At 40.1% G+C, this 72,089-nt stretch overlaps 3 protein-coding genes across 3 annotated transcripts; 2 read left to right on the top strand and 1 right to left on the bottom strand.

Moving 5' to 3' along the window:
• The first annotated feature begins 38,256 nt into the window (after positions 1–38,256).
• On the top strand, positions 38,257–38,625 carry LOC138907473 (uncharacterized). Its single transcript, XM_070198072.1, has one exon. It carries the CDS (start codon positions 38,257–38,259, stop codon positions 38,623–38,625), a length of 369 nt encoding a protein of 122 aa, XP_070054173.1.
• A 1,887-nt stretch (positions 38,626–40,512) lies between these two features.
• LOC138907472 (uncharacterized) lies at positions 40,513–44,815 on the top strand. Its single transcript, XM_070198071.1, has 2 exons — positions 40,513–41,033; positions 44,809–44,815. The coding sequence occupies exons 1-2, from the start codon at positions 40,513–40,515 to the stop codon at positions 44,813–44,815; spliced, it is 528 nt and encodes a 175-aa protein (XP_070054172.1).
• A 5,215-nt stretch (positions 44,816–50,030) lies between these two features.
• On the bottom strand, positions 50,031–66,119 carry LOC138907471 (uncharacterized). Its single transcript, XM_070198070.1, has 7 exons — positions 64,845–66,119; positions 64,671–64,767; positions 64,078–64,175; positions 63,495–63,830; positions 62,514–63,452; positions 50,529–50,579; positions 50,031–50,417 (listed from the first exon to the last, which is right to left on the bottom strand). The coding sequence occupies exons 1-7, from the start codon at positions 66,117–66,119 to the stop codon at positions 50,031–50,033; spliced, it is 3,183 nt and encodes a 1,060-aa protein (XP_070054171.1).
• Between the last annotated feature and the right edge of the window lie 5,970 nt (positions 66,120–72,089).

Raw genomic sequence — 72,089 nt, 5'->3', positions numbered from 1 at the left:
TGGCCATAAATGCGAGTGTATTTCCACATCTGCGAGCCCGCAGATGCAATGGGAACTCCGCAGAAGCGAAAAACGAGAGAGGCAATTGGGTCGCAGAAGCAGAGGGGTATTCACACATGCGGGAGCGCAGAAGTGCGTGATGGACCGCAGAAGTGGTCGCACAGAACTGTAAAATGGTCCGCAAAAGCGTATTTCGCCTATCTTGAAGGGAACCGCACCTGCGATGGATTTTCCGCTGGTGATGCTGGTGTTTCGCATGTGCGGAAAGTCGCTTGGGAATATTGTTTTAACAATTGGGATTTTGCTCATTTTCTCACTTGGTTGGGGCGATTTTGGAGATCTTGAAGGGAAGATATTCATCAAGCAACATAAGGTAAGTGATTCCCACATATTACAAGTTAAATACATGGTTTTTATGTGGATTAAGGCATGGAAATTAGTAGAAATTTGAGATTTTGAAGAAGCAAAATCTAGAAATTGGTATTTTTGGATTTTGAATACGAAATTGGATATGGAAATAAGAATAAAATATATATTTGAGGTTGTGGTGTTGTGAGTAATGTTTATCTTCAAAAAAAATCGAAATCCGGGCACGTAGGCCCTAGGGTTGATTTTATAAACTTTTTGCACGTAGTTGGGAAATTGTTTAAAATGATTAATTATGGATATTAGAATATATTTTGAAGGGTTTGAACGTTGTTTGAATAGTTTTGGATCAACGGGATTTGGTTTTAGGTGTTAGAGAGGCCTTGGAGCTGGTTATGGAACTTCGGAGCTAGGTAAGTCTCGTGTCTCACTCTTTGAGGAGGAAACCACCCCTAGGTGATGTATTTGTTATGTGTTACTAGTTGTGGGGGCTATGTACGCACCAGGTGATGAGAGTCCGTACGTAGCCAGATTCATGTTATGTTCGGGTAGACTTAGGTTCCCGCCATGCTATAACTGTACTATTTGAGTTGTCTCTTGCCTATTAATTTGCTTTATTTTATGTTGCGACGTGGGAGTAGGCTTGTGTAGAGTGATAGACTTGCTATTGTACAGATTCGACATGCTTCGTGATTAGCTGCGAAATAATTGTACTCCTCTTACGAATTTCCCCTGCGTTATGCGTTTCTAATTGAAGTGTTCCCTTAAAAATCTATAACTCACACGAACATCCGTGAGTGGGGTCGAGGACCCGTCAAAGCTTCTTATTCTAATGGGATCGTGCCATTCGCCTTGGCAGAACAGATACATCTATGGTTCGTGCCGTTTAACCCTCGGCAGTACGCATATTATAATGGGATCGGGTCATTCGTCTTGGCAAGATTATGTATCACACTCTCATGGGAGCGGGTCATTCGCCTCGGCAATATAATAGATATATCTATGGTTCATGTCGTTCGATTCTCGGCAGTGCACATATTATGATGGGATCGGGTTGTACGCCTCGGCATTCCTATAAATTACTTTTATGAAATCGTGCATAATAGTTGGCAAGAAGCCAGCACATCTGTGAGTTCTTCCTGATTGAACTGTGACAACCTATCTAGTAAGGTCCAGTATATATAGGTACCCCGATTGAGGAGGTAGCTGCTAGCTGAGAGTTTGAGTTATTGCTGAGAGGAGGATGGTACCACGTATTATACTTGTTATTTCGCTTATTTACTCTGTCTCACACCTGTTTACTTCTATTGTATCTGTCTTATTGGACCACTGGAAAGTGTTGATGTCGAACCCTCGTCACTACTTCTCTGGGGTTAGGCTAGACACTTACTGGGTACGCGTTGATTTACGTACTCATGCTACACTTGCTTCACTTATTGTGCAGGTACATATATGTCCAGTGGTGTTTGGGCGCTGGGGCGCGGTCATTTCGGGGACTTTGCCATGAGCTGCATTCTTATGTCATGATTCGCAGCTTGGAGAGTCTCCTTCAGAGTTATTTATATTTTCCTGTCTAACTTCTATTCTAGACAGATGTTGTATTTTTGATACTCATGCACTTATGACACCGGGTTTTGGGGGTTCCTACTATTGTTTGTCATTAAAGATCACGTAGTTATTAACATTTTTCCCCTATATATTCCATTTTATACTATTTAAGTAATGGAGATTATGATTTCAAAGTAATAAAATGAGTAATTGAATTGATCAATCACTGTTGGCTTGCCTGACGGCGGTGTTAGGTGCCATGACGACCTTTAGCAGATTTTGGGTCGTGACAGCTTGGTATCAGATAGTTAGGTTCACTTAGGTATCACGAGTCATGAGTAAGTCCAGTAGAGTCTTACGGATCGGTACAGAGACGTCTGTACTTATATTTGAGAGGCTACCGGGCTGTTAGGAACACTTCCCTTCTTGATTTCCCCATCGTGCGGCTTGATTCCATTGAGGCTTGTGCCTTTGTTTCCCTTCCTACTCATTCTTATACGAGGTGGAGCGATCGTGTCAATTGGGCATCGAGGAGGTGTAGTGGTACTACAGACATGGTGCGGGATGCTTTTCCCTGCGTGTCTGGACATGCTATTATCGTCGCCTTGCGGAAGGATGTTCTTTTGTTCCAGCTCAGTATCTGTATTTTCTATGCTTATGAGACTGTGCATGGATATCTACGTTGTCTATGCATTGTTATCGCACAATGTTGGTGTAATGGTAAGGTGCTTGTTTATGTGATTGTGGCAATGAATGGCTGGAAGAGAGGATTTCTCAGTGCATGATTAAGGGGTTCAACATTTAATTCCAGCGGAGGAAAGCCAATCGGACTAAAGATGTCCACATTTGGTTGATAAGGTAACGAGACTTGATATTTTTTCGCGTGGTGGAATTTTCATTGTGATGCAGTCTTGCCGTCCTTGTTTGAATGCATTACGGTTCGTCAGTGTTACGGTCTTCTTGGATTTTGCCTTCGGGGAAGGGTGTTGTGAAATGGTACCTGAGGGGCGGTTGTCGGAGGTAGCGGTGTGCAGCGGTTCAGAATCGAATTGGTATTTCGGATGTTGATGGCTCGAGAGAGATGATCTTCGGAAAGGCTTAGAGTCGGTAACAATTTATTAGTTCGGGTGCTACATAGACAGATTTTTTATTTTATGCAACATTTGAGCAGCGAAGTATGATGGAAGACATGGCAGGAAGTGTTGCGCGGTAGTTGAGTACTAGCAGGTCAAGTACAAGAAGCAGAGGTTTAGAAGTTGTTTAAAGGAGATAGTTTAACCGAAGTATGAGTGACAGATTAGCATATGGACTCTGTGGTAGGATAGCCACATACCTTGAGATAGTATAGAACAATTTGGGAGTCGTGAGGGAAGGTGATTTGGTCTATGGGTTTTATTTGGAATGATGGTCACTGTACGATGAAAGATTGAGTATCGCAGAAAGAAGACTGCTTGAAATGAAGAGGGGTGTGAATATTGATTTATCGTTTCAGATGCAATATGACTTGAGTTCGGAATGTATTGTTGAACTTTCAGTTGATGTAAATAGGGAAGGAGCAAATTTATACAGCTGGTGGACGAGCATGAGCTCAGGAGAATTTACTGATTACATGGTAGTTGTACCTAGTGCAGCGTCGTTGGTTGATGTCAGTAAGGAATTCCATAGGTGGGTTATCTCATTTGAGTAGATTAGTGGTTGCGTGATGTTGATGAAGCTTCTACGAAGAATACTACTTGTTACCCGATAAGAGGTCTCATATGTGATTGTGACGGATGATCCAAAATGTTCATGAAAAAGGCTTAACAAAAGACTTTGAGAAATTTAGTAGGTTAACGGTACGAGGTCATGGTAATTGCATGGGAGGAATCGTTGTCTGCTCTACACTATGTGATGGTAGTTTAAAGCTAAGTGGGGGAGCCCACTGCCACGATTAGATTGTGTGGTTGTCGGCTTGTGCAGCTTCTGGTTATCAGTGCGTTGGGTGGATGTGATGTACAAGGAAAAGAATTAAGTTGGTTGCTTCTTCGAGAGTGTGTTCATGTGCTACCAGAGCATTGAAGTTTGGTAATATTCGGTACCATGTCAGAATAGGTAACTCTCAACTTTAAGGATTTAAGTGCAGTGCTTAAGGATTTCGGGTCCATTGTATGGTTAAGGATCGAGTTTTCACAGAGGATTACGGTCGAGACTTAGAATTTTCTATGTAATCATCAAGTATAATGTGCACTATCGAAGTAAAAGAAGAAATAGTTTCGGATGCGCGGAAGGTCTTGCAAAATGGGTGTACCAGTTGGAGATGCTATTATGCGCTTGAAGGGGTATGAGATGATTCACGGGTATTGGGATGATGTGGTCTCGTGATTCGGGTCACTTGGGATGAGTGCGGATTTAGTTCGTTATGTTATGAATAGAGCTATTACTATTTCTAAGACATGTCAAGAGTATATTGAAAGATGTTGGGTCGGTTTGTAATGGCTGAATCAACATGATTGTGGCAAGGATCAGTTTCTTCGTTGTGTGAAATTATACATATTGTTTGTGGTTGTACATATGGGCTTGACAGCCACCATGACCTGATTGATTTGGGAGGTATTTGATTCAAATGGTTTGGCTGTGTAAATGGACTCCGGAAGAGTTATGATGGTTTAGATCATGGCTTGAGGTTGTATTTTCTGTGGTTTGGAAATTCAGTTGTGTGCTGCATGGGCTCTTCGAAAATGAGCTAAGTGAAAGGTTTCTAGCCAATGAAGTGTTATTCTACTGGTAGTTTAGGGGTTATAATGAATTAGGGCATTCTCACGTAGCGACATGATAGGTGCAGTGAGCGGCATGGGAAATTGAAAGTTGAGGATCAAGGTTGCGGTTCGGTCATTGATAAGAATGTCATGAGCTTGGATGAGCAGGGAGATATTCAGATGTTTAGAGTGAGATGGTGTTATCTTAGTGTCGCCTGAGAATGGTGTTCTGTGGAAGAGGCATTGTGTATTGAATTACGGATTGTGATTTGCTTTACAGAATAAGTACAGTTGGTGGCATGAGTGTGCGGGCTTGGCTACCTGGGAAGAAGGTCGTGGGAGCATACCCCACGGGGAAATTATATGAGTGTGACATGCTAGTCACTCGATTATTGAAGATCAAAACCAAGTATAGAGACTGTTGGTACTATCGTTAATATGAAAGTTTATGCCTGGAAGGCGCCCTAGTCCTTTGGATGTGAACTGTGGGAGTTTGCCACAGATTGAGATGGCTTGATTATTCGCACATGTGTTGTGGTCTTGTGTAGCTTGTGGTATTAGATGAGCAAGATGGCTCTCGAGACACAGGTTATTTATTGCACCTTAGCTATGCTTGGGTTTTGTAGCGTGTGGCGCTCTCTATCTCCCCAGAGTTGTATTGTTTTGCACTTGGCGTGCTTGTGGCCGATATTCGGTATTCCATGGGTAGGAGCATTATGGATTGCTGAGTATATCCTTATTTATTGTTATGAGTAGATTAGGTAGCACGCCGCCACAGGTATCATGTTCGGATCGGGTTGCACGCCGTAATGATATCATGTTTGGATTGGGTTGCACGCTGCAACTGTGTTATGTGGAGGTTCCCTATATCTATTCCTACATATTTTGTTTCTCATCCTCTGAGGAGGGGTCATAACATCTGTTCAACCGTTTTATTCGTTACGCGGGCTAGGTAATTCTCTTCTACAGTTTGTTCCTCCTTATGTGTCATATTCGAGTTGTATCTTGTCGGTACATTGATGGTGTCATATGAGATCTGAGTCAGTGTTTGAGGTGGCTTATTGCCTGAGAAGCTTGTACTGGGTGAGACGAGAATATTGGACCTAAAATTTGCGCATACGGATTTATATAAGGTACATAAATGGGAAAATATTGTTATTCAGTTTAGAATGAGTTAATGGCTCTTGTCAGGAGGGGATACTCCATGAATTATTGATTCTGCGGGTGTCATGAGATGTATTGCAGGCACCGGATTCATGAAATTTTAGCTATTGTGGTAGGAGGATGTTATTATGGGCAACAGACTTATGTGGTGCATGTTGTGATTTCAGCTTTTAGATGCATGATCATGTTTTGGTACAGTGTATGGTGATTGGTATAGTGTTCATGTGTTACAATCAGGCCTTGTAAGGAAATTCGGGAGTTGGAACTTGGTTTTAAAGCTTGTTAGCTAAGGTTATAGGGAAGATTTTTCAGTCTGGCTCGAGCTAATGTGTTCAACTGGAATGTGTTGGCACGGGTAGGTGCACGAGGTATTAAACTGTGATTTTGGGCAATTCCAAAACATTCCTTAGCACATTCGAGGACGAACATATGTTTAAGTGAGGGAGAATGTAACGACTCGACTAGTCAATTTGAGCTCTAGCGTGTCGTTCGGCAGTTTGAGGCATTGAGCAGCTTCACTTCAAGTATTATAACTTGTATGTGTGGTCGGAATCAAATTTCGAAAAGTTCGGAGCCGATTTGGAAAGAAAATTCTAATTTTGGAAGCTTTGAGTTGGAAGAATTGACTAAGGAATGATTTTTGAGTAAACGACCTCGAAATCAGGATTTGAAGGTCCCAATAGGTTCGTATAATAATTTTGGACTTGAGCTTAGGTTCGGGTCAAGTATCGGGTGGCCCGGGAGTATTTCGGTGCTAATTACGGAAGGTTGGCATTTTCACGGTTTAAGAATTTTCTAAGTTTGGGTTGAAGTAAGTTTTTATGTTATCGATGTCTGTTTGGGATTCCGAGCCTCGTAAGAGTTCGGTATGGTGATTTTGGTCTTAAGAGCGTGTCTGGGCATTGATTTGGAAGTTCGTAGGTCGTTTCGGCGTCAATTGGCAAAAGTTGGACATTGGATGATTTTTGGGAAAAATTGACCGGGAGTGGACTTTTTGATATCATGGTCGGATTCCGATTCCGGAAGTGGGAGTACGTCTGTAATGTCAATTATGACTTGTGTGCAAAATTTGATGTCAATCGGACTTGATTTGAAAGGTTTCGGCGTCGAATGTAGAAGTTTGAAGTTCTAAAGCTCACTAAGCTTGAATTGGGGTGCGATTCATGGTTTTTGCACTGTTTGATGTGATTTGAAGGCTCAACTAAGTTCGTATTGTATTTTAGGACTGCTTGGTATATTTGGTCGAGGTCCCGGGGGCCTCGGGTGGATTCCGGATGGTTAACTGATTGAATTTGGCCTTATGAAAAGGGCTGGTGGAAGAAAATTTGGTGTAACCGCACCTGTGAAGTTTTTGCCGCAGGTGCAGAGCATCAGAAGTGGGACTATGGCCACAGAAGTGACCTTTGGACTAAGTTGGGTGGCCGCAGATGTGAGTGTATTTCTGCATCTACGAGCCCGCAGATGTGAAAGGAACTCCGCAGAAGCGGAAAATGAGAGGGGCTGCTGGGTCGCAGAAGCGGAGGGGTATCCGCACATGCGGGAGCACAGAAGCGTGTGATGGACCGCAGAAGCGGTCTCACAGAAGCATAAAATGGTCTGCAAAAGCGTATTTCGCCTGGCTTGGAGGGAACCGCACCTGCGATGGATTTTCCGCAGGTGCTGCAGGTGTTACGGAGGTGCGGAAAGTCAACTGGGTAGATTGTTTTAAAAATCAGGGTTTTACTCATTTCCCTCATTTTCTCACTTGGTTGGGGAAATATTGGAAAGCTTCAAGGGAAGATATTCATCAAGCAACATAAGGTAAGTGATTCCCACATATTACAAGTTAAATACATGATTTTTATGTGGATTAAGACATGGAAATTAGTAGAAATTTCAGATTTTGAAGAAGAAAAACCTAGAAATTGGTATTTTTGGATTTTGACCACGAAATTGGACATGGAATTAAGAATAAATTATATATTTGAATCCGTGGTGTTATGGATAATGTTTATCTTCAAACATTTTCAGAATCGAGGATCGTGGGGCTGAGGGTTGATTTTATAGACTTTTCGCGCGGAGTTGGGAAATTGTTTAAAATGATTAATTATGGATATTAGAATATTTTTTGACTGGTTTGCACATTGTTTGAATAGTTTTGGATGGACGGGCTTTGGTTTGAGGTATTAGAGAGGCCTTGGAGCCGGTTATGGATCTTCAGAACAAGGTAAGTCTCATGTCTAACTCTGTGAGGGGGAAACCACCCCTTGGTGATATATTTGTTATATGTTACTAGTTGTGGGAGCTACATACGCACCAGGTGACGAGAGTTCGTGCGTAGCCCGAATCATGTTATGTCCGGGTAGACGTAGTTTCCCGCCATGCTATAACTGTACTACTTGATTTGTCGCTTGCCTATTAATTTGCTTTATTTTACTTTGCGGCGTGAGATTAGACTTGTGTAGAGTGATAGACTTGCTATTGTAGAGATTCGACGGGCTTTGTGATTAGCTGCGAAATAATTGTACTCCTCTTACGAATTTCCCCAGCGTTATGCGATTCTCATCGAAGTGTTCCCTTAAAAATCTATCACTCACACGACCATTCATGAGTGGGGTCGAGGACCTGTCAAAGCTTCTTATTCTAATGGGATCGTGTCGTTCGCCTCGGCAAGATAGATACATCTATGGTTCGTGCCGATCGACCCTCGGTAGTGCGCACATTATGATGGGATCGGGCCGTTCGCCTCGAAAAAATTATGTATCACACTCTCATGGGAGCGGGCTGTTCACCTCGGCAATATAATAGATGTATTTATGGTTTGTGTCGTTCTACCCTCGGCAATGCACATGTTATGATGGGATCGGGCCGTACGCCTCGGCATTCCTATAAATTACTCATATGAAATCGTGCGTAATAATTGGCAAGAAGCCAGCACATGTGTGAGTTCTTCCTGATTGAACTGTGACAACCTATTTGGTAAAGTCCAGTATATATAGGTACCCCAATTAAGTCAAGACACCCACTAGACTAAACAACCTAAACAAGTATAAATGTAGAACTAACATGAAACAATATCAATATAAAGCTAGGCATGATGACAATAAAAATACATGTTTGTAATAGGAACTAAAAGCAACAGTTAGCAACGAGACACAATAGGTAATAACACTGTAGAGTAAGCTTAACACTATTTAAATTCGATGAAACCAAATAAAGGAAAACAAGTGACAACTCAATAAGAACAACCTCTTTCACACCAGGTTTATCTAAGAATTTCCACGAGGTACCAAACCTCAAAATCACAAATCACAAGTCCCAAATCGTGAACCCAAATCACTAGGCATCTTGTGCCCAGATTACAATTCATAACAACACAGATGACTCACATGACAAGGGAGTGACAATATCTAATATCCGCACAGACCACTCACGTGCCAACAATAATAATGACTCATGACTGCACGAACAACTCACGTGACACTAGGATAACTCTCATGCATAAGGCAAGTACATGGGAGTACATGTAAATGGTTAAAACATCAAGATTCATCTTTTTAGACCGATATAGGTGATTTATTTACATGTGCAAGTGTTCTACCACAATTCAAGTCAACAAGTAAGAGTAGAGATAATGAATGGCACATAAGAAACGATCACCACGAAATGTACCGTGTAATAAAGACAACAGTGAAATTGAAATAACAAATAGTACAACAAGAATAACTACACAGAAGTAAGCAATAATGCAACACGAGTATGCTAAGGAAACAACAATCAAAGACAAGTACAAAAGAATGGGGAAATGTCAACAAGAGTCACTACCGAGGTACCGCCTCGTAGGCTCAAATCATAAAATGAATCATAATCTTTCCTTATATCACCGCGGGTGCATTTACATTTAGTTTTGAAAATTATTTTTCCCGAAATAGAATCCCTCATTTTAGCCCACCTTATCACACCGCATGGCTTCTAGTAGTTCCCCTACTAGCCACGCGTATCAAGCCCACCGTATCTCACCGCATGCGTTTCAACACCCAATCCTTATACCACCGCATGCGTATCAATAATAACAACTGCACGGCAGAAACCTAGTGCAAACATCATAAATATAGCACGGCAAAAATCTCGTGCAATCATCATAACAATAGCACGGCAGAAACCTCATGCAAACATCATAACAATAGCACGGCAGGAACTTCGTGAAAACATCATAACAACAGCACGACATAAACCTCGTGCAAACAGCTGAGCAATCCTCTCAGCAATAACACGTCTACCAAAACATAACAACTCAATAAAATGACTTTCACAATATATTCCCATATGCCACAATATTTTCTCAAAACAGTTTCAATATCACAACATGCATAGCCCTCTGCTCAACAACACCGAATACAACAGCAACAACAACAATAACACAAGAATACGGCAAGTAAATCAAATCAGGAACTTCATAACAGAAAGAAACGGTGGAACGAGCTCACAAAGAAAGACACAACAGGGACTAATTGTCTCAACAAGAATAGCTCAACAAGGAAGAGATAATGCGTAGCAATGATTCCACAAAAGTACAATTCGACGATAAGAGAGCTAGCATGAATAAATGATTCCAAATAAGGATAAGTCAACTGTCATGACCCAATTTCTCCAATAGGCCGTGATGGCGCCCAATGTTACCGCTAGGCAAGCCAACTGTGAACTAACCGTGTGATTGTTTCTTTTAGCAGTTTAGAAATAGTTAATTCTTAATTATTGAATAAATAAGATGTAAAAAATTAATAAAATAAGAGATAACCAATTTTAAGAGCAAATGAAATGAAGTAAATAACAAAAAGTCATCAAGTGCCAACTAGCATGATCTCTAAGACCAGGTGTCACAAGTGTACGAGCTACTAATAGAATATACAAAAATACTATGCTACTGTCTGAAGTGAAAAAGACAGAAAGAAAAAGCAAAAGAAAGACTCCGGGTGCTACAGAATGGGCTCGGTAGGCAGATCACCGCAAAGTCTCGTAGAATCAAGGATGCGTGCTGGGATGATAACCAGATGCACCTGCCTCAGATCCTACACGATCAGTGCAGAAGTGTAGGTGAGTACATAAATAACATGTACCCAGTAAGTATCTAATCTAACCTCGAAGAAGTAGTGACAAGGGGTCGACTTCGACACTTACTATGGGCTAATAATAAAATACTGAGATTTATAATTAAGCATGGGCTATATAAATGAAGCTGAAAAATCTATAACAAGAAATAGTGGACAATTCTTTCACTAATAGTAAATCCCAACTCAATTTCCGTCCTTTAACAATTCAACCACTCGAGCCAATGGAACAATATAAAATATAATTTTGCTCCAAATATCATTACGCAAAATAATATGTCGAGGTCGTACGGCCCGATCCAAAATATAAACATATATCTACTGTGCACTGCCGAGGGTCGAACGGCACGAACCATAGATGCATCTATTCTACTGCCGAGGCATTCGGCCCGCTCCAGGAGAAGAGAAATACTTTATAAACAACCGATTCAAAGATTATTAACAGCCTAATATTCAAAGAAGCACTAATTCTTATTAACGACCAAGTAATTCAATTCAATTCACCTATGGGGTTAATTCTTTCTTACAATGTTAGAAAAGAGACTTACCACGTCTCAAAGCTTACTTTCCGGTTCCCAACTGTTCTTTAAACCCTCCACTCGGTGTCAATTGATTTGAAACTAGTCAAATGGTATATAAAATACTCAATGCATGCTCAAAAGTTCATATTCTAACTATTAAAATGATTACCCAATCCCAATTGAAGAATTCCTAAAATTCATCTCCGGGCCCACGTACCCGGATTCCGGAAATTTTTGAAGAAATTTGTTACCCATAACCTCATGAACTCAAATATATAATTTTCACTAAATTCCATAACTATTTTCGTGGTTAAATCCCATTTTTATCAAAAACCTAGGTTTTTCATCTAAGCCCATGATTTCACAAATTTTACATGTTACATCTACCCATAATCTATGTACTTTACTCACATTGTGAAGAAATTACTTACCTCAAAGTGTTAGGTGAAAACCCCTCTCTAAGAGCTCAAAATATCACCCAAGGAATAAAATAAATGAGCTCAAAATGCCTAAGTCCCATCTTAAATGAGGTTCTCCCTTTTGCAATGTTCACACATGCGGAGGGTTGGCCACTTCTGCGGCTCCGCATCTGCAGAAATATCATCGCAGATGCGGCCCTTTCTCAGTGGCCTACTTCTGCTTCTGCGGGTCCGCTCTTGCGATTAACACGCCGCACCTGCGGCTTAGCCTGCTCTTATAGTTTCTTCTATCACACCTACGCGTTCGTAGGTGCGCAAGCCCACACGTATATACTGTTCCTGGGCTGCTTATGCAGCTTCTTACTCGCTTCTGCGAGCTCGCACCTATGGCTAGCCCTCTACAGGTGTGATTACACCAGAAGCCTGGTGCTTCAGCTACTGCCCTGGTCCAAAAGTGTTCTGTGTCTAGTCCGATTGACACCCGGGGGCCCTGGGGCAGGCCTCGCCCAAACATACGCACAAGTTTGAAATCATAAAACGGGCTTTTCGCACCCTCAGAATGCATAAAACAACAACAAAACTAAGAATCATACCCCAACCCACATTGAATCAACTTATGAACTTCAGGTTCTTCCAACTTACTCCGAACGCACCGAAACATACTTAGACTACTCGAAAGGACACCAAATTTTGTGTGCAAGTCTTAAATCGCCATACGGAACTCTTCCGGGAAACGGAATTCCAAACGGACCTAGATAACACCAAAACCTACTCCAAACCAAATTTAAAGAACTTTAAAACCTTCAAATAGTCAACTTACTCTATTAGGTGCCGAAACGCTCTCGGGTCGTCCAAAACCCGATTCGAATATAAGCCTAAGTCCAAAAGCATCATATAAACCTATTGGAACCGTCAAATCCTGATTCCGAGGTTCTTTACTCAAATCATTGACCGAAGTCAAACTTAGCCTTTTAAAGCCAAACTAAGGAACCAAATGATTCGATTTCAGCCCGAACCCTCCCAAGACCCTGAACTAACCTTCCACGCAAGTCATAAAATAGGTAAAGCACATAAGGGGAGTCTTATTTAGGGTAACGGGGTTCTAAAAGCAAAACGACTGGTCTGGTCGTTACATTCTCCACCTCTTAAACAAACGTTCATCCTCGAACAGGTCTAGATCCATACCTGGAGTGCGTAATAAGTGTAGATATTTGTTCCGCATGTCCTCCTTGGCCTCCCAAGTCGCGTCCTTGACTGGTTGGCCCCTCCACTGAACCTTTACCGCAAAAATCTTCTTGGACCTCAACTGGCGAACCTGTGTATCAACAATGGCAACTAGCTTCTCCTCATAACCCAGGCTCTCATCTACCCGAATCGTGCTGAAGTCTAACATATGTGACATGTCGGCATGATACCTCCGGAGCATAGACACGTGGAAAACCGAATGGACTCCCGATAGACTGGGAGGCAAGGAAAGCTCATAAGCAACCTCCCCAACTCGTCTTAACACCTCAAATGGACCTATAAACTTTGGGCTCAACTTGCCCTTCTTCCCGAACTTCATGATCCCCTTCATCGGCGAAACTTTCAAGAGTACCTTCTCGCCTACCATAAATGATAAATCACGCGCCTTCTAATCCGCGTAACCTTTCTGTCTGGACTGTGTTGTACGAAGTTGCTCTTGAATTAACTTTAACTTTTCTAAGGCATCCTTCACCAAATCAGTACCATATAACTTGGTCTCGCCAGGCTGAAACTATTCGATGGGTGAACGACATTGTCGACCATATAAAGCCTCAAATAGATCCATCTCGATGCTAGACTAATAACTGTTATTGTAAGCAAACTCGGCCAAAGGCAAGAATCGATCCCACTACCCTCCAAAGTGAATCACACAAGCTCTGAGCATGTCCTCCGGGATCTGAACTATCTGCTCCGACTGCCCGTCGGTCTGTGGATGAAAGGCGGTGCCGAGCTCTATACGAGTCCCCAACTCATTTTGTACTGTCTTTCATAAATGTGAAGTAAACTGAGGGCCTCTATCTGATATGATGGAAATAGGAACCCCATGCAACCGAACTATCCCTTGAATATAAATCTGGTCCAACCTCTCTGAAGTATACGTGGTCATAACCGGAATGAAGTGTGCCGACTTGGTCAACCTGTCGATAATGACTTAACTACATTAAACTTTTGCAAGGTCAGCGGCAACCCAACTACAAAGTCCATAGTAATGCGCTCCCATTTCCACTCAGGTATAGTCATCTGCTGGAGTACGCCACCTGGCCTCTGGTGCTTATACTTAACCTGCTGGCAATTTAGACACCTCGCAACATATTCAACTATGTCCTTCTTCATCCACCGCCACCAATAATGCTGCCTCAGGTCGCGATACATCTTTGTAGCACCTGGATGAATAGAATACCGAGAACTGTGTGCCTCCTCTAGAATCCTCTCCCTCAATCCATCGATATTAGGAATACATAGGCGACCCTGGAGTCTCAGAACACCATCCTCGCCAATAGTAACCTTCTTTTCACCACCCTGTAGTACCGTCTCTCTGAGAACCAACAAGTGCGGATCATCAAACTGACGAGCCTTGATCTGCTCCAATAGTGAAGACTGGGCAACGATGCATGAAAAAACTCGGCTGGGCTCTGAAATATCTAACCTCACAAGTTTGTTAGCCAAGGACTGAATGTCCAAAGCAAATGGCATTTCCTCTGCTTAAATGAATGCCAAGGTTCCCATACTCTCTGCCTTTCTGCTCAAGGCATCTGCAACTACATTCGCCTTGCTCGGATGGTAAAGAATGGTAATATCATAGTCATTTAGTAACTCAAGCCACCTGCGCTGCCTCAAATTGAGATCCCTTTGTTTGAACAAATGCTGCAAGCTGCGATGATCAGTATAAATCTCACACGATACCCCATAAAGATGATGCCTCCAGATCTTAAGGGCATGAAAAATTGTGGTCAAGTCTAAATCATAGGCTGAGAACTCTGCTACACTACCTTTCCCTAAAGCCTGGGGCAGAACCTCCGCACATGGCTGAGATTCCCGCACACGAAACAACCTCTCGGTACGGTGGACTACTGACCTGAAGTCTGACCCTGATGGCCTGAATACGTACTAGAGGAACCTTAAATAGCTGGTGGGTGGTAGGAACTCTATGGCATGACGGTGAAATAAGGTCTCACTGGAGAACCCCGAGGAGGCGGCAATGCTGGATATGTGGGTTGGCTAGGCTGGCCTCTCCCAAACTAACCCCTGCCCCTAGACGGGGAACCACTGAATGCTCTGAAATAATAGAATCGCTTGTCCAGCGGCATCTTCTCTCTGCCCCGCTAACAATAACCCTCAATCCTCCGAGCTATCTCCACAACTAGCTGGTAAGAAATCCCCATCTCAACTTCCTGGGCCATAGTGGCCTGAATACCTGAGTGCAACCCGGCAACGAACCGTCGTGCTCTCTCCGCCTCAGTAGGAAGAATCATAAGTTCATGGTGAGACAACTCAGAGAATCTCGCCTCATAATCGGTCACTAACATCTGACCCTGCTGGAGCTGCTCAAACTGAAACCGCAACTCTTCCCTCTGAGAAGGTGGAATATACCTATCTAGAAAGGTACGCGTCAACTGGTCCCAAGTTATGGGATGAGAACCTGCTAGTCTACTAAGAAGATAAGACTACCACCACCTACGTGCCCTGCCCTCCAGCTGGAAAGTAGTGAAATCCATCTTATGGGGCTATAATATACTCATGTTGTGCAGTATGTCCCTGCACCGATCAATGAAGTCTAAGGGTTCCTCATGTCGCTCACCTCCAAAGACAGTAGGGTGTAGCCTAGTCCATCTGTCCAATAGCTTCTGCGGCTCACCGACCGGAGCTGGTATGCGCTCAAGTATGGCTGCTGCCACTAGCTGGGCTCCACCTACGGGTTGTGTGCCCGGGGTCTGATATACAGTAGCTGCATGCCCAGAAGCCAGAGCAGTAGGGGTATGTGCTCCCCCTCCCGCCTGAGATGTAGCTGGGTCTGCTGGAAATAAACCAGCATGGGTCATAGTGTCCATGAACCATAGCATACGGCCCATGACCTCCTGGAAGCCCGCTGCTGACATGAAATCTTCCGGGGATGGCTCTGCTGCAGGCACATCGCCCTACTTCTAAATAATGGGATCCTCAACTGGATCCGCTGGTGGCAAGGCTGGAGCAACTCTGGGACATCCTCGTCCTCTACCACGGGCTGGAGCCCTCCCTCGGCCTCTAGCAACAGGGGGAGCAGCTCCTCCGGGTCTGGAACATCCGATGTGCGCGTTCTCATCATCTGTGAGAGAATAAAAGAAGGATACTTAGTATAACATCAATTGCACGATAAGAGATGAAGAAATAGTAGTTTCCTAACACCCTATAGCCTCTCGAAGATAAGTATGGACATCTCCGCACCGATCCGCAAGAATCTATTAGGCATGCTCATAACTTGTGAGACCTACGTGAACCTAGTGCTCTGATACTATGTTGTCACGATCCAATTTCTCCTATAGGTCGTGATGGCGTCCAACGTTACCGCTAGGCAAGCCAACCGTGAACTAACTATGTGATTGTTTCTTTTAGTAGTTTAGAAATAGTTGTTTCTTAATTATTGACTAAAAAAGATGTAAACATTTAGTAAAATGAGAGATAACCAATTTTAAGAGCAAATGACTTGAAGTAAATAACTAAAAATCATCAAGTGCCTACTAGCATGATCTCCAAGACAATGTGTCACAAGTGTATGAGCTACTAATAGAATATACAAAAATACTACGCTATTGTCTGAAGTTAAAAAGATAGAAAATAAAAGCAAAAGAAAGACTTCGGGTGCCACAGAATGGGCTCAGTAGGCAGCTCACGACAAAGTCTCGTGGTATCAATGATGCGCGTCGGGATGATAACCAGATGTACATGCCTCAGATCCTGCACTATTAGTGCATAAGTGTAGCGTTTAGTTTATAAACAACATGTACCCAGTAAGTATCTAGTCTAACCTCGAAGAAGTAGTGATGAGGGGTCGACTTCGACACTTACTATGGGCTAATAATAAAATACTGAGATTTATAATTAAGCATGGGCTACATAAATGAAGTTGACAACTCAATTACAAGAAATAGGGGATAATTATTTCACTAATAGTAAATCCCAATTCAATTTTCATCCTTGAACAATTCAACCACTCGAGCCAATGGAACAATATAAAATATAATTGGGCTCCAAATATCATTACGCATGAATTATGCCGAGGTCGTACGGCCTGATCCAAAATATATATATATATATATATATATATATATATATATATATATATATATATATATTTACATACTGTGCAATGTTGAGGGTCGAACGACATGAACCAAAGATGCATCTATTCTACTGCTGAGGCGTTCGGCCCGCTCCACATGAAGAGAAATACTTTATAAACAACCGATTCAAATATTATTAAGAGGCTAATATTCAAAGAATCGCCAATTCTTATTAACGGCCAAGTAACCCTTCCAAAACTAAAGTAAATGAAATTTGAACTTTTACAATTCCTTTATCAAGTTCCAATATGAATTAAGCATATAAATTAATAAGTAGGGTGCAAACATCACAAGTATAATATGATTTGGGTCCTAAACTACCCGGACATAAGCAAAAATAGTAGCTATGCATGGACTCTCGTCACCTCGTGCGTACGTAGCCCCCACAAATAGAAGCACATATTAATTGAATTCACCTATGGGGTTAAATCCCTCTTACAAGGTTAGAAAAGAGACTTACCTCGTCTCAAAGCTTACTTTCCGGTCCATAACTGTGCTTTAAACCCTCCACTCAGTGCCAAACGACTCAAAACTAGTCAAATGTTATATAAAATAATCAAGACGTGCTCAAAGTTCAAGAACTCAAATATATAATTTTCACTAAATTCCATAACCATTTTCGTGGTTAAATCCCATTTTTATCAAAAACCTATTTTTTTTCATCTAAGCCCACGATTTCACAAATTTTACAAGTTATATCTACCCATAATCTATGTACTTAACTCACATTGTGAAAACCCCTCTCTAAAAGCTCCAAAAATCGCCCAAGGAATGAAATTAATGAGTTCAAAATGCCCAAGTCTCGTCTTAAATGAGGTTCTTCCTTCTGTGATTTTCACACCTGCGCAGGGTTGGCCACTTCTGCAACTCCATATCTGCGGAAACGTGATCGCAGATGCGAACCTTGCCCAGTGACCTACTTTCGCTTCTGCTTATCACTGGGCCGCTTATGCGGGTCTGCTCCTGCGATTCATACACCGCACCTGCGGCTTAGGCCGCTCCTGTGGTTTCTTCTATTGCCCCTGTGCGTTCGTAGGTGCGTACGACCACCCATATCTGCGGTTCCAGGGCTGCTCTTCCTGGGCCGCTTCTGCGACTTCTTACTCGCTTCTGTGAGCTCGCACCTGCGGCTAGCCCTCGCACGTGCGATTACACCAGAAGCCTGGTGCTTCAGCTGCTTCCCCTAAGTCCAAACTTTGTCCGTTCCTAGTCCGATTGACACCCCGGGGCCCGCCCAAACATACCCACAAGTTTGAAATCATAAAACACACCCTCAGAATGCATAAAACAACAACAAAACTAAGAATCATACCCCAAACCAAATTGAATCAACTTATGAACTTCAAGTTCTTCCAACTTACTCCGAACGCACCGAAACATACTTAGACTACTCGGAATGACACCAAATTTTGTGTGCAAGTCTTAAATCACCATATGGAACTATTCCCGGGCTTGGAATTCTAAACATACCTCAATAACACCAAAACCTTCTCCACGCTAAATTTAAAGAACTTTAAAACCTTCAAATAGTCAACTTTCACTATTAGGCGTCGAAACGCTCTCAGGTCGTTCAAAACCCGATTGGAACATTCGCCCAAGTCCAAAATCATCATACAAACGTATTACAATCGTCAAATCCCGATTCCGAGGTCGTTTACCCAAAATGTTGACCAAAGTCAAACTTAGCCTTTTAAAGCCAAACTAAGGAACCAAGTGTTCCGATTGCAACCCGAACCATTCCAAGTCCCGAACTAACCATCTCCGCAAGTAATAAAACTGTTAAAGCACATAAGGGGAGTTGTATTTAGGGGAACGGGGTTCTAAAAGCAAAACCACCGATTGGGTCGTTACATCAACAATGAAAAGGGATGACAAAACTTCATTTAAGGTTGAGCAATTACGGAAGAGATACAACAAATTCAATTAAGGACAAACAATTATAGAAAAGATAATAATAACTTCAATTAAGGATAGACAATTTCGAAAAAGATGATAATAACTTCAATTAAGGATAGACAATTACGGAAAAGATGATAATAACTTCAATTAAGGATAGACAATTACGGAAAAGATGATAATAACTTCAACTAAGGATAGACAATTACGAAAAAGATGATAATAACTTCAATTAAGGATACGCAATTACGAAAAGGATAGCATGGCAATAAATGAGGCAACAACTTCAGTTAAGTCACACAAGACTTTAATCAGCAATAAGGGCAGAACATGAAGCAATTAATTCTAAATAAGACACATAAGGGTGAATTTTGTAAATGAGGGATTTAACATGGCAAAACAACATCATATATAATGAACATAAGAACCTAAGAGTCCTAAATGGTTAAATTTCCATAAATAAGCCCGAGAACGTACTCGTCACCTCATGCACACGGCCGATGTTAGGCCAAAATGCTATACTTTTAGCACATTACTGGCCCTATGTTTTGTTGGTTTAGTGATTTATTGTGTGACATTTGAGCAAAATTATGTTGTTTTATGTGTAAAAGCATCGAAAACAAAGATGAGTGGAGGTTGCACGAAAAGAGGACGAAAATGCAAGAAAAGAGCACAAAAATGACAAGTACCCAAACTGTGCTATAGACCAGGCTTCGCGAGGTCTATAGCCAGGTTGACAGCGCTATAAAGCAGGCTTCGCGAGGTCTATATCCAGGTTGACCACACTATAGACCAGGCTTCATGAGGTCTATAGCTAGGTTGACCGCGCTATAGTTCAGGCTCCGTGAGGTCTATAGCCAGCTTGACCGCGCTATAGACCAGGCTTCGTGAGGTCTATAGCCAGGTAATTAAATTCAAGGGTTAAAAGACTCTGACCCGAATTTGGACTCTAGGACTTCAATCCTAGACTATAAATACTCCCTAAACATGTCTAAAGAGGGGGAGCCATTTTTAGGGAAGATTTAACAAAAAGGGGCATTTTTGGAAATGGGATTTCAACCTAAGGAGGCAAGAACACACCAGGAGAAAGACAGAGATTTCATCAATGAGTTTTTCACTTCTTTCTTCCTATTTGCATTATTGGTTATGAATTCTAGTATTGTAATTTTGCATACTATTATGAATAGCCAATTTGTTATCTAGAGTTTTGATAGAACCTTTTGTAGGATAAATTCTTGTTATGTTTTTATATAATTGAGTCGTTGGATTTATCTACTTGATCAACTACGTTTTTATTATTGTTGATTGAATGGCCATCATTTAACTGTGCCTATTTAGTGTGTATATTGCTCAAGAGAGAGTACACATTTAGGTAGTTGTTGAACAACATCACTCCTAACGTATATAAGAGATCAATACTGAGGGTTTAAAGGTGGGATTAGAGATAACAAAACTTTGGTGTGATCATAGTGAGAAGTGAATTAGTGCCAGCTAGCATAGTTCGAGAGAATACGTGTAGTAAATTATGATAGTTTCTTGAGAGAGAATTACGACACCCGAAGTACTCACAATTGGTAGAGAATACTTAGGCGAAATTACAAAAATATAGCAGGAATGATTCCGACATTTGAGGAAATCATAACTCTATACCTCCTTAGGCTTGTCTCCAATTTCATCCTTGTTAGTTGATAATTTTACTATTTTATAATATTTGTTAGTTAATTAGTAGAAATAAAAATCAAATCTTTATAACTAGGAAATTGTTTGGACTTGTGTTTCTTAGGAATATTGAACAACTGTAGCTAAGCCTTAGTTCTCTGTGGGATTCGACTCCGGACTTGTAAATCGGATTATATTTGCAACGACCGCTTAGGCCTTTTTATAAGGCATAGTTGGGCGTGATCAAATTTTTGTGCCATTGCCGGGGAACTAACGGTGTAGCTGTATGTGTACATATTGCTAGGTTTCAAGTTTGAACTTTTATTTTTGTTTTCTTGTATTTGATTTTTTTAGTTTTTGTTTTACTTGTTAATTTGAGAAATATGGCATCGTGGAATTATGAGAGTTTTGATGTTGATAATTCTTACTGTTGATCTTCCTTGTGTGTATTGTGGAGGAAACCACCTGTGGAAAAATTATCGAAAATGAGAGCGAGTTATGTGCACCAAATCAATCTTATGTGTGGAATGTACACTACTAAAAAATCTAGTTTTTACGACGGACAAATTTTGTAGCTAAACAAGAAAAATTCGTCGCTAATCTCAATTCCCGATGGATTAGTGATGGATTATCAAGAAATTCTGCTAGCTACGGGTGATTTAGCGACAGATTATTGACGACGTTCGTAACTAATTCCAGTTTTTTTTGTAGTGGTATGTGATATGTGTGGTAATCAAGATGGTCACTTTTATGGTTGAGTTTATATTTCTTATCTTCCCCGAACCCCTTACTTTGATGGTTCTTCTTTTTCTTGTGAATTTAATAGGAAGAAAGAACCCAGGGATGATGACCTGAAAGAGATCAAGGATATGCTAAGGTGCCTTGTCAAACAAAATAAGGAGAAACAACTACACATATAAAAGCAAGATGCTACTATTCGCAACCTGCGGGCACAAGTGAGTCAACTAGTTGAACCATTTAATACTCAACAAGCCAATATTGTGGATAGTAGCCAAGAAGAGCATGAATTAGATACCAAAATTAAGGTTCTAATGGAAAAGGTCAGAGTAGAATACCAACAATATAACCACCTATAATTTGAGGAGGTTGACAATCTAGTGTGATTGGTGTTGAGGAGGTTGACAATCTTGAAGTTCATATATTTGAGCGCATTGTGCCTAATTCCAAATACTTATCTACATTATGTTCAGATGGTGAAATGAAAATTGATCTGTATGAGCCAATGCAAGAGTCAAAGGACGAGGTAGAGGAGCCCTATATTCTGAAATTTTCAAGGCCGTCTAGGGAAAGTGACACTCCTCGGTTGAAAGCCAAAAGTGCATAAGGAATCATTTAATTTTTGGCTCGCAACAATTTGTATCGCCCCAAGAGCATGATCATAGATCAGAATCAAAACTTGGGGTCCAATTCATAAGTTCGAAGTGGAGGCAGAAAGTGATTCACAATGTGCCGCGACGTTAAATCAAACACTTGTTGGGAGGCAACCCAGCTTAACTGCTTTTTTTATTTTTTATGTTTTTAAAATTGTATTATTTTTGTAGTGTCGATTTTTGATTTTCTAGGAGAATGAAAAGCAAAGCTATTGGAAGGATGCAACAGCAAACCAGATGGTTGGAACTAAGTGTGAGGTACCCTCACGAAGGACCAGGCCTGGGTGAAGTCTGAGTACCCCATGAGCTGCTAGTGCTTCGGCCTTTGGCCTACTAGGGAGTTTCTTTTACCCTCTTATTATTTATGGTGTGCATTAGGGAAAATGCACAATTTTAAGTGTGGGGTGAAGAGATTGTCTGGGTGACTTTCTATTCTATTTTAGTTGTGTTAGTTTAATTGAATAATGATTTTTTAGAAAAATGAAAAAAGATTGGACTTTTCCCCACGATGGATATCCTAGACAATTTTCTTGAGGGTTTATAGTCTGACCAAAAACGAAAAAAAATTAAAGAAATAGAAAAATCCAAAAATATTTCTTTTATTTTTGTAGGTAAAGATAATCCCCCATAGTTTTTCTTTGTATCTTGGTTCTTTTCCATGGGATGTAGTTTGAATCGGGTCATAATTTTTTATTTTTAGAGTAGAATAGGATATAGGGAATAAAAAAGGGAAGATGAAATTTCTAGGCACCCTTTTGACTTGTTTGATAGTAGCATATTTAGGCTCTAGCATGTGTATTACCTTCCCCATAGTTTGAAGTTGCTTATGATGCCTTGTTGAGTTAGATAGCATGTCTATTGACGCATATGTCTCATTTTCCTGGCTCGTGTTCACTTTGTGCTTGATGCTTAATATTTTGTGGCTCCGTGAATACTTTTATTATTTGAGAATCGGAATGGAACAGTCCTTAGTGAGTCATGTGCCATGTGTGGTGAGAAAGTGTATAGTCCATGTCATTGCATTAGAGTCTAGAACTTGCCCGGCAAGTGAGTTGAAGCGAAATTTTAGGTTTTGCTCGGTTTGAAAAATGATTTTAGGCTTTCTTTGATTTGTTTGAGCTTAATGCTTACCATAATAAATATTATCCCTAGTCAACCCTTTTCAGCCTATAAACTTTTATTTGGCAACCACATTACAAGCATATACCCCTTTGTTCTTAATTATCATTGTTTTGCTCCTTTTAGCTCTTAAAGCACTTTAATTATAAAATGAGCGCTAAAAGAAGTAAGGATGGAACTTGGGTGGATTTTAAGTGGAACCAATGAAATAAAAAAAGGTGTAGTTGTATTTTAAGTAATACACCACTAACGGAAATGGTAGAAGAAAAACAAAGAGTATTGTTGAAAAGAAAAAATATATATGTAGCAAAGGAAAATAAGAATATATTGTCCTTGCTAGTGTGTATTTATTAAAGTAGTGCTTAAAGAAAGAGGAAATACTTTGGGGATGAAATTGTTTGTGAAATTTCACTTGGGTGGAAGAAAAATGTGCTTATAATTAATTTTGTGATGTGTTAAAGTACTTAGGAGGGTTAATCACTATTCCTAAATTTATCATACCTGTCCTTTAGCCCACATTACATCCATAAAAAGTTCTAATTGATTTTAGATCGAGCAAGCCTACATTAGTAGAGGTTTACATAAAGGGCAAGCCTATGGTACTTTGTGCATGCATGTGACTTCTTTGTGAGAGTGAGGGATTTCTTTGATATATGTGAGTCCTTAAAATTTATTTGAGCATTTGATTCGAATGTGTGGATTCAACTTACTCTCTAGTTCTTGTTGTGAGGGAACATGATTTCACAAGGGATAGGTGACGTTATTAGATTTCTCTATGATGATTAGTGTTCAAGCCATGAATACATTGTTATAAATATGTTGTCTTTTTGTTGAATAAATTTTTGAAGTATGGCATAAAATAAATGGAAGTTTGAAGGCATATGATAAATTTTAATTATTTCTATCAACCATAGTCATAGGTATGGTGTGCTTCGGATGTGCTAGGAATTGGTGGTTGACTCGAGGATGAGCAACGTTTAAGTGTGGGGGTGATGTTAGGCCAAATTGCTATACTTTTAGCACATTTGTCGCCCTATATTTTGTTGGTTTAGTGATTTATTGTGCGATATTTGAGATAAATTGTGTTGTTTTATGTGTAGGAGCATCGGAAGACAAAGAAGAGTGAAGGTTGCACAAATAGGGGATGAAAATACAAGAATAGAGCACAAAAATGACAAGTACCCAAACTGTGCTACAGATCAGGCTTCGCAAGGTCTATAGCCAGGTTGACCGCGCTATAGAACAGGCTTCGCGAGGTCTATAGCCAGGTTGACCGCACTAAAGACCAGGCTTCACGAGGTCTATAGCAAGGTTGATCGTGCTAAAGACCAGGTTTCGCGAGGTCTATAGCCAGATTGACTGCGATATAGAACAGGCTTCGCGAGGTCTATAGCCAGCTTGACCGCGCTACAGACCAGGCTTCGCAAGGTCTATAGCCAGATAATTAAACGTCAAGGGTTAAAAGACTCCGACCCTAATTTGGACTCTAGGACTTCAACCCTAGCCTATAACTATTCCTTAAACATGTCTGAAGAGGGGGGGGCATTTTTAGGGACGATTCAACAAAAAGGGAAGTTTTTGGAGATGGGATTTCGACCTAGGGGGCAAGAACATACCAGGAGCAAGGCAGAGATTTATTCAATGAGTTTTTCATTTCCTTCTTCCTACTTTTATTATTGGTTATGAATTCTAGTATTGTAGTTTTGCATACTATTATAAATAGCTAATTTGTTATCTATAGTTTTGATAGAACCTTTTGTAGGATAAATTGTTGTTATGTTTTTATCTAATTGAGCCGTTGGATTTATCTACTTGTTCAACTACGTGTTTATTGTTGTTAATTGAATGTCCATCATTTAATTGTGCCTATTTAGTATGTATATTGCTCGAGAGAGTGCACATTTAGGTATTTGTTGAACAACATCACTCCTAACTTATGTGAGAGATCAATACTTAGGGTTTAAAGGTGGGATTAGAGATAACGAAACTTTGGTGCAATCATAGTGAGCAGTGAATTAGTGCCAACAAGCGTAGTTCAAGAGAATACGTCTAGTAAATAGTAGTAGTTGCTCGAGAGAGAATTGTGACACCCAAAGTACTCAAGATCGGTAGAGAATACCTAGGCGAAGTTACAGAAGACATAGCAGGAAAGATTCCGACAATTGGGAAAATCATAACTCTAGACCTCCTTAGGCTTGTCTCCAATTTCATCCTTGTTAGTTGATAATTTTACTACTTTATAATATTTGTTAGATAATTAGTAGAAATAAAAATCAAATCTTTATAACTAGGAAATTGTTTGGACTTGTGTTTCTTAGCAATATTGAACAACTTTAGCTAAGTCTTAGTTCTCTGTGGGGTTCGACTCCGGACTTGTAAACTTGATTATATTTGCAATGACCGCTTAGTTCTTTTTATAAGGCATAGTTGGGCGTGATCAACAGCCTTCACGTGACACAATTAACACAAATGACTTAAATCCTAAGGGGTAGTTCCCCCACACAAAATTAGGAAAGATACTTACCTAAAAGAAGCTAGACTGATACTCTAAAATGACCTTCTCGAGTGAAACAACCTTCGGGCAGCTCAAATCTAGCTAAAATAACTTTAAATCATAAATAAAACTCATAGGAAATAATTCCGGATAATAAAGATTCAATTTTTAATTAAAACTAAAAATTCAACCCAAAAGTCAATCCACGGGCTCGCATCTCATAACCCGATAAAATTTATAAAACCCGAACTCCCATTCCGATACGAGTTCAACCATACCAAAATTATCAAATTTCGATATCAATTCGTCCTTCAAATCATCATTTTACACTTTTAAACGATTTTACAAATTTTCCCAAACTCCCAACTTAATTCTCTAATTTAATGATGAAAACAAAGATAAAACCGTGAAATAAAATCAAAACCGGGTAAATATCACATACCCCAAACAACCACGTGAAGAACCCCTCAAACATCGCTCAAATATGAGGTCTTTAGGTCAAAAGATGAAAAATGGACAAAACCCACGATTTTGGAAAATATATTCTGCTGCCTAGGTATCATGCATCGCGGTCGGGTAAATTCGTATACGATCGCGAAGAAGGAATCATCAGGTGCCAAGAGAAACATTACTCGATCGCGAACAAAGGAATGCAATCGTGAAGGTGAAATATCACTGCCCAAAGAAAAGCACTACGCGGTCACAGAAAGAAGAGTGCAAACGTGGTTCACCATAGCCTCAATGTACGCGATCGCGGTCCTATCCATGCAAACGAGAAGAAGAAAGTGTGGCAAGTCAAAATACACTACACGATCACGACTAACTCTATGTGGTCGCGAAGGAGGTTATCAGACACCAGTTATCAGCAACTCCAAACAAGGGGAATTTGACCCGTAACCCATCTGAAACACACCAGGGGCCCCGTCGAAACATACCAACAAGTTCCATAACATAACATGGACCCACTCGAGGTCTCAAATCACATCAAACAATGTCGAGACTACGAATCGCCCCACGAATCGAAGTTATGAATTTCCAAATCTTCCAACTTCCAAAACTCGTGCCGAAACATATCAAATCAACCCGGAATCATGTCGAATTTTGCATGCAAGTCCCAAATGACATAACGGAGCTAATACAACTCTCGGAATTGCAATCCAAGCCCAATATCAACAAAGTCAACTATAGATCAAACCTCTCAACCTTTCAAAACTTCAACTTTTCACTTTTCGCCGAAATGCTTCAAATTACCCTACCGACCACCAAATCTGGACGCACGCCTAAGTCCAAAATCACCATACGAAGCTATTAGAATCATCAAAATTTCATTTCGGAGTCGTCTACACAAAATTCAAATTCTGGTCAACTCCTACCACCTAAGCTTCTAAAACAAGAATCCTTCGTCCAAATTAATCTTGAATCATCCAAAAACTGAACTCGGCCACACACGCAAGTCATAACACATAATACGAAGTTGTTCGAGACCTTAAGCCATAGAACTTGACGTTAATTCTTAAAATGACCGGTCAGGTCGTTACACCGGGACCCCATCAAAACATGCCAACAAGTTCCATAACATAACGCGGACCTGCTCGAGGCCTCAAATCACATCAAACAATGTCGAAACTACGGATCGCACCTCGAATCGAACTTTTGAATTTCCAAATCTTCCAACTTCCAAAACTCGTGCTGAAACATATCAAATCAACCTGGAATGACGTCAAATGTTGCATGCAAGTCTCAAATGACATAACTGAGGTAATACAACTCTCGGAATCATAATCCAAGCCCGATATCCACAAAGTCAACTCCTGGTCATACCTCTTAACCTTTTAAAACTTCAATTTTTTAATTTTTGCCAAAATGCTTCAAATTATCCTATTGGCCTCCAAATCCAATTCCGGACTCACACCTAAGTCCAAAACCACCATACGAAGCTATTAGAATCATCAAAATGCCATTTTGGATTCGTTTAAATCATAGTCAAATTCAGGTCAACTCTTACTACTTAAACTTCTAAAATAAGGATCCTTCTGCCAAATTAGCCCCGAATCATCCGAAAATTGAAATCGACCACCCACGCAAGTCATAACACAAAATACGAAGCTGCTCGAGTCCTTAAGCCACCTAAGGGGACACTAATTCTCAAAATGACCGGTCAGGTCATTACATTCTCCCACTCTTAAACAAACGTTCGTCCTCGAACGTGCCAAGAATCATTTAGAAATCCTCAAATCACTGAATGTACTCACCCCACATACACTCGTGGGTGATCCCATGTCACCCCAATCCACATAGGCCTGACAACACCACCTCAACTAAAAATATTCCTTCCACCCCCACTGGTAAACCTTGGAACAAAATTTCTCACCATCCGATCGTTTCCAAAAGACCCAATTCCCACATCGACACACAGTGTCAGCTTCAACCAGATGCAACAACTCATGCCTACACCTACCAAGTACAACCACACGATGCAACACATCACACCCATGCCCATAACAATATCTCTGATCACGATAGTTATCCATAATCAAATCCAACATCGGCATTTAACCTCATATTTGTTAGAATCCTATTCCAAATCATAAAATTGACAACAATGCAAGAAACATGAAGACCTCATAACTATTCATCCAAATCATTAAGTCACATCTAATGCCACCCAGGCACATAGCTCGCAAGCTAAAACCCAATAAGTACAACACGAATATGACTAAATATATAAGGAAACACATGAAAGTATATGAACATATCATAAAGAACTCATCCTAATATAACTCCATCGTGGCCCGCATCCCGGTTCAAACATATAAAATCACATGAAGACGCGAGGATCCCATCCTCAGCTCTGAATGACAAGTAGTATACACATCATACCATCCGAAACCTTTCACTAATTCAATTCTACCAACAAAATCACAATACATACTAAACTCCCACACCGGTAGAGCATCTAAATCACAAGTTGTAACCAATAACCTAGAAATCACATCAAAAACCTATCGTAATTGATAAAAGAAAGTCACTCCTAATTTCATATCTCTCAATAATGAATAAAATAAACAATAGACACGGGCTACCATTATAGATTCTCTCAACGGGGGTAAACCCATAAGTAGAGTACAAAATAATGAAACTCACACATATGTGAAGCAACATAGGAGGACTCACTCTGATAAGAAGAATAGAAACAAAATACGAATGATGCTACTCTATAACAAATCAAAACTATACATATACGACATCATCTGGTGCAGCAGCCTCAACCCTACTGTAGAAAGCACATCAACGCGTTGGGACTCCCCCTCTTGGGCGCCCTCTACTCGCCTAAACTGCAAGGGATATCATCAACTGGAGCAGAACTCATAGCCTGAATACCCTGTCGTGATACATCTGTCCGGAGTCTAGGACAATCTCTCACTATGTGGCTGGTATCTACACACTCAAAGTAACCTATCTGCTGACGTAGCTATGAAAGTTGTCATGTACGGGTACCCTAAGACCCATGGGTACCTGTAACACCGTGCGAAGCCTGAAGTGCAATCTAAACTAGCTGACCCACAAAGCCTCTACCATGGCGTACCCTGCCTCCAAAATAGGGACCAGTAGATCTATTTGGTCCACCAGGCCTCTTAGCCTTCCTAACCTCTCTCTCTAGACCCTGCATGCCCTCTAATCAGCGAGCGATCTCTACCACATGCTCAAACGGAACACCCGACTCCAACTCTTGATCTATGCTAAACCGGAGATCATGACTGAGCCCCTCTATGAACCTGCGGACTCATTCTCTGACTGTAGAAACCAAAGCAGGTGCATGTCTGGACAAATCACTGAATCTAATGGCATACTCTGACACCGACATAATGCCCTGGCGCAGCTGCTCAAACTCTACGTGCCATGCATCCTGAAGGGTCTAAGGAACAAACTCTCTCAGGAATATCTCTAAAAGTTGAATCCATGAAAGTGAAGTTGTATGGGCTGAGCTACCCAACTCATACGCTAGCTATCACTGATATGTCGCTCCCTTAAGTTGTGACATAGTAAAAGAAACCCCACTCATCTCCATAATACCCATAGTGCATAGGATACAGTGGCACTCCTCTAGAAAACCATGTGCATCCTCTGAAGCCAAACCATTGAAAGTAGGAGGGTGATACTTCTTGAACCTCGCAAGTCTAAGTTGTTCCTCCAATCATTGTGGACTCGTTGATCTGGAGTACGGGCGGCGCGCGTTTGAGCTCCTCTCCCAGTCTGTGAAGTAGATGGTGCAATCGGAATCAACCCCGCCTGAGCCAATGTACCAAACATGCTCAGGAAATGTGCAACGGTCTCCAGAAGTCTGGGAGTAACAACAGGCGCCTCTGGTGCCTGTCCCGCAATAGGAGCTACTGGCAGCTCCTTAACTGCTACTCTGACAAGTGCTCTAGATGTAGCACATGCTCCTCCTCATCCTCTGCCTCTAGCCCGGCCCCTAGCAAAACCGACTCTGGAGACAACGTCATCAGTGACTACCACTTGTGTTCTCACCATCTGTGAGAGAATAGAATAATAAGGCTCAAACTCCGAGATCAATAAATTCGCATGATAGGAATAAAAGAAGCAAAACTATCCTAATAGTTTTGTAGCCTCTCGAAGATAAGTACATACGTCTCTGTACCGATCTGCCAGACTCTACTAAACTCGTTTATGACTCATAGCACCTATGAACCTAGAGCTCTGAAACCAGCTTGTCACGACCCCAATTTCCCTCTGTGGGATGTCGTTATGGCACCTAGTAAGCCCAACACTTACTGAATTAATAGAAAAATTCAACCATCAACTGTTAAATATGAAATAGAAATCTCTATACAAAACTTACAATCCAAAAACTGACAGTACAAGTCATATGCTCTACTGAGTTTGCTAGAAAATTCCTAAATACAAATATTCCAAAAGAGAAATAAATAGTACAAGATGAAGTTTTAGGAGGTGATTCTGAAGCCTGCGAACTCGATGACAGGTTTACCTTGAGTCTCCACAGCAATGCTCGACCAACTAGCTAATAATCAACAAGATCCGAGGTGTAAGGCCCCCTGAAACGTTTCCTAAAAATCGGGGTTCCGTGTTGCCGGGGTAGGCGTAGAGGTTGGGGAGTTGAAGGAAAATATTTGGCAGAAATAGGCATTTCTGCGGCCCATTATGCGGCCACATAATTACTCTGCGCACCGCAGAATTGCCGCAGAGTGAAGCATCTGTTTGGGCCATTTTTTATGTCAATTTCACGGCCAGTTATGCGACCTCACAACCATTTCGCGGGCCGCACTTTTTGTCGCACAATCAGCCTTGGATTTGTTGTGGAGGGAGATTCTGCGGTGCATTATGCGACCGCAGAACAGGTCTGCGGGCCGCATAGTGACCGCAGACCAAGGCAGTGTTTTTGCAGATTTTGACACCAAATTGTGCTGCTGATATGCGGACCGCATATCCATTCTGTGGTCGCATATGCGACTGCATATCCTGTTACGGGGCTTTACTTTTGGGTTTTTTATAACCTGACCCTACTTCGTTATATATACGCAAGGGACCATATTTTGAGCATAAATCTAATATTTTGAGGGTGAGAGAGTGCCCTAGAGTGGGAGAGAGTTATTCAACAATTTATTCATCAAGTCTTTCTCAAATCTTGAAATATTAACAAGGATAACTCACTAGGTCTTCATCCTAGAAGCTAAGACTTTTCACCCTAGCCCTTAAATTTGAAATTTATCAATGGGTAATTAGCAAGATAATTATTGGGTGTGGGGGTTGTTATCTTGCATGCATGTATTCTTGAAGTATATGGGAAGGTTGTGAGCTAAACATGGTAGAGAATGGGTTGGGGAATGATGGAATCTTTCCTAAAAGGCCTTAAAACATTAAATGCATACCTAGTGTTTGATAATGTGCTCAAATGAGCTAGAATCATGACCATCTTCCTAATTTTTGTCCAACTTGTTATATTTCTAAAATAGATCGAAGTGCTAAGAATTTCAAAACATTTTAAAGTTTAAAGAAAGCTCAATTGAGGTATGTTGGCTAAACCCCCTTCTTCTTAGAACCGAATCCTACGGTGTTCATGTAATTGGTGTAAGTCTCAAATTGATCATTATAGAATTGGCTATTCCTAATGTGTTTATGTTGAAGGATCTATGTTCAATATTTATTCTAAATGCTTCATCATGTCATCTTGCCATTTGAGGATATGTTCAAAATGTGGAATATGTGTTAGGAAGTCAAGATCGAAATAAGGGTTGGTATGCCAACTTGTATGAAAAGCCTCTATGTGACTAAGATTCCCAAATTGCTCGTATGTGAATTTAATTTCTTGAATGGAAAGCCTTATTGTTGTTGATAATGATAATGATGTTTGAATGTGGAAAAAGGAACTGGAATTATGAAATACGGCCAAGTGCCAAAAATGACTTTATAATTGTGGCTGCTAGTGCCAATGAATCGAAAGGATATGAAAGAAGTATGATATGAGATGATTGACTGAAAAAGGTAATGTCTTGGGTGAGACGGCCTAGCCGATCGGGCCGTGATCGGAAGCCATATCGCACACATGGTGGTGACTGTGCTGGAAATAATAATTGAAATTGTGGTTATGGTTGATGTCTCAAATGAGACGACCTAGCTGCTCGGGTTGTGATAGGACTCCGTGTAAGAATACGGTGGTATTGTGAATTATGGTATATCGGCACTAAATATCACCCAACCTAATAACATGGAAATGACTTGAAAACTTATGTGATCCTCAACTTTATGTTTTAGTATTATTTGAAGCTCTTATTGAATTCTTCACTGTTCCCCCTTGTATTATTATTCATTCTATTGAGATGTTGTTTAGTTTTACATACTAGTACTACTCGACAATACTAACGTCCCTTTTACCGAGGGCGCTGCATCTTTAAATGGATGCAAGTGGTTCCATAGCAGACAGTGTTGATCAGCGATAGTGGTACATCCTCTTCCTAGCAGACTTGGTGAGCCCCACTTCATTCCGGGATCACGTATTATATCTTTTGTTCATATTATTATCACGTCTCGAGGTATAGCCGGGGCCTTGTTGCCGGTACTATCATAACACTCTTTTATATCTTTTAGAGGCTCCGTAGATACTATGTGGGTTATACATGGGTGCTAGAAATGTCAAACAGATTATGCTGTGCTTTGATCTCTTGTTCAACTCGAATCATAAGAATGTGTATTTTGAGACTTTAAAATGATGTAACCAATGAAACGATTTAGTATTGTTTATATGAATTTCCTACTGTCAAATTAATGAAATCATGTCTTCTCTTGATCATGGTTGAGTTGGGTAGAAAGTATCTAACAGGCTTGCTCGACCGGGTTCACTCGGTTGAGTGCCGGTCACGCTTCCTGAGGTTGGGGCATTACATAAGGCACTTGGATCTACACAAAAATGTACAGAAGCGTAGCATGAGTACACCACAGCGGTACCTAGTAAGTATTAAGACTAACCTCGGTGGAGTAGTGACGACGAACAGTCAAGACACCCACTGGACTAAATAACCTAAACAAGTATAAATGTAGAACTAACAGGGAACAATATCAATATAAAGCTAGGCATGATGACAATAATAATACAATGTTTGTAGTAGGAACTAAAAGCAATAGTTAGCAAGGAGACACAACAGGTAATAACGATGTAGAGTAAGCTGAACACAGTTTAAATCCAGTGAAACTAAATAAAGGAAAACAAGTGACAACTCAATAAGAACAACCGCTTTCACACCAGGTCTATCCAAGAAATTCCACGAGGTACCAAACCTCAAAATCACAAATTAGGGGTCCCAATTCGTGAACCCTAATCACTTGGAATCTTGTACCCACAATACAATTCATAACAATATGGACGACTCAAGTGCCAATGGAGTGACAATATCTAATATCCGCACAGACTACTCACGTGCCAACAATAATAATGACTCATGACTGCACGAACAACTCACATGCCAACAGGATAACTCTCACGCATAAGGGAAGTACACGGGAGTACATGTAAATGGTCAAAACATCAGGATTCATCTTCTTAGACTGATATGTGTAATTCATGTACGTGTATGCTTGTGCAAGTGTTCTACCACAATTCAAGTCAACAAGTAAGAATAGAGACAATGAATGGCACATAAAAAATGATCAGCACGAAATGTACATGGTATAACTCACACAAGGTAGGCACAACACTACACAATAACAACAATAACAATGCCCCCCAGACCTTCACAAGTCATCACAAATCATTCCCCGGCATAGCCCACCTTATCTCGCCACATGCGCTATAATAAAGTAAATGCATGTCTTGTCTCGCCGCACGTGCACAATATTATTCTCACCTTGTCTCGCCACATACGCAAACCCACATATATAGCCTGCCTTGTCATGCTGCATGTGCAAATATCAATAATAATAATAACACGGACAACTCACGTGCGAACACCCCGCCAAAACCACGTGTGCTAAAACATAACAACACAATAAAATAACTTTCACAACATGTGCTGCCACAATATTTCCTCAAAATGGTTTCAATGCCACTACCACACATAGCCCTTGGCTCAACAACACTGAGTACAACAATGATAAAACAAAGAGTATGACATGTATACCAACACAAGAACTTCAGAACACAAAGAAATGGAAGAACGAACTCACAGAGAAAAACACAACAGGGAATAATGGTCTTAACAAGAATAGCTCAACAAGGGAGAGATAATGTGTAACAATTATTCCACAAAAGTGCAATTTGACGATAAGAGAGATAGCATGAATCAATGACCCAAAATAAGAATATGTCAACAATAAACAGGATAACAAAACTTCAATTAAGGCTAAGCAATTACGGAAGAAATAATAATAACTTCAATTAAGGTTAAGCAATTTCGGAAGAGATAATAATAACTTCAATTAAGGTTAAGCAACTACGGAAAAGATAATAATAACTTCAATTAAGGTTAAGCAACTAATAAAATATGCTTTCTTGCAGGAATATTAGAAAATGAGCCAAAGCGATGAAATTCAACTCAAGAAAGAGTAATTTTGGACAAGGACTAAAATCAAGCAAAAAGGGTAAAGTGCGGACCGCAGAATTTTGTTTGTGGCTGCAGATTATGAAAGGATTTCTGTCAGAGCTTCTTTGAAAAGTGCGGACCGCATAATAATTCTGCGACCGCAGAAGAGGAAGATCAGAGAGTCCCAACTTTAAGCCCATCAAGAAGTGCGTACCGCACAATTATTGTGCGGCCGTAGAACTCAAGAGTGCGGCCGCACTCAGAAATGTGCGGTCCGCAGAACCTGAAGAAGTGAGGCCGCAATTCAGAATTATGCGGTCGCAGAAGTCCCTCCTATCAAGCTCTGCATAAAAGTGCGTACCGCACATAGAATTGTGTGGCCGCAAAACCTCCGAAAGGGCAATTTTGTCCGAAAACTTCAGCTGTGTATAAATAGTCTTTTTTGACAAAATTAATTCAAGTTTGGAACATCTGAAAGTTGGGAGCCATTTTTATTTACTGCTTTAGGAAATTTATGATAGATTGTCTATTTTACATTAGATTTTTATCTTTTTATCATTGAATATGAGTTCAATCTTCTATTCATCTTTAATTTCTTCATTTTCATCTATGAGTAGCTAAATTTCTAGCTAGGGTTGTGACCCAACCCTAGTGTGGTACCTAATGGGTGTTTGATTTAGGATTTGTTTATGGTTGGGTATGTAGTATTTAACCTAGTTCTTGCTTTAATTGTAGAATTAATGGTTGCAAACAATGATTCAAAGCCTATTTGACTTAGTCTCTACTTGAGAAAGAGAGACTGAGAGTCCCAATTAAAGGGTTGAATCTAGAGATAGTAAAACCCGACTAGAGCATCTATCAATTGTTTTGTGAATTACCCATTTGGACTTAAGAAAGGCAAAATAAGCAAAACTACTCTATTACCGAGAGGTATTGAGTGGGTAATTGTGTGTTGATTGTTATATTACATCCCGTCCTACCAAACCTGCCCTAAAGCCCATAATCCATTAGGCAAATATCTAGGTGGAAATCAGAGCCCTAGATCTTTTACATACTTGAAAAACAACACCAAAAATATTATTCTCTAGCTTTATATTTCCAAACCGTAGCATAATTTAGAAGTAGAATCAAAACACAGTTTGTGGAAGTGCATCTTAGACACTTTATGTTCTTAGTCCAAATATATACCTAATCCCATCTACGCTCCCTGTGGATTTGATCCCGACTCCTAGTTGGGTATTATTATTGCAATCGACCGCTTCACAACCCCAAACTAAGGTGTGATTTGGGGGAGATAAATTTTTGGCGTCGTTGCCGAGGAGCATAAAAAAGAGGATTTAGCTATATATATTTGGTTTTGTGTGTGAATTATGTTCTTTTCCTTCCGTGTTACTAATCTTTTTGGAGAAATAAATGTAGGTGAAACAATGGCTCTCAACAACAACGATCCTCTCGAAAACATGCCTTTAGGAGATATGGACATGGAAGATGACCAAGTTGAAGAGGTCCTCCCAAACCTCAAGCAAATAGACACCAAGAGCGGCTCCACACCGAGTGTTGCCGAATGAAGGGTATGCAAGTGCCATAGTCTCGCCCCGCATTAGGGCGGGCAACTTTCAAATCACAAATGTTATGCTCACATTGCTAGAGCAACGGGGATTCTTCACTGGGGCTCCGAATCAAAATACGTACAAACACTTGAAAGGATTTGTGGACACTTGCTGGGGGAGTAAACAGACAAACGTCTCATAGGATGCTTTAAGGTTGAGGCTATTTGCTTTTTCACTATGGGGGAAAGCCTTGGATTGGTTAGAAAGGTTGCCAAACCATTCCATCCATACATGGGATGAATTGGCGGAGAAATTCATTGTCAAGTTCTTTTCTCCCGGGCATATGGCAACTCTTAGAGATGAGATTCTAGCATTCAAACAAGAACCCAATGAGCCTTTGCATGAGATATGGGAGAGGTACCTAACTATGGTGAAAGAGTGCCCGAACAGTGACATGACTGAGGCTATGGTTCAACAAACTTTCTATAGGGGGATCAATACTACCAATCAATGCGTGGTCAACCAACTTGCTGGTGGAAATTTTATGACAACACTATATGCCGAAGCTTGTGATATCTTAGATGAAATGGCAGATACTTCATCGGTATGGCAAAGTAGAGCAAATGTTCCTCAAGGTGATCCAAATGTGATTCACCTACATAAAGAATTACATGATCATGGGCAAGCAATTACCGAGTTGACCACCATAGTGAATCAATTAGCCAAAGCTCAACTTCAACAAGTTCAAGTCCCTAAGCAAGTAAATGCAATGGAAGGAGTAAATATGATGATGAACAAGCAAAGGCAAAAGGGTCAACAAGTGCAAAACCGTACGGAACAATATGTGCAAGAAGATAGTGTGTTTGACCAAGATGAATCTTACAATGAACAAGAGGAGAAAGTACAATATGTAAACAACTTCCAAGGGATAAGAAACAACTCTCAAGGCCCGAATCAACAACAATGGCGATCTCAAGGTAATCAAGGGAATTGGAACAATCAAAATAACCCAGGTAATTGGAATAGTCAAAATAATCAAGGGAATTGGAACAATCAAAACAACCAAAGCAATTGGGGTGGCAATAGTCAAGGATATTGGGGAGGCAACAACCAAGGTGGATGGAACAATAATCAAGTGAATCAGGGGTCGGGTTTTCAAAGGCCCCTGATGTATCAACAACCAAGCAACCCACCTCCTTACCCTTCCCATGATCCTAGCTCTTCCAACAATGAGATGGGGTGAATTGAGAACATGTTTAAATAAATGATGGAGAAGAATGAGGACTCCGATGCTCAACTAGCCTCTCACAACACTTCAATTTGAAATTTGGAAGTTCAATTGGGGCAAATCTCGCAAGCTTTAAACACTCGTCCTAAGGGGGCACTACCAAGTGACACAGTGGTGAACTCGAAGGGTGGAAACAATACGGGACATACCATGGCCGTGACTACAAGGAGTGGAAAAGGTGGGGATGTAACCACCTCAAGTCAAAGAAAAATTGTGGATGAAGAACAAGTGATTTAAGAAGATGAGATTCCAAACAGTGTGGTGCAAGCAAATGACGAAGGGAGAATTGATATTGATAAAAATGTAGAGGAGACTCAAGTAGAAGTGAACCCATCCAGGGAACACATTATTGACATACCGGAACCGGTAGTGCCAAAGGCTAAGGCACCAATGCAAAGGCCTCCTCCTCCGTACCCTCAAAGGCTTGCCAAGCAAAATAGCGAGAACCAATTCAAAAGGTTCATTGACATGATGAAGAGCTTATCTATTAATGTGCCATTGGTTGAGGCTTTGGAGCAAATGTCCGGATATGCAAAGTTCATGAAGGATTTGGTGACAAAGAAGAGGTCGATGAATTGTGAAACTATAAAGATGACACATCAAGTGAGAATAATTGTGCACTCAATGGCTCCTAAATTGGAAGATCCCGGCGCTTTCACAATCCCTTGCACCATTGGAAGCGCCAACTTTGCCAAAGCTCTTTGTGATCTAGGAACGAGTATCAACTTGATGCCCTACTCGATTTTCAAAACGTTGGGGATTGGGCAACCAAGACCTACTTCTATGAGGCTACAAATGGCGGATCATACTATGAAAGGACCATTGGGTATTATTGATGATGTGTTTGTTCGAGTTGATAAGTTCATCCTCCCGGCGGACTTTGTGATTCTTGATTGTGAAGTGGACTATGAGGTGCCTATTATTTTGGGTAGACCTTTCCTTGCTACGGGGAAGGCACTTGTTGATGAGGAAGCCGGCGAGCTCACCTTCTAGGTGGGTGATGAAAAGGTGGTTTTCCATGTGTGCAAATCTATGAGCCAATCGAATAGCAATGAAGTTTGTTCATTTGTGGACTTAGTGACAGAGGTGATTGTTAATGATGCTAGTGTCATGATGATTGTTGATAATACTTTGGAGACTGTATTGATTAATCATGATGATGATGAGAAGGATGGCTATGTGGAATGTGTGAATGCATTGCAAGGAATGGGGTCGTACACTTATGAACCTCGTAAATTGTCCTTAGATCTTGAAAACCGGAAGACTCCTCCAACAAAGCCCTCAGTCGAGGAGCCTCCCACTTTGGAGTTAAATCCATTGCCTCCACATCTCAAGTATGAATTCCTTGGCCCGTGTTCTACTTTACCGTTTATTCTATCCTCTTGTTTAACTAACATGCAGGTAGACTCTACTTTGACGGTGCTACGAAAGAGGAAGAAAGCCATCAGAGGGACATTGGCAGATATTCGGAGTATAAGCCCCGCCTTTTGCGTGCACAAGATTATTTTGGAGGATGATGCCAAACCCTCTGTTGAACATCAAAGAAGACTAAATGAAGCAATACAAGAAGTGGTGAAGAAGGAGATCATAAAGTGGTTGGATGCCGGGGTTATTTACCCCATTTCCGATAGCTCGTGGACCTTTCCGGTGCAATGTGTCCCAAAGAAAGGGGGCATGATTGTGGTCGCCAATGACAAGAACGAGTTGATTCCTACAAGAACGGTGACCGGGTGGAGAGTGTGTATGGACTATCACAAGATCAACAAAGTCACAAGGAAAGATCATTTCCCACTTCCCTTCCTTGATCAGTTGCTTGATTGGTTGGACGGTCGTGCTTTCTATTGTTTCCTTGATGGATATTCTGGCTACAATTAAATTCCTATTGCTCCTGAGGACCAAGAGAAAACTACTTTCACATGTCACTATGGTACTTCCGCATTCTCATGGATGCCATTTGGGTTGTGCAATGCACCGACGACTTTTCAACGGTGTATGATGGCTATCTTCACCGACATGGTGGAGGATTTCTTGAGGTCTTCATGGATGATTTTTTTGTGGTTGGGAATTCCTTTAATGATTGCTTGACAAACATGGATAAGGTCTTGGCAAGATGTGAGGAGAAAAACTTGGTGCTCAATTGGGAGAAGTGTCACTTCATGGTCGATGAAGGCATTGTCCTTGTCCACAAAATTTCAAAGAATGGTATTAAGGTCGACAAGGCTAAAATAGAAGTGATTTCTAAACTCCCACCCCCTACATCCGTGAAGGGAGTGAGGAGCTTCTTGGGTCATGCGGGGTTCTATCGCCGTTTGTAAGCTTTTGGAGAAGGATGCCAAATTCCATTTCAACGAGGATTGCATAAAGGTATTCGAATAACTCAAGTTCAAATTGACTGCTACTCCTATTATCACCACACCAGATTGGAGCTTGCCTTTTTAGCACATGTGCGACGCAAGTGATATAGCGGTCGGAGCAGTTTTGGGGCAACGTATCAACAAAATCTTTCATCCGATCTACTATACTAGTAAGACCATGAATGATGCCCCAGTCAATTACATAGTGACGGAAAAGAGCTCCTTGCTATTGTCTTTGCTATGGAGAAGTTTCGCCCGTACTGATGGGTACAAAGGTAATTGTCCACACTGATCATGCGGCGCTTCGGTACCTAATAAGCAAAAAGGATTCAAAGGCAAGGTTAATGCGGTGGGTGCTTTTATTGCAAGAGTTTGATCTCAAAATTCAAAACCGCAAAGGGGAGGCCACATGATAGCCTTGATATTAATGACTCCTTCCCCAACGAATAACTTCTAGCCATTTCAATGACTGACATGCCATGATTCGCCGACTTAGAAAATTATCTTGTGAGTGGTATTGTACCGAATGAGTTCTCTTCAAACCAAAGGAAGAAGCTCAAACGGGATTGCCTTGACTATTATTGGTATGAACCGTCTCTTTCAGATTTGTACCAATGGTGTGATTCGACGATATGTACCAGAGGAAGAACAAGTGGAAATTCTTGAGGCTTTCCACTCTTCACCATATGATGGTCACCATGGTGGAGCGAGAACGGAGGCAAAAGTGTTGAGTTGTGGATTCTATTGGCCTACATTCTACAAGGACGCTAGTGATCTAGTCAAGCATTATGATGAATGTCAAAGGGCTGGTGGGATTTCTAAGAAATATGAGATGCCCCTCACCACCATCTTGGAAATTGACATTTTTGATGTGTGGGGGATTGATTTCATGGGACCGTTCATAAGCTCCTGTGGGAACACATACATTTTGGTAGCTGTGAACTATGTGTCAATGTGGGTTGAGGCCGTTTCTCTTCCCAACAATGAAGCTCTAAGTGTCGTGGCATTTTTGAAAAATAATATGTTTACAAGATTCGGCACTCCAAGGTCCATTATAAGTGATGGGGGATCGCACTTTTGCAACAAAGCGTTTTATACCTTGCTCACCAAGTACGGACCGAGCTAAAATACCCGGTATTTATGGACTAGTACCATACAAGGTACCACATGACTATGATAGTAAGATGTATGAGGTATGTTAAAAATGAGTAATATTTTAAGTAGTTTGAGATAATTCTTAATTATGTGAATTATTAGATTAGCGGGGGATTAATGAGTTGATTAAGGAATTAAGTGGATGATTTTTGGATAAACCTTATAACCATTTACGTGGCAGCCAATCACTATAATTAATGACTCATGAATTATGTTGCAAAATGACAAAGTTAGGTAAATTTTGGGTGGCTTAGTCATTATGCAAATGGGGCCCACAAATCTTAATTTTAAAGGACTTTCATATGTCTTTAAGTGAGACACTTACGGATGAAAAATCTAAAACAAGATTCATTTGACTCTTTTACAAAGTGAGATAAAGTAACGTGAGTTTGCTTCAGCAAGCTCATACAAGAACATATATATACATGTAACATGAGAATTTTAGCATCTTCAACAAATTCATTTAGTAAGGGAGTTATACAGAAAGGTAAAGCCAAGAACGAAGGTGAGGGAATTTGAAAATTCATACGAGACTCCATATTATAATAGCGACGGGATTTTACGATTCTAAGGGAGTACGATGAAATCTTTCTCAAGAATATCATTGGAAATTTTCCCTACTTCAGGTATGTTAAGGCTATCCCTTCTTTCTTTTTGGCATGATCCAAATGATACAAACGAAACGAGCAAAATACGCAACTTTCATAAATGACTCTATTCATAGAAATACTAGAGGTGTCTATATTCTTGATTCCCTATGTGAATTATTATTATATCCTCTATTCATGGGTCTAAAAAAAATACGTATTTGATAAAGTTTATCCGAAAGGCATATTGATTTTATGATATTCGAGAAATCTTATTAACATATTTCTTCTGCATTTCATGCACTTATACATGTACATTGACCCATGACCAGAAGGCGTTATATACGCGTATATTATATGTATATGGGATATGGGAAAATGTTACGTCGTTATATACGTACCACCACCTGATCAGCTGGTATACGTTGATGATTTGCCCACAGTGGCCGAGATGATATGATGGGATGCCCTCAGAGGCTTGATGATGTTATGAACGCATATACCTAAACATGGTATGATATTTATATGCATATGCACGACATTGTAAATATTAATGATGCACAGATTTATTCAAACATACATGTCAAGTCTTTTACTTCATGTTTTTCTCATGTCTATTGTTTACTGATTTTCATTCCTTACATACTCGGTACATTATTTGTACTGACGTCCCTTTTGCCTGGGGACACTGTGTTTCATGCCTGCAGGTCCCGATAGACAGGTTGAGAGTTCTCCTAGTATGCTATCAGCTCAGCAGAAGGTGTTTGTGCACTCCACTTGCTCCGGAGTTGCCTATTTGGTCACTATGATTTGAATATGTATTGATTAGTATGGCAGGGCTCTGTCCCGACCTTTATGATATTTATGTACTCTTAGAGGCTTGTAGATAGATGTCATGTATACGGATATTGGTATGGCCTTATAGGCCAGTACGCCATATTTATAAGTCGGTATATCAAGTTGGGTCACCCTATATTGAGTATTTCCTCATGTTTTATTCTACTTATCTCACGACAGCTTCTCCGGCTCATTTACCTATAATAGTATGATACGAAAGATACGTTATATTGGTACTCAGTTGAGGAAGGTATCGAGTGCCCGTCGCGGCCCATCGGTTTGGGTCGTGACAAAAGTGGTATCAGAGCAGTTCTGTCCTAGGGCATCTACAAGCCGTGTCTAGTAGAGTCTTGTTTATGGGTGTGTTGTGCACCGCACTTATAAGCAGGAGGCTACAGGGAATTTAGGACTATCACTCTTTCTTCTTACTCTAGATCGTGTGGTAGAGCTCAGTTGTAAGAACTCAATTTCCTAAACTCTATCTTATTCATAATACGATGATGCCTACATCCAAAAAGACAGTCGGTAAGAGATATAGCTGTGGAAGAGTTGAGTCAAAGGAACTCTATTTTTGCATCATGATTATGATTGATAAATATGAGGTATTCAGCAGATCATGTGTGTAGTAAGACGTGTAAGTTTCTTTATAAGGAGCCTTAAGGCAAGAATATACCCATACGGTAAAAAGGAATAAGAGAATCGGAAGGTAGATACAAGTTTTAACAAGTAAAAGAAGCAAGGTGAAGAAGGGAATAATGTACCCAGTTAGTAAAGATGAACATTATCTTCAATTCAGGAAGAGAGATATAAGCATTTTGAGTTACTTTCAACAGTAACAGAGTTATGCACAATTGGCCACACCCAGATGATGCACTCTAAAATAGTACAGCTAGATACGAGTACTACAAAGATAGGCACTAGAAGCCTTGAAGGGATAAATATTACCTTAGTGTGGATCCACACATTTTTCTGCGGACCGCACAATATTGAGTGCGGTCTGCTCATTGCATGCATACATTGTTGCCCTAACTCAGGATCTGTGAACCACATAATCTCATGTGCGGCCGGACAATTCAAAATAATACGACACTCAACTTAGGTTTTGCAATTTGTTTTTGCACAGTTTAGACATGATATTGGTAAATTAAATATATGATTTACCCAGCCCCCAATGAGTGCATATGAGATTACCCACACAATTCTAAGCACACATGATGAACATTTGACATTTTAGGACTAAAAATAACTATACTAATTAAGAACAAAAACTAAGAAAATTTGGATAAATTTAAACAGGAATTGAACATACCAGTGATGAAGGATGCATGGGAGAATATAGAATGATGAAATGAGTGTGATGTTTGAAACAATTTTTGTGCACTGTGCTTGCTTTGGTGTTACGAGTTCAGAGTGCATAAAGTTTGAAACAGTGCTATGAGGGCCTATTTATAGGTTAACCAAATTAGGTCAAAAAATAAAGCTGAGTGCGGTCGCACATTTTTGAGTTTGGCCCGCACTCTTTACCTGAACCCTTGTGAAGATCTGTGGTCCACACAAAATTGAGTGCGGCCGCAGATATTTGTGCGGTCCGCACAATTTTGTGTGCGGCCGCAGAACGACCATTTCTCTGCAATTCCAAACTTTATAGAGTTGCATTATTTTGGTCTCCAGTTGTGCGGCCGCACAAAGAATTGTGCGTCCGCTGACTCCTCTCTGCTATGGTATTCAATATTGTGCGGTCTGCATAATAAATATGGGTTCCGCACTTTTTTAACACTTAGCCTAGTTTTCGAGCACAGTTCCTCTAAAGCGCACTCACTCCTGCAATTCACTTCAAAACATGTTAGCTCAAAACAAAACCTATCTAAAAATGAAGAAAAATAAAAATAAAAAGAAACATGGGTTGCCTCCCAAGAAGTGCCTGATTTAACGTCGCGGCACGACACAGATTACCATCAATCACTTGAAATGAATTATTTCCACGACGTGGCCATCATCGACCACAGATTCAACTTCAGAGAACCAGTAGTCTGAGCCTGGTCTTGTGCGGCCACACTCAAAATTGGGCAATCCGCATTTCAGTTGTGCGACCGCACTTCATAATTGTGCGGTCCGCACAAGGCAGTCTGAGTCCACACTTAATATTGTGCAGACCGCACTTTCACATATGCATATTGTTTTTCCTACAACTGTTAACACACTGCTTCTGGACTTTAACTGACTCATGTTGCTTTGTATTGCAGACAATGATTCGATCAAGAGGTATAGGTGATACTTCTAAAGGGAAGGGTGAACCCTCCCGAGGCCGAGGCAAGGGTACTCAACCTCTCACAGTACAGATGAAAGCAATCGCCAAGAAGCAAACCACTGGGAGAGGTAGGGCCACAGAGCCCTCAGAATCAAGCTCTTATGTCCCGTCAAGAGAAGCCTCTGAGGGTCACTCAGCGAAGTTGCAACCTGAGGCCTAGTCCCAACCACCATAATTCACTAGGAGATACCAACTCTGCAACAGAATCCTCCACCACAACAAGTTCTTTTAAGGGTTCAGATGCCGGCAGCCATGGTTCAGAGCCCTCCTCTACACACACTCCCCCTGAACCAGTTGCATTAGATGATGATGATGATGATATTCCTGATGATGGTAGAGGAGGTGACACTAGAGAGGGCGGCCTAGAGAGGTCGAAGAAGAAGGAGGCATAGGAAGATAGGTTTGTGAGCTTGACAGCCTTCACGAAGTTCAGAGAATAGTGGCCCCAAAGATCGCTCACACTTGGGAGACAGTTCTTATTGAAGGATTTGGATAGATACAATCCAAATGTGCTTAGACAGTTCAGGGACCGCAATGGGTGGATGTGGTTCACCCAGAGTGTTATGGATGCCAAGGATCATTTGGTACGGGAGTTCTATGCCAATGTGGCACACATAAAGAATGGTACCAAAGTGACCAAGGTGAGGAACTTGAAAGTCAGATTTGACCAAAGCACTCTGAACACTTACTTGGGGTTCGAGGAGGTAGAGTCAGTCCAGTACTAGGAGAAGCTTTCTATAGGTGATGCAGCTCGCCCTTGGCTAGCAGAGATCTTGGCAGCTCTAGGACCACCACTACTATGGATCACAGTGGGGGTTCCCATTGCATGGGCCACCCTCAATTTTGAAGCAAAATGGTGGCAAACTTTTGTGTGCATCCATATAAACCCGAGCCAGAATGAGAACAATCTTCCAATCCCCGGGGCATTTTTGGTGGCATATATCATGGCCAGGTGCCCAATCAATATGGGTGCCATCATGTTGGCCAACATGTCAGTGGTTGTCATAAAAGGTGAAAGCTCCCACCATATCCCAACACCCTCACAAAATATCTCACGGATGCAAAGGTGGAGCCGAGGAGTTTTGATACAAAGGTGCGGGCCAATCTGATGAGCCATTGGTGGTTGTTACAAATTTAGTTACTAAGCCTTCTACAGCTCTCATGCCTTCTGTAGCTGCCATGCCTTCCACAGCAGCCGGTCCTTCCACCGAGACAGTTGATATGCCACCACCTTCATCTTCTAAACCATTAGCATCAGTACCAGTGCCTTCCTCATACACATATCCACTCACTGCGCTGCGACTCTCCCAGACATTGGCGAGTCTCAACAACTGGATGCATACATCTACTTCAAAGTTGTCTGATATATACAGTATTGTTGCAGCACAGTCTTCCACCCCAGCAGTACCGCAGGTTCCTCCGTCAATGGAGGAAACATTGAAGAAGATCTTGGACAATCAGAAGACCATTATGGATACATTGGTGGCGCATGGGGGAGCTATTGAGGAGTTGGGTAAATAGGTGAAGAAGATGAGGACATCTCAGGCCTCGAAGAAATTAGTGGATAGATTAAGGAAAGAAGCAACCAAGATTGCAGTAGCTGGTGATCTTCCATTTGACCTACTGATGGAGACAGATCCATCAATACTTGTAGACCTAGCAGCACCATCAGCAGAGGCACCAGCTGGCCAGTCTGACGAGCCAGACATTGCTGCCCGTACTGCTGAGGAGGTGCGTCAGATGTTCACCAACCTCGTTACTCCCCGACCAGAGGATGATGAGATCCAGTTTGAGGATCCCTAGGGTGGTGATGCTGCCATGCAGACTAAGACCACATAAGGAGTTTTCTTCACTCTCTACCCTTCCTTATTTTGATTTTTGTTAAGCATTGAGGACAATGCTTATTCTTATTGAGGGGGTGGTCTATTTTGGTTGATTTGATATGACATTGGCCTGTAATAACTATAATACTCTCTTTTTATCTTTATTTTCTTTTTCATTATGTATATATTCCTCCCTCTCTTTTGATGTATATATTCTATTCCCCATTCTCGATTTGTATATTCATATTTCTTGCTTTCAATAGTTTATTTCATAGCTTCTTTATTTGGCTTTCTTAGTAGTCTAGCTTCTTATTTACTTTAATAGCTTCTTTTTGATTTGGTAGCTTCTTTTTACGTTTAAGTGGTCAATAAGCCTTTGGTTTTCTTAATGCCACGGTTCTTTCCAAAGGTGGATTTTGTGTGAACCGGGTGGCTTTTTCCAACGATGGATGGAGTGACAACCTTCTTAAGGGATTGAGTCTGTTTTTGATATTTAGGTAACAATAGTAGTAATAATGAATAAAAGGGTCAAGCATGCTTTATTTGGTACCTAGTTAAAAATAATCTCTTAAAAAGAAATGGCTCTAGTTAGTGACCTTGTGACTCTTGTGTTGACTTAGGCAATCATCGAGTGGCTTAGTTGAACCATTAGCGATTTTTGATCTTGAATACGGTTGTTGTGGGCCCTCGACTTTATCCTCTTTAACAATCCAGCTGTGTGAGAGGTGAGATGTTTTCTTACAAGTCCAAGTACCCGTGTGAATGGTCTAGAACTTGCCCCGAATGTCTTTCTAGGCAAAATTCTAAGTTTTGCTTGGCTTGAGAAGTGATTGTAGGCTCTCCTTGATCCATTTTGAAACTTTCTATGGCCTACTAATGATGTTATCCCTAGTCAAACCATGTGAGCCTAAAGACTTTTTTATGTGATAACCATGTTACAAGCCTTTATCCGTTTGATAGTGACCCTCTCTTGGCACCCGAGCTTTCCTTAGCACTCATGAGAAACAAATGGCAAAAACATAAGTTTGGGGGAGAGACGAGGAATTTGAAAGTGGTATCAAGGTACAAAAAGAGAAAAGAAATGAAGAAAAGAAAAGGAAAAGAAAAGTAAGAAAGAAGAAATGAAAAACACAAAAAGAAAGTGAATAAAGTGAAGAGTTGATGGGATTCAAAGAATAGCAAAAGTTCAAGGCATGGAGAAAACAAAGAAGGAGAAAGTGAATATCATGACCAAGAAAGAGTGATGTCAAGTCTCTCTAGTTCCCCTAAGGAAAAATAAAGTGACTCAAAGATTCGGCAAAACGATGAGCCAAAAAGAGAAAATGGAGTGCTTAAGGAAAGATGAACCCGTTCTATTCCAACATTTCCCACCTTAGTCCAAAACCCTTCATTACATGCCAAAAAAGCCCTACGTTATTTCAAGCCGAGTAAACTTACATTAGTAGTGATCTACATGAGGGGCAAGCATATGGTACTTAGAGCCGTACTTGTGACATTCTTTTGAGAGTGGTGAGCGAACTTTTCACAAGTCATTGAATTGAGTGCTACATTCTTAAGTGAGATGAGCTAACGAAGAGTATAGGAGGAGGAGTTTGGAATCCACAGTGACCTACATGAAAGTGCGAACTTCCTTGATGAGTAAAGTCAACTCTTAATGCTCAAGTGTCACATTAGAGTTATTCGTGCTTTAACCTTCAAAACAGTGCCTTGTTGATAATTCATGAGTGTGCGGGTAATCATTGGTCCCAATTGATGTGTGTTTGATTCAACTTAGGCTAGCTGAAATAGCTCTTTTCTTGTGGAGGTGGGAATTACCTTATTTTCTTGAGGACAAGCAAAAGCTTAAGTTTGGGGGAGTTGATAAGTGGGGATTTTGACTACTTATTTGCGCACTTTTTACTTTCGTTTTAGCTCAAAAATGCTTAAAGGTATTCCCGAAAACTGATAAAATATGCTTTGTTGCAGGAATATTGGAAAATGAGACAAAGCGATGAAATTCAACTCAAGAAGGAGTAATTTTGGACAAGGACTAAAACCAAGCAAAAGGGGTAAAGTGTGGACCGCAGAATTTTGTTTGTGGCCGCAGATCATGAAGGGATTTCTGTCAGAGATTCTTTGAAAAGTGTGGACCGCATAATAATTGTGCGGCCGCAGAAGAGGAAGATCAGAGAGTCCCAACTTTAAGTCCATCAAGAAGTGCGGACCGCACTATTATTGTGCGGCCGTAGAACTCAAGAGTGCAGCCGCACTCAGAAATGTGCAGTCCGCAGAACCTGAAGAAGTGTGGCCGCAATTCAGAATTGTGCAGCCGCATAAGTCCCTCCTGTCAAGCTCTGCATCAAAGTGCGGACCACACATAGAATTGTGCGGTTGCAGACCCTCCTAAAGGGAAATTTTGTCCGAAAATTTTAGCTGTCTATATGTAGTCGTTTTTGACAAAATTAGGTCAAGTTTGGAACATCTTAAAGTTGGGAGCCATTTTTATTTACTTCTTTAGGAAATTTTATGATAGAATGTCTATTTTACATTGGCTTTTTATCTCTTTGTCATTGAATATGAGTTTAATCTTCTATTCATCTTTAATTTATTCATTTTCATCTCTGAGTAGCTAAATTTCTAGCTAGGGTTGTGAGTCAACCCTAGTGTGGGTACCTAATGGGTGTTTGATTTAGGGCTTGTTTATGGTTGGATGTGTAATTTAGCCTAGTTCTTGCTTTAATTATAGAATTAATGGTTGCAAATATTGATTTAAGCCTATTTGGCTTAGTCTCTACATGAGAAAGAGAGACTGAGTCTAGGAAAATTTGGCTAACAAGAAATTGGGGTGAACTCAAGAAATTGATAGTCCCAATTAAAGGGTTAAATCTAGAGATAGTAAAACCCGACTTGAGCATCTATTAACTATTTTTTGGATTACCCATTTGGACTTGAGAAAGCCAAATTGGGCAAAACCACTCTATTACTGAGAGGTATTGAGTGGGTAATTGCGTGTTGATTGTTATATTACATCCTGACCTACCAAACCTGCCCTAAATCCCACAACCCGTTAGGCAAATACCTAGGTGGAAGTCACAGCCCTAGATCTTTTACATACTTGAAAAATAACACCAAAAATATTATTCTCTTGCTTTACATTTGCAAACCGTAGCATAATTTAGAAGTACAATCAAAACATAGTTTGTGGAAATGCATCTTAGACACTTTACGTGCTTAATCCAAATATATACCTAATCCCATCTACGCTCCATGTGGATTCGATCCCGACTCCTAGTTGGGTATTATTATTGTAATCGACCGCTTCACAACCCCAAACTGAGGTTTGATTTAGGCGAGATCAGTCCTCAGAAGGTGCACCACTGAAGTGAACTGGGAAAAGCTTTGTGAAGTTGTCTGATCTCAATAAGCCCTCAGAAGACATGGCAGGCCTATCACCGGTATGTACCGCAACAACTTGCTGAACTACCCTAACTGGCAGGGCTGCTGGAGACTGATACTGGGGAACCATCTGCTCCAGAGTGTGAGTAGTGGGAGTCGGTGCTCCTCCCCCAGCCTGAGAGACGGCTGGTGCCACAAGAAATGCACCGGCCTGGGCCACACTCTTCGTAAGGCCCACCAAGCGGACTAGAGCGTCCTGAAGCACTATGGTGGCGATGAACCCCTCGGGGACCTGAGCTGGTCCAACAGGTACAGTCTGAGCTGGAACCTCCTCATCAAAATCTACCTGAGGCTCCACTGATAGTGTTGCTTCTCGAGCTCTAGGTTGAGCTCTGCCTCGACCTCGGCCTCTGGCGCGACCTCAGCCTCGGCCTTTGCCCCTAGTAGGAGCTTCTACTGGGGGCTCCGGCTGCTGTCCAGCTGAAAATATTGTACGTGTTCTCGACATCTGTGGGAGGACAAGAATAGAAGAGTTCAATCAGCAATGATAGAATAAAATCGCACGACAGAGAAGAATAGAAGTGAAATTTGTTCCTAAACTTCATAGCATCTGGAAGATAAGTACAGACGTCTCTGTACCAATTCTTCAGACTCTACTAAGCTTGCTCGTGACTCGTGGGACCTAAGTAACCTAGTGCTCTGATACGAACTTGTCACCACCCGAAATTTCCACCTTCGGGGCCTTGATGGTGCCTAACATTTCACTTGCTAGGCAACCCAAAGTTAGAGGATCTTTAAGCCAATTTTTAATCAATTCAATTAAGTAAAACCAATTAAGCCGAAAAGAAACTATAACGAAATACAAATGACATAAAACCAATAATATCTAAGTACAACCCGGATCTGGAGTCACAAGTTCACGAGCTTCTAGAATCTCTACAAAATAAGGTTCGGAATAAATAAAACTGTCTCGAATGAAAAGAACAGTAAATAGGGGAAATAGAAGGGGACTTCAAGGTCTGCGGATGGCAACAGATCTACCTCGAGTATCCAAATGCTATTCCGAGCCGGTACGCCTCACGGAAAGCTAGGACCAGTACCAAAATCTGCACAAGAAGTGCAGAGTGTAGTATGAGTACAACCGACCCACTGTACTCCGTAAGTGTCGACCCTAATATTGACGAGGTAGTGACGAGGCTATGACAGGACACCCATGTAATTAAACCTCTACAGACAAAAATATACGTACAAAATTATAGGAGATAAAGAATTAACAAGTATAATTGGGAGGAGATATGCGAAAGGGGTACAAGATATGATAACTACAACAGGGAATGATAACAAGAAACAGTCAATAAACCATCAACCAACAAAATGAACAAACGTAATGAATAAAATTGCATGGCATCACCCTTCGTGCTTTTACTCTCATCCTCACTATGAAACAATAATAACGGCACGGCATCACCCTTCGTGCTTTTAGTCTCAATCTCACCATAAAATGAAATACGGCACGGCATTACCCTTCGTGCTTTTACCCTCAATTTCATCATGAATCAATAGATACAGCATGGCATCACCCTTCGTGCTTTAACTCTCAAATATGGCACGGCATCACCTTTCGTGCATTAACACTCAAATACGGCACAACATCACCCTTCGTACATTAAGACTATCCCTTACCGTGTAACAATGAACATATAACAATAGGGAGATAGAATAAGCAAGATAAAGTCTTATGTCAATAATGGTTCCACTATACCAATCTCTACTTCAGAAACAATGCTCAATTATTACAGATAGTCCATAAGTGGGGAAAGAACAATCAATTTAGTAATTAACTAGTCTAAGCATGGATATTAATATCAAAGAAAGAAAGAAATTACAAGGAACAAGTCCCACCCGCATGCTTTAACCCAACAATAACGCATAAGTACTCGTCACCTCACATATACGTTGTATCCAACATTTAAACAAGTAGCAAATAGGCAAACAAGTCCTAATCCCTCGAGTCAAGGTTAACCACGACACTTACTTCTCTCCAAAGACCAACTCAAAGCTCAACCATGGCTTTGCCTTTCGAACAAGCCTCCGAACCAACCAAATCTAGCAAATTATCAACCAAATAATTTAAAATAAGCCTTAGGAACTACACACGAATGAAAAAGGTTCAATTTAGGTCATTATTGAAAAAGTCAACAAAAGTCAACTCCCGGGCCCGCTTGGTCCACACCCAAAATTTGGACCAAAACCCGATTACACATTCACTCCCGAGCCCAGTTATGTATTTTGTTCCGAAATCCGACCTCAATTTGAGGTCTAAATTCCAATTTTACAAAAATCCCTATTTCTTCCCAAACCCCCAATTTCTACCATGAAAATCCTAGATTTTAGAATCACTTACCAACAAATTGGGGAAGGAATGTTCTTGGGAGAATCGCCTCTAGGATTTTCTAACTTTGAAAATTTGAAGAATGAACAAAATCCCGTTATTGGGACTATTTTAATCAGTGGCGTCAGGTGTGCATCGCGTTCGCGTAAAACCTGACGCGTTCGCGAAGAGCAAAACCTCAATGGCTTACGCGATCGCGAGTTGATCTACGCATTTGCGTAGGCTTAGCCCCCCAGCCTCCGCGTCTGCGATCCTTGTATCGCGTTCGCGTAGAGCAACAATCAACTCCCAGCCCCCACCTTTATTTCACTACGCGTTCGCGATTGACTGGCCGCGTTCGCGAAAAAAGGCCCCCCAATGCTCCACGTTCGCGACTAAGGTTTCGCATTTGCATAGAACAAAATCTCCCCCAGCCCATTTTATCCTTTGCTATTGCGGGAGTATATTCACGACCGCGAAGAAGGAAACACCAGAAACCAGCAGAAGTGAAAAACCAGCAAACTTTCTAAGTTCAAAAGGTCTGTAGGCTATCCGAAACTCACCCGGGCCCTCGGGGATCCAAACCAAATATACACACAAATCCAAAAATCTAATACGAACTCGCTCGCACAATCAAAATACCAAATTAACACCTACAATTATGAATATGACACCAAATCAAATAAGATTTTTAAGAAAACTTTAGAACTTCTATTTTAACAACCGAACGTCTGAATCACATCAAACCAACTCTGTTTCTCACCAAAATTGACAAACAAGTCATAAATATAGTAATGGACCTATATCGAGTTTCAGAACTAAAATACGGACCCGGTATCAACAAAGTCAAACACTGGTCAAATCTTTAAAGTCATTAAGCCTTTAAACTTCAAAAGTTCAACAAAAAGTGATAACTCGAGCTAGGGACCTCCGAATTCGATTCTGGCCATACGCCGAGGTCCTAAATCACGATACGGACCCAACGGGATTGTCAAAACATGGATCTGGGTCAGTTTGCTCAAAATGTTGATCAAAGTCAACTCAAATAGATTTGAAGACAAAATTTTATATTTTATCAATTAACATAAAAGCCTTCCGGGAAAACACCCGGATTGCGCATGCAAATCGAGGATGGCTTAAGGAAGCTATTGGAGGCTTCGAAACCCAGAATTAAGGTTTAAAACTCTAGATGACCTATCGGTTCATCACAATTGCGATTGCAAAAATTTGTATGTGATTGCAAGAAAAACAAATAACAGCTTCCAAGGATGCATTACACTATCGCGAATAAGTGGATGCGAACGCGGTTCAAGACTGCCTCAACGTACGTGATCGCGAACAAAGATATGTGAATGCGAAGAACAAAGTAGGGCTCCCTAGCAAGGCTAACTCTACGCGAACACGGAAGATCAACTGCAAACGCGATGCAGAAGAATTTTCACGTTCGCGATCGCGAACCATACATTGCGAACGCGAATAAGGAAAATGGGTCACTCACCAAACAGCCTATGCGATCGCGTCTGTATCTTCGCGATCGTCTAGAAAGACATCAGACACCAGAACCTTAACATTCCAAAATATAAGAAAATGACTTGTACCTCATCCGAAACACACCCGAGGACCCCGTCGAAATATGCCAACAAGTTTCATAACTTAACGCAGACCTGCTCGAAGCCTCAAATCACATCAAACAACGTCGAAACTACGGATCGCACCTCGAATCGAACTTATGAATTTCCAAATCTTTCAATTTCCAAAACTCGTATCGGAATATATCAAATCAACCGGTAATGACGTCAAATTTTGCATGCAAGTCTCAAATGAAATAACTGAGCTAATCCAACTCTCGGAATCGCAATCCGATCCCGATATCAACAAAGTCAACTCCCGATCAAGCCTCTTAACCTTCCAAAACTTCAACCTTTCAATTTTCGTCAAAATGCTTCAAATTATCATACGGACCTCCAAATCCAAATCCGGACGCACACCTAAGTCCAAAATCACCATATGAAGCTATTGGAATCATCAAAACGTCATTTCAGAGTCATCCACACCAAATTCAAATTCCGGTCAACTCTTACCGCTTAACCTTCTAAAATAAGAATCATTCTTTCAAATTGACCCCGAATCATCCGAAAACCGAACTCGACCACCCACGCAAGTCATAACATATAATACGAAGCTGCTCGAGACCTTAAAGCCGCCGAACGGGATACTAATTCTCAAAACGACCGGTCGGGTCGTTACAATAAATAAATCTTATTCGCAAAAGTTTCAAAATAATGGTGTATTTAATTCTCTAACAAAGTAGGACACTTTTTAGACCAAGATACTCCACAAAAATTCTAACTAGTCTATTTTTAATGGTCCAAAATTAGATAAATAATTATGACAAAATTATTTTTGCAGCACACGGCCCGCATGTTCGTTCACATTTCGTTTCTTTGTTAAAATGCATCGATTCTTCTTAAGCAAAAGACAAAACAATAAAAGCTAAAGACTAAACTATGAATTCGCTGATTCTTATGCATGTACGACTATAAGTATTCATGATCATGCTGAGTAGCAAATCGAGGGAATGAAATAGGTTTAAATTATTCTTACTAGTTCTTTATTGTCAAGGTTAATTTTATTTTCTGCAACAATCTATATTTATCTATATATCTATAAAAGGGGTCAAAGAGTGCTGACATGGCACCTCTCTTAGCCCAAGATTATTATTTATCTCTTCTCTCATTTTCTGCTATTTTTCCTACTTATTCCTCATTTCTGGTTTAAATATGTCCGTTCCCAATCGTCTCAAATAAGTTATCCAACGCGAATAGACTCTTGCCTTTACAACTTCATCCATGCGGTGATTTAAAATAACTCAAACACTTAAGAGAAACTGAAGGGATAATTAAACATTAAATATGTTTTAAAAAAAATAGTCTCCTTGAAAGACAGTCGTTTTAACCTTCGACTCTTCAGTTCTTCTTTTTTGTTGCAGTGTCATCTACAACAAACACAGTAAGCAAAGAATAAACCTTCGACTCTTCAGTTCTTCTCTTTTGTTGCAGTGTCTACAACAAACACATTAAGCAAAGAATGGAAGTTTCTGGTGATGAAAAGTTTCGGTTTAACTACTACTTCCATTTTTTTCTGATAGCACTTTCAATTGATTATGTTTTTGACTTATATATGTGCATATATCTTTGTACGCCCAACTAGCATTTTCTTATTTTTAAGGTAATTCTTTCCTTTTCAATTGCTTATGCTTTTGACTTACATATGTGCATATGTCTTTGTTGATCTGATAATATATGATGTTTGGTGTTTCCTTTCATATATCTCATCATTGACTTTACAGCAGAGAAGAAATCGACGGAAGAGAGACAATCAAACGTCAATGAGGAAGCTTTGGCCGAGAAGAAGCCCATGACCAGTTTGAACCTTCATATTTAATTGGTGTTTAATTTCATTTATCTCTATTTAGGCTCTTTATTTTTTCCTTTTTCTGTCCCAAGACTTGAATTTGTTTTTCTCGACTTTGTGTCACTGTCATCCGAGGTAATTCAATGGACCAAGGAACTAGAGGATTTGGTCCTACAACAAGAAATAGATGCAACTCAATCTTTGAGGCGATGATAGGAAACAGTTGGAAAAGTATGTTAAAATAACCGTTGACAATTGACCATGATTTTCATATGAAATAAATAAAAAATAAAAAAATGGTGAGTAACTAACAGAGGGAGATAGAAAACTGAAAGTGCTTTTAACTCTACCGTTAAAGGAAGAAGGTACATGTTTTTTTTAACCAAGAATGTAAGTGTTAGAATCTTAAAAAGGTTTATGATCGGGTTGATAAATTGCTTAGTATAAAAGATGCATGTCTAATGGTGCCATCTCTTTTTTTCATAATATTTTATTTTCCGAGGAAAGACTAGAAATTCGATGCTTTTGAAAAGAAGTCAATTTACGTAATCTTGCAGGGACAATGACTAACTGTTGAGCCAAATCTTTAGCAGAAGTCATCAAGCTGTATTCACAATGAGTCATTATAGTACAAATGCTCGGATGAATTTACAAGGTAGTATTATTTAGTAGAACTATTAAAGAAGTATAGCTTAGGATGTCTTTAGGTTGTTCTCTGTTTTTCCTGTGGTGCCACAATTCCTACAGTTTAAAGTCATACAAATCTGGCGCTTCTCCCAACACTACAAAAAAAAAAATCAATTGCTAACGGATTTTACCAACGACCTGAATTTGTTAGTGTATTAGCAACAAATTACTAACAAAATCCTAACTAATTTATTTTTGAAAATTTAGTAACGAATTCCTAACGAATTGCCAACCAAAATTTTACTAACTAAATAATTTAGTTGGTAAATATGGCGGAAAAAATTGGCGGCTAATCTAGCAACTGCTTGCTAACGGATTACCAACTCAAATATTACCAACAAATATTTTTCGTTGGTAATATTACCAACGGAGTACATATCCATTGTTAAATATGGTGGAAAAAATGAAGTATAGTTTATTAACAGATTACTAACGAATTACCAACCAACTATTTACCAACAGAAGGATTTTGTTGCTAATTTTACCAACCAATTTAAAATACGTTAGTAAATTACCAACCGAATCGTATATGTTAGTAAACTTACCAACTGGTACTAAATCGGTTGGAAATCTTTACTAATAGATCAATATTTTGGTTTGTAATTTATTAACCGATTAAAATTAATTATTAATATTACTTACGATGTGGAATTTGTTAGTAATTACTACCAACGGAGCCTAGTTTTCATTGGCAAATTACCAACTAATATTGAAATAGTTGGAAAATTTATCAATATAGAGATAAAATAGTTGGTAAATTACCAAATAGCGTTGAAACGATTGATAAATTTAACGATAGATACAAAATCAATTGATATTTTCTGACGAATCTAGCATTTATAGTAAATATATCAATATATATCATCACACTCCAATATTGTTTGTGCACTAATTACAAATCATCTTTATACGAACTAGAGTCACACTCAAATCTTTAATAAAAAATTCACTTAAAATTATATTTTTCAGATATAAATATCCAAATATTTGGTTATAGACTTCCCACTAATAGGCACTTGGGCAACTTTCATTAATATAGTAGTATTAGTAGCCGTGATGCTCGTACATTATTAAAGAATATTAATTATATGAAAGTATGATCGATTTGAATTGTTCGAGTACTTCAAATCATATATTTTAACAAAATCATAAATTAAATATCATATTATCTCAATGTAAGTACCAAAATATTTATCTCTTTTAGACTTTTATTCTATTGCTCCGAATTCATTTATTATTTGAAACTATCAATAATATTTTCTAGTATTATTTTTTACTTTATTTTTTTTAGGTTAATTCAAAGTATATTTAGTGTTACTCTATCTCTATTTTTCTTTCTTTATACATTATTTTACTATGACAACATCTTACTTGGCTTTTTTATTTAATATTTTACCTATAACTCAAAGATAATATAGTTTATTCTAATTTGTAAGGACTAGTATTTTAATTTATTTGAATAAAACACAAGAATCCATAAAAACCAGTTCAGGATTCTTCCTAACCATCTAATTAGTTAGATCCAAATATGCGTCTTCTTCAATGCTTGAGAAAGAGCTTTGACCAGTTGAATGATTAATAGATCTCATTCAACTACTCTTTCAATTTCCTATATATCAAGCTCTAATTTTTTCTTATCTCATTCACACATTTTTTCCCCTCATTTCTTTGCTACTCCAAAGTACCTATATTATTTTAACCCTTAGCTCCTTCTCTTTTTTTTCAATCGTGAATCAAATTAAATATTTTCTCTAACAAATAACGCGAAAGGATCTTATACTTCCACCCACAATTAGTCTACATACAAAAGCCCAACAAGCAATATTATCGACTCGATAATATAAAATTTTATTCGAAGAGTTTATTGCTCACCTATAAATCTCGCCTTCTCAAATCTCTTGATTATAGTTTGATGCATGAGAGAATGCCTAAGAGGAAAAAGCAGCTAGAGTAAGTTTTTAATAAAAAAAGTATTTCAACGACTTAGATTTATGTTTATGTTCCTCATCTTTATCATATTCAAAACTATCACGATTAGGAAAAACAATATCTCATCAATAACTCTATCATGATTTGTTTTGAGAAAATTAGTTCGTTAAACCACTGAGGCTAATTTATTTATGTACTCATACTACACTTATGTACTAATTGTGCAGGTACTAAGCAGGTGCATCGGGTACTCACTTAGGCGCGTAGTCGTATCAGCTGGAGACTTAGTAGTGAGTTGCTTTTCATGCTTCGGCCCGCATCACCCGGAGTCTCATTTCCCTATATTTATTATATTCTATCTACTTTCATTCCAAACAGTAGATGTAGTTAGGGGTGGGCATAGTTTGGACAAACCTGAAATTCAAACCGAAATTCGAATTTTTTGGATTTTCGGATAACGAAATGGATTTTGAATTTAATTTTTAAAAGTTTGGATTTCGGATTGGATATTGGATTTGGTACTTCGAATATTTTGATATCCAAAATTCTTATACTTTATATTAATCCATTATCCATATTCTAATAATAATAAGTTCAATACCCTATGTCACGCCCCAAACTAGGGGAGGCACGACTGGCACTCGATACTGTATTCGATCCAGTTAGCCACTAAACATACTAGCTAACTAGACTGGGGGCCCAATAGATCGGCAGCACAACATCTGAAATACTAAGCCTGGACCGTAAGGTTATGACATGAATAACAATAAGCCATATAAACTTAGGTAGACAAGCCAAAATAATAAAATACTAGTTGGCCGACGAGGCCGCGACTGAAGACATACATGCCTACACACCTATATATACATGCCAAGCCTATGGGCTGGAGACTGAAAGCAGCACACAAAAAAACAGAATATTGTGTCCACAATAGCCTCTAAGAGTGTCATAAGCACTGTCGGGATAAGGCCCCAACTATACCCAAACTGTACAACAAAAGTAACCATCCTATGAAAGCTTCATGAAGAGGTGGAGCTTACCAACTCACAACTGAACCCCGAAATCCTAGCGGAGGGGTCGATCAGAGTCCCTACCTGGACCCGCACGCACGAAACAAAATGCAGTATCCCCAGGCAACGGGACATCAGTACGAATAAAAATGTACTAGTATGTAAGGCAGAAAGTAGAATCATACATAGCTGATGTAAAAAGGTAATAAAGATACCACCTGACACTGAAACTCTGATAGCCTCCATGGCCGACATCCGACCTCATAGTAATAAAATATGCATGGTATGCTCGTGTAATCGTATGTCGTGAATACATATATATTGATGTAAATGCATGACATACCCAACTAAATGCTAGCAATGGCGGTCTCTCCCGGTAGCTAACGGGTATCATATTGCCAACCTGTGGCCATCTGTACAATATATATAGTCTTTCGGGCAAATAGGCCCCTTACCTCCGATTATAGCTCGAAGTCCATGTATAATATGTCATGTATGATATGAACTTTGAATGCACATAATAGGCCATAACAAGAACTCAGGCAACCTTAGCTCATTGGTACTCTTATTCTCATAATCTCATAATCACCTTCGTATCGCATACAAATATCTCGTGGAACCTCATATCTTTTTTAATAAGTTTGAAAACTTAACTCGACTTTTAGAAAGATAACTTAACTCTGAATATGTTCATAAAAAGCTTAAGGTTCTTCACTTAGTCCTTATACCTGATTTCTTGATAATTAGTAAAAGAAAGTATTTCAAAAAAAATATCAAATGTTTTAGTAGTTTAAACATAAAAATTATATTTAAAAATTTTGAAATTGACGTGTCACTTTAGAGATTTTAAAATACACTTTAACAAGGAAGAAGGACTGATCGCAAATACTAAATGCCTTTATTTTTAAGTCACACAACCCAAAGACGAATAAGAATTCATATATATGGACATATATTTAAGAAAGCCGACAAAATGACATATATAGATGTCGAATACCCTTTTTAACCGAACGAGTGGAATATCAACCTAATAGCATCATGAAAATACTTCAGCTACGATACCAATGCCTTTCACAGAAGGTCTTTCTAGCAACAGAATAGTAAAATATCACATTTGGCGTCTTAGGAATTTCCCAAAATTCATGCTAAAAGGAAGGACGAAGCTTAGCCTTAACATACCTCTCCAACGAACGTCTGAATGCCTGTAGTTCCTTCATAAAAGTTGTTCCTTACGTCCTAAGTTTCAAAACCACTATATATATGCAGCTTATACGCACCTATAAATAGTTCATAAATGAGTTTAAATCGGCAGATTTGCCATATAATCCTAACTTGACGAAACTCCCGTAGAACTTTGTAAAAACGATCATAAAAGAGTCCCAAGATGATTACCTTGGCAAACCAAGTATAAATCCTGAAGAACCAGCAAGAACAACAATTTTCTATCTTCCAAAAATAGCTCCAAACACAGCTAATAGAAGGGGGAAACGATTGCAAAGCGTAGAGATTGCGCTTCTAGGCACAGGGGCAAACTTTAACAATAGAAATCGTTAAAAACGCACCTTAATCACTTAAGAACACCATGAAACCCTATCTTAAGCTTTCTCACTTTTTGGGATGAAGATGAAATATTTTGGGGTCTTAAAAGTCGGATTTTTGACTTATACCACTAGTTTGACCCGACCCGATTCGCGACCCAATTTTAGCCCGGACAGTCCGCGGTAAAACAGTCATAACGTTTTACTCCAATGTCGGTTTGATGTGAGATTTATTTGGTTGCAAACTAGACTCGTAGACCTTCGATTTGGTAGGTTGTGGGTCTCATAAATTTTTATATATTGGGAGAAATGATCTGATACATTCGACCCAAAGTTTAGAAATTTTATTAGAGAAATTTACGATAACTTTTGCCGACCTTTATTTCGCAACTTGCTTGACTCCAAAACTTAACATGTGACCAGTGTGATATTATAATACCTCATAACACATTATTCTTAGCATATTATACACTCTTAGTCTTATCCCATAGGTGCAAGTTAAATTAAACCTTCCGAATGCGCGGGGTGCTACACGAGCCATTTCTTTAACCATGAACCTTTGTTTAAGGGATTCCTTTGACTTAAAGCTTTAGTTTAGTTCCTTGATATTACCACACATTTTCAGTCTTATTCTCCCAATGTGCTATACCCAATCATATATACCTAATATAACCACGCCACGTTACGTATATTACGTAAGAGAAGAGAGAAACACCTGAGGTCTCACAGTCTCCCCCTTAAGAACATTCGTCCGCGAATGGGTCAAGTCAATTCTTTGGTTTCATTTCTTGTCCGCTAATACGTTATTTGCGAGGCTATATTTTTTACATTTGCAAAGCATAAATCAAATTCTGAAGATTCTAACTACTAGGCTTCGTATAGCTATCTCGCAATAAGAAATTTAAATTGCACTTTCAAGTCATTTAAAATCCAATTAAGTTGCTGTAAAGAAATAATTGGCAATTATTTAAATGCGACTCACCTTAAGTCGTAAATAGGTGGGGGTACTTCTTCCTCATTTCCTCCTCAGCTTCCCAGGTCATTTCCTCGATGTTGTTATTTCGCCATAACACTTTCACGGAAGCCACTTCTTTAGTTCGAAGCTTCCTTACCTGCCGATCTAAAATAACTACTGGTACCTCTGCATAAGATAAGTCTTCAGCAATGTGAATATCCTCAATGGGCGTAATACGTGAAGGATCTCCAATGCACTTCCGCAACATAGATACATGAAACACAGGATGGACTGCTTCCAATTCTAAAGGCAAATCAAGCTCGTACGCCACCCTACCAATCCTCTGAATAATCTTATACGGTCCAACATACCTGGGGCTGAGCTTCCCCTTCTTTCCAAATCGCATGACGCCCTTCATAGGCGATACTTTCAGGAAAACCCAATCTTCTACATCAAACTCTAAGTCTCGTCGTCGAATATCTGCATAAGACTTTTACCGACTTTGTGATGTACACAGCCGGTCTCTAATAAGTTTTACCTTTTCCATTGCTTGCTGGACAAAGTTAGGACCTAGCAACTCTATTTCCCCGACCTCGAACCAACCGATCGACGACCTACACTTCCGCCCGTATAGTGCTTCGTAAGGAGCCATCTGAATACTAGCTTGGAAGCTGTTATTATAAGCGAACTCAATAAGAGGTAGATGATCATCCCAACTTCCTTTAAAATCTAGCACGCAGGCACGTAACATATCCTTAACTATCTGAATAGTACGCTCTACCTGTCCATCAGTTTGCGAATGAAAAGCGGTGCTAAGATTTACCTGCGTGCCTAGACCCTTCTGAAAAGATTTCCAAAAATATGTTGTAAATTGAGCCCCTCGATCAGAGATAATAGATAATGGCACTCCGTGAAGGCGAACAATCTCTCGAATGTAAAGCTTGGCATAATCCTCGGCTGAATATGTCGTCCTGACTAGCAGAAAATGAGCAGATTTTGTAAGCCTATCAATAATTACCCAAATAGAATCATACCTCCGTAGAGTGCGAGGAAAACCAGTGATGAAGTCCATATTTATCATGTCCCATTTCCATAATGGAAGCTCAATACACTGAGTTAGGCCTCCAGGCCTCTGATGTTCGGCTTTAACTTGCTGGCAGTTGGGACATTGGGCTACCATCTCCGCGATATCTTTTTTCATTCCATTCCACCAATAGATCTGTCGAAGGTCCCGATACATCTTTGTCGCTCCGGGATGAACTGCATATCTAGAATAATGGGCCTCCGAAAGAATCTTGGCACGAAGCTCTCCTACTGACGGTACACATAAGCGGCCCTGGTATCTAAGGACTCCATCTCCAGTTCGCTCAAATAAAGGTTGTCGCTGCTGTGGAATACTTTCCCTCAGTTTTATAAGCTCAGGATCCTCGTGTTGTCGCTCTTTCACTTCAGTAACAAAAGAAGATTTTGCCGTATTCTAAACGAGAATTCGTCCACCCTCTGCATCTACCAAACGCACCTGCAAACTAGCTAGCTGGCATAGATATTTGGTCATCTTGACCTTATCAGCTTCAACATGGCTTAGACTGCCCATGGACTTCCGGCTAAGGGAATCAGCAACATCATAGTCCTTTAGTAATTCTAGCCATCTTCTTTGTCGTAGGTTCAGCTCCCTCTGTTTAAATAAATACGGAAGGCTCTGGTGGTCGGTGAAAACATCAATGTGAACCCCATATAGATAATGCCGCCAAATCTTTAGGGCAAATACAACTGCGGCTAACTCAATATCGTGCGTAGGATAGTTCTGTTCATGTTTTTGCAACTGTCTGGAGGCGTACGCGATAACCTTACCATGCTGCATAAGAACACAACCTAGGCCACGAGGCATCACAATATACAACATAACCCTCGGTGCCATCCGGAAGAGTCAAGACAGATGCCGTAGTAAGCCTTTTCTTTAGTTCCTGAAAACTTTATTCACATGCCTCAGTCCACTGAAACTTAGCTCCCTTATGTGTCAGTTTCGTCAATGGTGCAGAGATAGAGGAAAATCCCTCCACAAACCTTCGGTAATACCCTGCCAAGCCTAAAAAGCTACAAACCTCTGTCGGATTCAAGGGCCTCCGCCAAGTCATCACAGCTTCAATCTTTTGGCCATCAACCTTGATGCCATCGTCGGTAATAACATGACCAAGAAAAGCTACAGAAGTTAGCCAAAATTTACATTTAGAGAATTTAGCATATAACCTGTAGTCCTGGAGAGTCTACAATACAACTCGCAAGTGGTCCGCATGCTCGGCTTCCGATCGCGAATATATCAGGATGTCGTCAATAAACACAATCACAAATTCATCCAAGAATGGTTTGAATACCCGGTTCATAAGATCCATAAAGGCTGCTAGGGCATTTGTAAGCCCGAAAGACATGACAAGAAATTCGAAATGGCCATACCTCGTCCTAAATGCTGTTTTTGGGATATCAATATCCCTGACTCGTAGCTGATGATAACCGGATCGCAAGTCGATCTTCGAAAAGCATTTGGCATCTTGTAACTGGTCGAACAAGTCATCAATCCGTGGAAGAGGATACTTATTCTTGATAGTGACTTTATTTAGTTGCCTGTAGTCAATGCACATCCGCAAGGACCCATCTTTCTTTCGAACAAAGAGCACCGGAGCACCCCATGGGGATGTACTTGACCTAATAAAGCCTTTATCGAGCAAGTCCTTCAGTTGTTCCTTCAATTCCCTTAGCTCTGCAAGATCCATTCTGTAGGGAGGAATGGATATAGGCTGCGCATCAGGAAGCAAATCTATAGCGAAATCGATTTCCCTTTCGGGGGAATTCCTGGAAGCTCGTCAGGGAATACCGTCGGGAATTCATTCACAATAGGAACCGACTGAAGAGTCACTGGCTCCTTATCTATATCCCTAACATGAACCAGATAGTATATACAACCTTTAGCAATAAACTTCCGAGCCCTAAGGAATGAAATAAACTTACCCTTGGGCGTGGCTGCATTACCTTTCCATTCAAGGACAGGCTCACCAGGAAAATGAAATCGGACCAACTTTGCACGACAATCAATATTAGCATAACAAGCTGCCAACCAATCCATACCCATAATGACATCGAAGTCTAGCATAACCAATTCAACTAAATCAATAGAGGTTGGAAGGTCATTAATTAACACTGTACAATCTCGATAGACATGATTAGCTACAATATAGCTGCCAACTGGAGACACCTCAACTGGCTGTGGCAACAACTCAGATCTCATGTCAAGCTTACCAGCAATAAATGGAGTAATATATGAAAATGTAGAGCCGGGATCCATCAATGCATAAATGGCATGAGAATATATTGTCAATATACCTGCGACAACATCTAGGGATGCCTCTGAATCCTGTGGGCATGTGAGTGCATAAAAGCGGTTCTGGCCACCACTAAAACCTGAGGTGTCTCCTCCACCTCTCCCCCTACCACGGCCCTGAGTAGATTGTGGACCTGGCCGGGGAGCACGGACTGAGGGCGAAGAGGCTGCTGTGAATCCTGAAGGCTGAGCTGGTGTACCTCTGCCTAACCCCGGGCACCGGCTAATATAATGTCCTGTCTGCCCACAATGAAAACATGCACTCGAACCCTGTCTACATTTCCCGGTGTGCAGCTTACCGCACTGAGTACATGGAGGAGTAAGTTGTCTCATCTGTGTAGAATGCTCCTGTCGACGGCCCTCAGGCTGGCCTGAGCTCTGCCCTGGTCCTGACTGAATATAACGATCAAACCGCTGGCCCTGCATCTGTGGTGGGAAACTACCTGCTGACCGAGGTGGATATCGATGGAGTGGGGGCCTAAAATCAACTCGTGGCACCCTATAAGACCCCATAGTACGAGCCCTCTTACTCTGCTCCCTATCCCTGCGAGTATCACGAATCCGACGGGAAAGGTCCTCTGTAGTCTGAGCGAAAGCCTGTATGCGGGAAATATCTACATCATTCGATAGGGATGCAACCCTACAGTCTCTAATCAGATGATTCCCCAAACCATCCACATAATGATGAACTCTAGCCCTCATTGTACGTACTATATCTGGTGCATACCTTGCCAAAGATATAAACTTATGGCTATAATCCCTCACACTCATATCCCCCTGCTTTAGGCTAAGAAACTGGTCAAGACGGGCCTCTCGAACCTCCCGTGGCAAATAATGGGCTAAAAAGCCTCAGAGAAGTCCTCCCACTCTGTTGGCGGAGTATCAGGTCCTCTAGATCTCTCCCATGCCTCATACCATAGGACGGCTACATCACGTAGTCGAAAAGAAGCCAACTCCACAGCCTCAGTGACGGAGGCATGCATCACCCTCAATACTCTATACATATAGTCTATAAAATCCTGGGGATCCTCAGTGGAATTGGATCCTGTAAATAATGGAGGGGCCAAGTGAAGAAACTCTCGTACCGTCAAGCTTCCTATCCGATCTCTCCGGGCATCTGCTCCTGACTCTAGCTGTCGCTCATGAATAGAAACCATCCTAGTCAGCAACTGAACAGCCTCCCTCATCCCCTGCTCCCCAGTCTCTGATGGGGGAACAATAGGTGCTGGAGGTCCTGTGTCTCTAGCTGCCTCAGGTACCAATGGAACTGGTGAGGCTGGGGGTACTGCATCTCTCTGGGCTCCAACAAGTGCTGGAGAAGCTGAAACTAGGGGTACTGGAGACTCACTGTGAGCCTCTAAGGGAAATCTATCCCTCTGACCTGGTGGGGAACGACTGGTACCTTCCCCCGGATCCATACCTATCTCTCGCTGTGCCATATCCTGAGCGTAGGTAGCCTGTTAGATAGGAAACACAAAGCACGATTTAGATTTCATATGTTCTTATAACTTCGCTTTATAGCACGATCTATTAATTGAAAGAAATGTAACCTTTCCTAAATGCCTCATAGCCTCCTGATTATAAGTGTGGTGCACAACTCACCCATAAGCAAGACTCTACTTGACCGGTTACCCTCACTCTCATTTTGTGAGGAGTAGTAGTTGTATTTTGCACGTGCAGTAAGAAATACTTATAAAGTAAATTTGTTCCTTTTCAGATGTTTGCCTTTTTAATCTGCCATGTCTAGATTAATACTTGTATGCCTTATTTTTTTCAGAGCATTCTGTTCTTGGAGTAATGTATCAATTAAATACTCTTGGAATAATATATCAATTAACTACTTATTACTGTATCCAATTAGATTTGATCACATTTCATTAATTATGTTATTTGTTCATCTACATATGACTTTGGAATTGCAGATATGGCACCTAGGGGAGGTGGAGAACGTAGATATGCTGAAAACAGGAATGCAAACACACTGAGATCTCCTGAGATGTTGAGTCCCACATCTAATTAGTCACCATTATCACCTGAACCTCCAGTTATAGAAACGCCACATTCGGATGCAGCTATAAACAGATCCTTACCATCTTCATCTTCTGATCTCGGTACACCTGGAGATGAAATCCGATCAACAAGTTCGACAAACACAAGTGGTGGTAACCGTATCCCAAATACAATCGTCCTTGGAGGGTAAGAGTACAAGTGTCATCTATTTATATTTTTTTTATTTATTTTTGTTTTGTGCTTATCTGGTGTGTATCAGTGCATCTTTGTGAAGTCATACCTGATTGTTTAGCATCTAGAAAGATAGATACATATTTAGACTATTGGGATAGACATGTTGAGGCACAATTTGTTATAGTATTCCAGTTAGCGAAATCTTTTTTTATCTTTTTTATATGGTACGTAGGACAAGCACTTCAAATGAACATGTCATTTGATTTTCTACTCTAACAACAGGGTGCTCTTATCCAAAAAACTAGACAAACCAGGAAAGTTCTTATCTTTTTCAATATGACTAGACAATGACTCTAGATGAATATGCTCATGGAATCGTCTTATAGAGGAAAGCTTTTCTATTTTATTTCATATGAAGTAAGACTTGGTCTTATTAGGAAAACTTTTGGAAGACTGTATGTGATGTGCCTATATGAGTGCATTAATGTGGTCTTCGTTGCATACCAAAATCTTAATTCCTTCATATTAACTCTAGTTAGGAGGTAACAACTCATTTACTACAGTAATTGTGTAAAATAAAAATATTACTTACACTTCACACAAAAAATATAAATTGGTTGTTCTCGTAAGAAGATGGACAGAAGAATGTCCCTCTTGATGATTATTAAGCACCGTCTAAGTAATTCACGTTATTTCTCAAATGCTTCTTGAAAGAATATGAAAGCTTTAAATGGAATGGAGTAATAAAATAATTCGTTTCTTATTTACTCAAGTCTGGAGCCGGGCAATCAAGTCGCTCGGTCTATCACAAAAATCTTCAAGGAGAAACTGGATCATGAAGGACATAATTGGAAGTCTGTTACACCAGAGACAAAAAACTTCTATTGGGAAGAGTTTAAGGTAAAGTTATAGTACTAATTATCATTTGAATAATGGACTTTGTACATTTTAAATTTCTGATGTATCAATCTTGTGTTTCATCTGTTCTGTGCGCATTCCAAAAAACACTGGTTCGGGGCTTCTGACATCTCTGATTTGATTAATACTAGGGTGGGTAGCCAAACAAAATCTGGTTAGTAGTCTTCAATGTCGAGATGTATAGGAGATATGGGATGGTTATGATGAACTAATAAACAAATGCATTAGAAGTATGCTTTAGTTGGCTAGGGAGAATGCAGTTCTTTACTTTGTTAGTTTCTGGACAGACAATTCAGTAGTCCGACCTAAAATGTGGGAGAAATCATGATATCGTGAATGAGCTCCTAATTATTTCATCTACTGCTATTAATTCTATCAGAAGTAGACTATTATCCATCTCTTACATCTTTGAGAAACCTTGTAATCATGGTTAAGTCCTTCTAGTTTCGTCATATTGGTATTTTTTTCTTCAGAATATCCTTCTGCTGAGTACATATGTGATACATTTATCAGCGATACTTGAATTCCTCTCATTGCAATATCTTATTTTTGTTGCATAATTAGTGAAAAACAATCATAATCCTTATATATAACAGCTTTTATAACATTCAAGACTTCTTAGTTTTAGTGTTTTATGCTGCTATAAATACATACACATCAGTAATGCAAGATAAAAGGATGAAAAATAGAAAACTTAATACCTTAATATTATACTAGTTAGTTTCCCTTTCTGCCAAATGTACAAATGTCATGAAGTAACTACTGCATGAATTATTTTAAGATCTCATATTTCCTTCAACTTCCAGAATATACATATGTTGAACTGTATAGGTTCTGGGCCAAGCATCGTCATTTATCAAGTACCTTGACAGAGCAATTCTAGGACTGCTCTGTCCTGCGGCACCAGTGTCCGAGAAGAACTAGGGGAAATTTATAATGACCACAACAGTAAGGATGGAATAAGCATAAACTTTTGGTCCTATATGTTGATAATAATTGTGTGGCAAAGGTTTTTGCTGTCTTGAGGGATCACAGTTCTTTCTTAGTATTTGGTTGATGATCTCTGTTATTAACTTGATTTCTAGATCAGTAAATTTTTTTCTTTAGCTAGGCTAGAAGATCCTTCTCATTCCTTTTAGATATTTGGAGCTATTCTTTTTTTTTTTAAATAAGATCGATAATATTTGGAGTTCCTTTATCTTTCTTGAGCCGAGAGTCTACTACACTGGGTAAGTTGTTGTTGTTGTTATCAATATCTTGTGTTATTTTTCATTTGATCTTCTCACACATAAACGATTTCATTGGGACACTGCAATTGAAGGTGCCATAAAGGATAAGTTTATGAGCAAATGTGCAGAACGATACAAGGGTATGTTATCTGAAGCAAGACTTTGTGAGAAGAAGCGCAAACATATTCCAGTATATATTTGGGAGAGCTGGAAGCCTCACTGGGAGACTGAGGCTTTTAAAGCCAAGTCCGCGCAATGCTCAAGGAATCGACTAAGTGAGAAATGTGGTGAAGGGTCTGGTCCCTCACGCCACACAGGAGGCTCCAGAACTCACCGAGAACATGCAAGACTACTGGTATATTCATTTTTCTTTAGCCAAGTTATAATATCTCCAAAGCTAGTGATTATGTATTAATATAGTGAACGTGATTTTCAATTTTAGACGAAAGAACTAGGAAAACCAGCTCATCCACATGAGCTTCTGAAGAAGACACATGTCAAGGCGAACAAGGAGTTTGTGGACCAGAAATCTAAGAGCACATATGTAAGTTACTATAGCTTGGCTGTCATTTTTTGACAAGTAAAAGTAAAGCATCTATCTTGGCGATTACATATCTCCTATTACCAATTTTGAGCGAGTGATACCCAAAATTGGTCTTACAATTTGAACTAAGAAATGTAGAAACTTGTAACCCATAACAGTATAAACGAAACAGAATATAAACTAGCCATATGGATATAAATCGCATGAGCGCCCACTGTCTCCAAATTTGATTCGTCTTCTGCCAAGAGCTGGTCAGATCCTTGTAGCTCTTTGAATAATTTGTTGACATCTTCATTATTTGTCTTGAAAGCGTAGCACAAACTTTGAGCACTAAACCAAATGAAAACAGTACATCCTTCAGTTCACACGATATTCGTGCATTGTTTTATGTGATTCCTTGTTGATTTGTTGAAACTCGTCTTGAGATTCCATTGCATCCTTTTATGTCTTCTATTAACTCCCCATATTTGGTAAATATCCTGTGAATCACCTTCCACATTTGAAACTTCGAGTTGTCCAGGTCTATAGCACAATGAGTTTCCTTTATGATAATGTAGTGTACCTTCCTAGAATGTAGCGATGTCCAGTATAATATCAATGTATCATTCCCATGAATCATATCCTGGAAAACTATACTTATATAATACAGTGCATATGCCCTTCTGAGAGCACTCCAAATGTAGCTCCCAAAGTCAGTCAGTAGCGTGGCCAAAGAACTAGGCAGTGGCTTTCCTCTGAGATGCAGTAAATGTGAGTCCCTCTTTTCTTTATGGAAAAATGGCAGAAACATAGTGGTTTGGACATGATTGTGTATTCTGAGCATATGCTCTCCGAGATTGAGAGCACAGATAGTCCTAAGTATTTTTGATTTACTCCATGGTTTCATGCTTATACCTACTATCGATACTCGTTCATGGGAGTGAGCATCAAGTGCTAATACCACCCAATGAAATTGTATCAAATAGTAAGGCATGAATACAGTAGCTTACCCTGCAAAAAAGAGCACAATGTTAATATAAACAAGACCCACCATGTTCTCCTCCCTAAGGATTTGAACAATGCAGGCATGGATGGTTATCTCCCCCTCCGTTGTGTTCACCTTCTCCTCCCCTTTCAATCTCTTGCAACTCTTATCCTTAAGTATGGGCATTGAAGTTTATCGTTATTTACAATCCTTTTCCCTGTACTATCTAGTTGTGCAAAAGAATCACACTCCATAGGACCTACATCAAGAGCATAATTAGCTAAGTGATCAGCCAGTTTGTTGCCTTAGCGATATATATGCGTTATGATAGCGTTACACTCCTGTAACAGATTCCTTATTTCCTCCACATGCTCTACAATTCCCCATGGTGTACTCCACCTTCCTTCAATGACATTCTTCAATAGCATAGAATCTGTTTGCACCCAAATAGGAGATAGCAACTGAGCTTTACATAGCTACTGCCTCTGCTTCTGTATTTGTAGTTTCATGAATCTCCTACCCATGTGCATAAATAATATCCTCTAATGCATCTCGTAGACAGTAACCAATTGAACTCTTGCTTGGGTTCCCTCTCGTAGCACCATTAGTATTCAATTTTAGCCATCCTTCTCTAGGAAACTCCAAGATGATTCATTGAGCTCTTTTAAAAAAATTTCTTGTCAGAATTTTTGCATTTAAATTTGCTCATTTGTCCTTTGGATTTATAGAATATAGATATTCCTCTAAGAAAGCGTTTTTGAATATGACAATTAGATCTATAGTGCATCTTCTTTATAAGGTATGTGTGCCATTATATTGTTTATACACTTGCATTTTCTTCTATTTCTTCTTGGGTTTTATATCTTAATCTTTTCCCCTTTTTCTCTTAAAGTAGTATAATA

The sequence above is a fragment of the Nicotiana tomentosiformis genome, chromosome 3 (assembly GCF_000390325.3).
Source record: "Nicotiana tomentosiformis chromosome 3, ASM39032v3, whole genome shotgun sequence".
NCBI classification, from domain to species: domain Eukaryota; kingdom Viridiplantae; phylum Streptophyta; class Magnoliopsida; order Solanales; family Solanaceae; genus Nicotiana; species Nicotiana tomentosiformis.
This window is presented reverse-complemented; position numbering and strand designations above follow the sequence as displayed.

Excerpts from the sequence above, each read along its gene's own strand:
- LOC138907471 (XM_070198070.1), bottom strand. The coding sequence starts at position 66,119 with ATGAGTGTGAGGGATTATAGCCATAAGTTTATATCTTTGGCAAGGTAT. Across the intron at positions 64,768-64,844 it reads TTGTGAATGAATTCCCGACG|CCTATATCCATTCCTCCCTA; the intron begins GTATTCCCTGAC and ends CCTGATGCGCAG. Across the intron at positions 50,580-62,513 it reads TCCAGCAAGCAATGGAAAAG|ATGTCGAGAACACGTACAAT; the intron begins GTAAAACTTATT and ends GTCCTCCCACAG.
- LOC138907472 (XM_070198071.1), top strand. The coding sequence starts at position 40,513 with ATGAGTTCTCTTCAAACCAAAGGAAGAAGCTCAAACGGGATTGCCTTG.
- LOC138907473 (XM_070198072.1), top strand. The coding sequence starts at position 38,257 with ATGGCTCCTAAATTGGAAGATCCCGGCGCTTTCACAATCCCTTGCACC.